This window comes from Lolium rigidum, chromosome 6, assembly GCF_022539505.1.
Source record: "Lolium rigidum isolate FL_2022 chromosome 6, APGP_CSIRO_Lrig_0.1, whole genome shotgun sequence".
Classification (NCBI taxonomy): domain Eukaryota; kingdom Viridiplantae; phylum Streptophyta; class Magnoliopsida; order Poales; family Poaceae; genus Lolium; species Lolium rigidum.
The window spans coordinates 278311866-278383345 of record NC_061513.1 but is presented as its reverse complement, the minus strand read 5'-3'; the positions used below and the strand labels follow the sequence as shown (position 1 = coordinate 278383345).

The 71480-nt window shown below is 45.2% G+C and overlaps 3 protein-coding genes and 3 long non-coding RNA genes across 10 annotated transcripts; 2 read left to right on the top strand and 4 right to left on the bottom strand.

The window, feature by feature from the left end:
- Positions 1-24294: 24294 nt before the first annotated feature.
- Positions 24295-26460, top strand: LOC124665399 (protein GID8 homolog). The gene is made up of 5 exons (XM_047202811.1): positions 24295-24457; positions 24560-24666; positions 25101-25232; positions 25436-25592; positions 26219-26460. The coding sequence occupies exons 1-5, from the start codon at positions 24295-24297 to the stop codon at positions 26338-26340; spliced, it is 681 nt and encodes a 226-aa protein (XP_047058767.1). The 3' UTR covers positions 26341-26460.
- Positions 26461-41924: 15464 nt separating this feature from the next.
- Positions 41925-45102, bottom strand: LOC124668387. Its single transcript, XM_047205538.1, has 9 exons — positions 44758-45102; positions 44236-44394; positions 44005-44052; positions 43818-43880; positions 43562-43654; positions 43322-43465; positions 42669-42776; positions 42151-42202; positions 41925-42001 (listed from the first exon to the last, which is right to left on the bottom strand). The coding sequence occupies exons 1-9, from the start codon at positions 45100-45102 to the stop codon at positions 41964-41966; spliced, it is 1050 nt and encodes a 349-aa protein (XP_047061494.1). The 3' UTR covers positions 41925-41963.
- A 4535-nt stretch (positions 45103-49637) lies between these two features.
- On the top strand, positions 49638-51615 carry LOC124667193. The gene is made up of 3 exons (XR_006991192.1): positions 49638-50206; positions 50749-50848; positions 51401-51615. It is a non-coding gene; the product is annotated as an uncharacterized LOC124667193 (long non-coding RNA).
- Positions 51616-57515: 5900 nt separating this feature from the next.
- On the bottom strand, positions 57516-62119 carry LOC124665703. Of its 3 annotated transcripts, XR_006990663.1 has the most exons (6): positions 62053-62119; positions 60803-60936; positions 59483-59967; positions 59113-59190; positions 58914-58961; positions 57516-58024 (listed from the first exon to the last, which is right to left on the bottom strand). It is a non-coding gene; the product is annotated as an uncharacterized LOC124665703 (long non-coding RNA). The 3 variants fall into 3 exon arrangements; XR_006990661.1 differs by having other exon boundaries at positions 59483-60936; XR_006990662.1 differs by lacking the exon at positions 62053-62119 and having other exon boundaries at positions 59483-59777; positions 60803-60884.
- Positions 62120-62220: 101 nt separating this feature from the next.
- On the bottom strand, positions 62221-63394 carry LOC124664194. The gene is made up of 4 exons (XM_047201773.1): positions 63374-63394; positions 62852-63126; positions 62479-62530; positions 62221-62382 (listed from the first exon to the last, which is right to left on the bottom strand). Exons 1-4 carry the CDS (start codon positions 63392-63394, stop codon positions 62230-62232), a joined length of 501 nt encoding a protein of 166 aa, XP_047057729.1. The 3' UTR covers positions 62221-62229.
- Positions 63392-67987, bottom strand: LOC124665704. 3 transcript variants are annotated; one of them, XR_006990665.1, is made up of 7 exons: positions 67872-67987; positions 67654-67782; positions 66131-66295; positions 64886-65080; positions 64140-64773; positions 63758-63997; positions 63392-63416 (listed from the first exon to the last, which is right to left on the bottom strand). It is a non-coding gene; the product is annotated as an uncharacterized LOC124665704 (long non-coding RNA). The 3 variants fall into 3 exon arrangements; XR_006990664.1 differs by having other exon boundaries at positions 64140-65080; XR_006990666.1 differs by having other exon boundaries at positions 64140-65080; positions 67654-67776.
- Between the last annotated feature and the right edge of the window lie 3493 nt (positions 67988-71480).

Below are 71480 nucleotides of genomic sequence, written 5' to 3'. Positions count from 1 at the left end.
AGCTTGTTAACTCCGGCATTGAGGGTTCGTGTAATCCTACACAGCTTAGTGGTGTTCATCATCCAACAAGAGAGTGTAGAGTCTAGCATTTATCTATTTATTCTGTTATGTGATCAATGTTGAGAGTGCCCACTAGTGAAAGTATGATCCTAGGCCTTGTTCCTAAATACTGCTATCGCTGCTTTATTTACTGTTTTACTGCATCTCTACTGTCCGCAATATTACCACCATCAACCACACGCCAGTCCTGGGCAAAGCACTTTTCCGGTGCCGTTGCTACTGCTTATATTTATTCATACCACCTGTATTTCACTATCTCTTCGCCGAACTAGTGCACCTATTAGGTGTGTTGGGGACACAAGAGACTTCTTGCTTTGTGGTTGCGGGGTTGCATGAGAGGGATATCTTTGACCTCTTCCTCCCTGAGTTCGATAAACCTTGGGTGATCCACTTAAGGGAAACTTGCTGGTGTTCTACAAACCTCTGCTCTTGGAGGCCCAACACTGTCTACAAGAATAGAAGCACCCGTAGACATCAGCCATCAGTGTCCACCATAACTACCTAATATGTGGTATTTCCCTGCCATTCCAAGTAAATACTTCATGTGCTACCTTTAAATAATTCAAAAGCTATTACCTCTTATTTGTGTCAATGTTTTATAGCTCACGAGGAAGTATGTGGTGTTTAATCTTTCAATCTTGTTGAGCAACTTTCACTAATGGACTAGTGGCTTCATCCACTTATCCTATAATTTTGCAAAAAGAGCTGGCAACGGGGTTCCCAGCCCCAATTAATCAACTTTCATTAATAACTCTCTTCACATGTTTTGCCCTGATTCATCAGTAAGCAACTTAATTTTGCAATAGACACTCCTCCATGGTATGAGATTGATGGAAGGCACCCGAGGATTCGGTTAGCCATGGCTTGTGTAAGCAAAGGTTGGGGGAGTGTCATCCTTAAATAAACTAAAATGCATGTGTAAACAAAAGAGAAGAGGGATGATCTGCCTTGCTGGTAGAGATGACGTCCTTCATGGGAGCCGCTCTTTGGAAGTTTGTTTGGCAAGGGGGTTGGAGTACCCACTACCATTCGTTGACAACAACAAACACCTCTCAAAACTTTACTTTTATGCTCTCTTTATGATTTCAAAACTTCAAAAGCTCTAGCACATGATTTAATCCCTGCTTCCCTCTGCGAAGGGCATGTCTTTTACTTTATGTTGAGTCAGTAAACCTATTTCCCTCCATCTTAAGCAAGCAATTGAGTTGTTGTGATCCAACCATTTATATTGTGATCTGCTTAATCATGCCTTTTACTCTTCCTTGTTTAAGTGCAAGTTTTATCTGAATGAATATATAGCTTTGAAAGTTATCAATGATTATGAGAAGATTACTATGATATAAGCTTTAATATGAGAGCACTACTCAATAGATAGGTATAATCTGTTAACTGTTCTCTGACCAAGAACGAAGTTTGCCATCACCAATATTGATTTCTTATGCACCTTTATTTGTGATTACCTTCTACTTGTTTCAAGTTGAATTATATGAGGAAGTTGTCTACTAGAATGTCTTGCGTGAATTGATATGATGCTTCTTGTCCGTATTAGATTTATCGACTCTTCACTCCATAAACATGTGGTCTTGTTTACTGAGCTCAGTCTCGCTTGGGGACAAGCGAAGTCTAAGCTTGGGGGGAGTTGATACGTCCATTTTGCATCACTATTTTATATCATAATTTACTGTTATTCATTGATATATTTCATATTTAGGGATGATACTTATGTTATTTCATCTATTTTGCATGTTTAATGATTATTGGAGAATCGCGCACCGGAGTCGGGATTCTCGCTGGAAAAAGCACCGTCAGAATGCAATATTTCGGAAGATCAACAATTGACGGGAATTATACTGAAAATCCTATTTTTCCAGAAAACGGAGGTAGCCAAAAGGGGGAGCCGAGGAGGGCCGCCATGGGCCCCCATCATAGGCCGGCGCGGGCCCTGCCCTGGCCGCGCCGCCATGTGGGGAGGGGGCCCACAGCCCCCTCTGGCCTCCTCTCGGAGGTAGCCGAAACCTAAGCCCCAGAGGATAGTCGCGAAGAGTCATAGCCGCCTCTGCGGGGCGGAAAACACCAGAGAGAAAAGAGATCTCCGGCAGGCTGAAATCTGCCGGGGAAATTCCCTCCCGGAGGGGGAAATCGACGCCATCATCACCGTCATCGAGCTGGACATCATCTCCATCATCATCACCATCATCTTCATCATCATCACCGCCATCTCCACCGCTGCACCTCGTCACCGCTGTAACAATTAGGGTTGGATCTTGATTGTTTGATAGGGGAAACTCTCCCGGTATTGATTTCTACTTGTTATTGATGCTATTGAGTGAAACCATTGAACCAAGGTTTATGTTCAGATTGTTATTCATCATCATATCACCTCTGATCATGTTCCATATGATGTCTCGTGAGTAGTTCGTTTAGTTCTTGAGGACATGGGTGAAGTCTAAATGTTAGTAGTGAAGTATGTTGGTTAGTATTCAATGTTATGATATTTAAGTTGTGGTGTTATTCTTCTAGTGGTGTCATGTGAACGTCGACTACATGATACTTCACCATTTATGGGCCTAGGGGAATACATCTTGTATTCGTTTGCTAATTGCGGGGTTGCCGGAGTGACGAAACCTAAACCCCCGTTGGTATATCGATGCAAGAGGGATAGCGAGGATCTCGAGTTTAAGGTTGTGGTTAGATTTATCTTAATTACTTTCTTGTAGTTGCGGATGCTTGCAAGGGGTATAATCACAAGTATGTATTAGTCCTAGGAAGGGCGGTGCATTAGCATAGGTTCACCCACACAACACTTATCAAAACAATGAAGATTAATCAGCTATATGAAGCGAAAGCACTAGACTAAATTCCCGTGTGTCCTCAAGAACGCTTGGTCATTATAAGTAAACAAACCGGCTTGTCCTTTGTGCTAAAAAGGATTGGGCTACTCGCTGCAATTATTTCTCTCGCACTTTACTTACTTGTACTTTATTCAACTACTATATTAAAACCCCCTGAATACTTGTTTGTGAGCATTTACAGTGAATCCTTCATCGAAACTGCCTGTCAACACCTTCTGCTCCTCGTTGGGTTCGACACTCTTATTTATCGAAAGTACTACGATACACCCCCTATACTTGTGGGTCATCATCTGGGTTGATCTATGTATAGTGTATAGGACAGGGCATAAGAATTGTTCGGAACGGTCTACCTTAATGGTATAGGTGAGAACAAATATCTGGGTCGGTCTACCTATGGATAAAGAGCATGACAAACTTACAATAGGGTGGGTCTGCGGGGTCGCGGAGAAGGCAGTGATTGGCTTGGTTCTTATGTCCGGCCTCATACCAAGGAGTGTGGACGGGAAAGTACGCCTGGTTGGCAACAAGGATAAGTTCTCTTATGAGAAAAGTAACGCACCTCTGCAGAGTGTATTAAATTGTGGCCTGTCACTCCCAGTTCCGGGAAGGGAACTACGAACGTGGCAGGAAAGGAACTCCGTGAAGTTGTGGTCAACCTGTGAAGACTGGCGAGCATAGTTTTTAATATAAAATGAACCTTTTGAAGAAAAAAATTTCAAAACATGCATTGACCTGAGATTTTCTAATCAATGGTCGTAGCTAGTGCATCAAACACTTTTTCTCTTTTGAACTTGTTGAGTACCTCTGTACTCACTTTCTTTCGACACCCTTGCTAGACTGTAACAATGAAGTGGAGGCCAACGCCGGATCACCGGAAGGGGACTACGAACTGGTCTACGAGGAACCTGATTTGTCCGAAGGAGTAGAAGGCGTGGACTACGAAATAGTCTACGGGGTGGATAACAATGAGGTGGAGGAGTAGTGTGCTACCATAGTTATCTTAGAGCCGAGCAGCGTAGTGGCATACTCAAATAAGTTGTTGAGCTCAGTTTGAACTTTATGTTGAGTTGTAAGAGTTCTATATTAGTATCGTAAGGTGTTCTCATCGGACCTGTGAGAATACCAACTTGTTAAGACCATGTTTGTAATATAATCTGGAGTGTTATGACCTGCAATGTTTCTGTTGACCACTCTGAGGGATGTGATATTTATGAAGAAGTGTCTTCATGAAGATCATATTAACGACTTGTATACTACAACATGCAGTGGTATGTTGGGTCACCGCGGTGTGCCACAGAAAATACACATTTCTGTAGCGCACATGAGCCCCATGCGCCACAGAAGTTTGTTTTGCTCCCACGCAACTCCACCCAACCCCCTGGATCGCCTTTTTTAGCTCTGTAAAATACAAAATAAATAGATAGAAATTTCAAAAAATAAAATCCTTCAAGATGCTCATGTATTATGTCATTTAGTACCACTGAGAATTAACAAACATGAATTTCAACTTTTTTTCCAAAATTGCGTTGCAAAATCATCAAAATAGATTTGTGGTTGCATACGAACTCGGGAAAAAACGCACAATATATCAAAATGATCCGGAGAAAATTCTACATCCGAATTCACCCGGGCTTGCCCGGTTAGACAATTTTTAGAATCGCCAATTTCGAAAAGAGTAAAAAGTTACGGCAAAGTAAAAAAAATTGCTAAAAAAATAGAAAATTCGAAAGAAAAAAATTCTGTTGCGCATGGAGCTGCCCATGCGCCACAGAATGTTACTCGGAAATTTTAATTTTCTGGCGTCCTTCTCCTCTCCTACACTTCACTTTCCACTTCTCCTCATCTCCTCCACTTCTCCACTTCTCCACTTCTCCTCCTCCACTTTTCCACTTCTCCTCCCTCCTCTCCTCCACCCAGCGACCTCCTCCTCCCCCTCCGACGACGACCTCCGCTTCTTCTCCTCCTCCACCTCCGGCCGGCCTCCTCCTCCTCCTCCTCCTCCACCCACCTCCGGCCGGCCTCCTCCTGCTCCACCCACCTCCGGCCGGCCTCCTCCTCCTCCACCAACCCACTCCGGCCGGCCTCCTCCTCCTCCACCCACCTCCTGCCGGCCTCATTCTCCTCCACCCACCTCCCATCCCACCCCACCCCACCAACCCACCTCCGGCGACCTCCAGCAATTTTTTTTTAAAAAAAATCTGGCGACCCCTAATCTAGATCTAGATCTAGCCGCCATTTTTTTGAAATTCAAAAAAAAATTCTGTGGCACACCACCGTCGGTGCGCAACAGAAATAAGACTCTCTTTCTATGGCGCACCTTGTCTGGTGCACCACAGAAATAAGACTTTCTGTGGAACATGTGCATGTGCGCCACAAAATTCTTATTTTGTGGCGAGAATTCTGTGCCGCACCAGCCCATGCGTCACAGAATATGGTTTTAGGTGCGCCACAGATGAGCTTTTTCCTACTAGTGAGGTGTGTCAGGCTAATGATTGAGGTGTCCGGTCTGTCGGGTAGCATCACATTTGTGCTTGTCTATGTGTTGTTACCTTATTGAACGCATCACCGTTGCAGCAATCGCCTACAAAGTCATGTTGCTTCGGAGGAATCCCGAGATATGGACTCCCGTATCAAACGATGGTGGCACATTCAGTGTCGCTCTCCCTCACTGTTGGCATCTTTTTCGAGCAGTTGCTAACTGGTGGAGGCAAGAGGTTGGGGGGCGGGGGCGGGGGGCTATCCGGCATCATGTTTGCCTATGCGGCAGTATGGTGAGAGTTATGTGGATATATGTCCCGAAGATGGCTCAACAATTGATGGCGGTGATGGCTTGTGGAGTGGGTGCATGAGGCGCTCGCTCAGGGTGCTAGTGAGTATTTATACTCATGTTTTACCATAGGGTGACTTGGTGATGCACTTGGTAACTAGCTGGTGAGATGTTGTTTTGTTTTTAGAGCATAAGGCCCTGATGGCATGTTCTTCACTCATTATCGGATTTTGTAGGTGTCAAGTGGTATCTTTAGGGTTAATTTGATGAATGCTCTAGCGAGATCTTTGCTCAATAAAATTTAATTAAAGGTTGAATGCATCTTTTCACTATAGAGACCAGGGGTATTAACCTCTTTTTCGAAATAAAAATAACAATACAAAGAGCTCTAAAATTATTAATAATTATAAATAGATCATTGGATCACCTAGCAATGACAAGAAAAACCAGCATGAGCCAAGGTCCTCGACCCTCCATCGTTGAATTCTAACAAAGTTTGCCGTAGAAGAGCTAGTTATTGGACCCCTCCTGAACTAATGAGAGGGCTAAACTACAGATTAGCTGAACTAGTGTATCTAGTTGCTTCTTCTAATGTCCCAAAAAAGATCTAGTCAGTTATTTATAATACCATTTGTATTGATTATGGAATCGTGGCACGTATATACGTACTAGCACATTTTGAGCAGCTAGCGGGTGGCCAGCACGACTAGAGATAGCAGCCAGCAAAAGCGTAACGTGTCAATAGATTTTCTCCAGCACAATTTCATCCTTGTCGGCTCATTACGCGCGGCAGAAGAATTTGTCGGTCCATCCAAGTACAGCTAAATCTATACGACGTGCATGTTCATTCGTTCTTCCAACAGCAAAAACAACAACAAAAAATATTGCATGTTCATTTCCGGTGCTTTTTTTTTTTTTTTTTGAGCAGCATCATCACACTTTATTCATTCAGAATAGAGGATACAATGCAAAGACCTTCAGGTGGTTGAACAAACCAAACCCGACGTCCCGAACTAAAAGAAACAACGGAACGAGCTAATCTATGAGCCTCAGTGTTTGAAGCCCTGTTCTCATGTCTAAACTCAACTACTGACATGGACCTAGCCATAGCTTTTACCTCATCTATGATCATACTATAAATCCCAGCATACTTATTCTTTAAATTGTTTACAACTGATAGACAGTCAGACGCTACCGTGACCCTGTCCACCACCAGATCCTGCGCCAAAGCTAGAGCCTCTCTGCACGCTAGAGCCTCCAAAACTTCCGGATCCGTAATCCCATCGATGGTCAGCGACGAAGCTCCTATGAAGGAGCCCTCCGCATTGCGACATATCGCTCCCACCGCCCCACCTGGGGAGGACTTACGCAGTGCCGCATCCACATTGTTGAACGATACTTGTATTGGGCCTAACCCACTACCCTATTCTCTAGCAACCGCACCACCATACGCCTGCGTGCGTCCTGAGTGTGCACCCCATGTACTTAACCCTCTTGGTATCCGAGCTCAGGAGCCCTCCGAAACCCTAGCCATGGCCGAAACAGGTTTTTCCTCGGCCACGGTGACCGCACCTCCACTCATCAACCCCATCGACACAGACCCACGGACTCCACTCCAACAACAGCGCAACCAAATGCCCGAGCGCAACCAACCCCACAACATGCAGATCCCCTGAACTTCGAGGGGTTCACCGATTCCCTTCCCGTGATGACTGCCGGCGACACCCGGTCGATCTACTTCTCCTACCCACCCCCACCCCACCCCCACCACGCGCCTCTAATCCCATCCTCAACGTCAACATCGCGGACTACATCAAGTTTCAGATCGACACTACCGGGGTCAATTTTTCCAAATGGCGTCAGACCATTACTCTTCTTCTGACCATGTACCACGCCCTCGACATCGTCACTGAGGGCGTCGCGCCAGCCGTGCCCAGCGAGGACTGGCTTGCCGTGGATCCCTGTGGTTCATGGCCACGATCTCTGACGAACTCTACCGGCTCGTGCAGAGCCCGGACGGCAATGCCTGCACCACCTGGTCCCGCCTCACCAAGTTCTTCCTCAACAACCGCACCTCTCGGTATGCGTTCCTCAGCAAGGCGCTCCACACCACTCCTCGCGGGGATCTGTCCATCTCCGCCTACGCCAGCAGGATGCAGGCGATCGCGGATGACCTCGCCGCCATCGGTAGCCCCGTCGACGACGCCGACCTCACCATGCAATTCATCGATGGGATCGGCAAGAAGTTTAAACTTCAAGCCCAGATCCTCAAGGGCAGCGACTCTCTTCCCTCATTCGCTGAGGCGTGCGCCCGCTTCCAGCTGGCCGAGATCGACGACGACGATGAATAGGTGTCCGAGAGCGCTCACGCCCTCGCCGTGCATGGTGGCGGTGGACGTGGCTACACCACTGGCGGTGGCGGTGGCGCCAGCGGCGGTTACAGCGGGGCAATACATCGCCCTCCAGGGGTCAGCCCCAACTATCGGGGCAAAAACCCCATCCCCGGCTTCATCCACCCCAATCAGGCCGCCGCGCACAACGGATCTCCGCAGGACGGACGTGGACGTGGCCACGGCGCTCCGGGCGGACGGGGCTTCAACGACACGCTGGGCGGTCGCGGTGCTTCTCGCTAGGAACCCTGGCTCGGCTACTTTGCCCCCATGGGCATGCCCTTCCCTCCTGCACGTGCGCCCTAGATCTTGTCCAACTTCAACTCCGTGCTCGGCTCCCGCCCTGGCAACCCGTCGCAGGCCTATCAGGTGCTTCCCGCCCCTGGCCCGTCTGTCGGCCCGTCTGCTGCACCATCGTACCCACCGGCTGACATAGGCATCCCAAATGGGTCTGCCGAATATAGTACCCGGGGTTTATTGAAGGCCCACTACCCGAAGAATAAGAAGACTCGAGAGCCCAAGATGTATTTAAGGAAAAGATAGAGTTGTAATAGGAAGTGTTATTTGTAATCTGGCGGGATGAGTTAGAAATCATCCCGGACTACGTAATCCTTGTATAGCACGAATCCCTCGGCTCCACCTATATAAAGGGGGGTCGAGGGACGAGAAGATCATCGAATCATTGTCGGCAAACCCTAGTTTTCATATTCGTCGAGCACTTTTCGGCTGAAACCTTCGAGATCTACTTGCCCTCTACTTCTAACTAAACCCTAGCCTACAATCCATAGGCATTGATAAGTTAATCCCTTGTCACCGGCCTTCGCATACCAGCCTCCGTCTTGGGATTAGACGGCGCTCCTGAACCAGGCCGCCAGCTATGGAGCAGCATTCCCCGCACATGGTGATTGGATCATGGATTCTGGAGCTACATCGCATGTCACCGGTATAGAATTGTATGGCGGAAACGATAGGCTCGTTGGAGCCATCGGGTACGTGTTATATTGGGTTGGAAACGCCCCAACCGTGGCTTACAAGTCTTATACGTAGAGGGGTAGGATACTATCCTATACCCAATACATATACATGTTACAATGTCTAACACTCCCCCTTAATCTAAACCTTGAGTGAGGTTGAGATTAGTTCTGAAAGCATCTAAAAGTTTTACAGGGAGAGCTTTTGTAAAGCCATCGACAAGTTGATCTTTGCTTGAAATAAACCTAACATCAAGCATCTTATTTGCAACTCTTTCTCGAACAAAGTGAAAATCTATCTCAATATGCTTTGTCCTAGCATGAAAAACCGGATTAGCAGACAAATATGTAGCTCCTAAATTATCACACCATAGACATGGTCTTTGCCTCAGTTTTATACCAAGCTCCTTAAGTAGAGCCTCAACCCATATCAACTCAGTTGTAGCATCAGCAATTGCCTTGTATTCAGCTTCAGTGCTCGATCGTGACACTGTGGCTTGTTTCCTAGCACTCCATGAGATGAGATTTGGTCCAACAAATACAGCAAAGCCTCCGGTGGATTTTCTATCATCGGGACAACCTGCCCAATCTGCATCCGAAAAAGCACTCGGTAATAGTGAAGATGACCTTCTAAATGTAAGACCAACCTTCGAGTTCCTCCGATATATCTCGAGAATCCTTTTCACAGTGACCAATGAGAGGTAGTAGGAGCATGCAAAAGCCGACGGACCTTGTTTACCGAGAAGGATATATCGGGTCTTGTCAATGTCAGATATTGTAGAGCACCTACAATGCTCCTATATTGTGTACTATCCTCAGGTCCAAGAGGATCTCCTTGAACAAGTGATAAAGTTTCACTGGAGGACAAAGGTGTAGGCGCAGTAGTACATTGAAGCATACCAACCTTAGTAAGTATATCAGCAAGCATATTTTTCTTGAGTGAGCCGAAGACCATCATAAGTCCGCTTTACCTCAATGCCCAAAAAGAAGTGAAGAGGTCCCAAATCCTTAAGGGCAAAATCGTCTCTGAGATCATGAAGAAGTGCACCAATAGCCTTATCTGAGGAGCTTGTCACAATGATGTCATCCACATAAATTAGCACATATATGATAGTGCCAGACTTGTTAAAGAGAAACAATGATGTATCGGCTTTGGAAGGAACAAAACCAAGACCGTATAACTTGTTGCTTAACCTTGAAAACCATGCACGAGGAGCCTGCTTCAAACCATAAAGGGCCTTATCAAGCTTGCATATGAAGTGTGGAGTTTGAGAATTTTCAAAACCTGGAGGTTGTTTCATGTAGACCTCCTCTTCCAGAACGCCATGTAAAAACGCGTTCACACTCACCTGCCACAGACGATCATGCGCCTGCCACTCCGATTCCCCTCGGATCTGCTGCGCACCCGCCGCAGCAGAACCTACCAACCCCGTACCAGCCCACGTCCACTCTCCAGTCGCCACCTCCTTGTGACGCCCCGGAACCGGTACCATGAGGATTCCAGCGATCCCGCCGAAATCCGCACGATATCGATTCAGAGACGCCCTCCGACACGACGTGCGCGAGGAATCACACACGTGATGCCAGAGGAATTAACACGAGCGGTAACATTACAACAGGATTACAATAGAGCCCACGAGATACATATATTACAACAACGACTCCAACGAGTCAAGATACAAATAGATACATAAAAAGATCCAAATCATACAGAAGATCAAATACGTCCGAGTACGGACAAGATACAAATTGGACTAAGAGTCCTGAAGATAACCAGTGGCGTCCATAACCCTGCCCAGGCCAAGCCGGAAGGGTAACCTTGCTAACGTCGTCATCTCGTACCTGCCAAAGTCGGGCCATCGGTTGCCGACAAAAGGAAGGAAGCAAAAGAGAAAGGGAAAAGGCGAGAGTAAGTACCAAGGAACGAACTCCGGCACGTACTTAGCGAGACCGGAAATGGCTATGCTCGCCGAGCGAGTATAAATATATATCGCCCGGGGCTATATGGTAGGTTTAGCGGCAGCAAAACTATAACCAATAGAGACACGCTACAACATCCGTCTAATCAGAGAAGATAAGAGAGCGCACAAGGTAACAGATAAATACTACACAAACATAACCCGGCCAAATACACATATCCCCTTCAACAAAGCGAAGAGGCAATGTAAAAGGCACTCAACGGTGAACAAGTTTTATTAGGTAGCCATTGTAATAATGCTATATTACTACACAAGTTATTAGCAAATTATTAGCATCAACATAAAGGTGTAAGTTGTTCTATGATCAAGTCATACAGCTCCAAGTCGTCCATAACCGCGGACACGGCTTATCGATAAGATGTACACCCTGCAGGGGTTGCCCAAATGTAACCGTACGCATGCTCGACCCACTTACGACAGGTGGATGTCTCACAACAAGACCGTTCCCAGTTCAACAAGAAAGTCTAGGGGGGCCACCCAACTAAGCTACCCGTGATGAAGTCCGGCCGTACTCCGAGACGGACCCAGAGGTTGCGTAGGCGTCTAGGCGGGCACTAACGGCCAAGCACTCGATAAGTCGTCTAGCAATTATGCGATGCAAGTACAGAAATAAACCACCCGAAGGCAACAGGAAGTAAACACCCGAAGGCAACGAGTAATAAATATGCGTGCACCAAATAAAACCAAGGTTGTGGCCCCCTTTTCAACTAACTTGAGAAAAGGTAATGGGTGAGGGGGTCCCGAGTGAATCCCCACGCATGGGTAGAGCGCTTAATCTCGGAACAGATAACAAGAACTCGGGTCCTAGGGGACATTAGCGAGTCAAAGTTCCGATGTTTTCGCAAAGGGGCTCACAGATGCCTCTGCTTACAATTTTAGTTGTTAACAATTAAGTAAAGCATGTGTATCTCCAACAACTGATATAGCATGTGATAACCTCCCAACAACCCAACATATCCCGATAACAAATCGAGATAAACAACAGAGCCTAAACACGCCTACGACTCGCAAGGCTCAAACATCAAGCAACGGCTATGGGTGAGGAATGATACATATAGGATTATTATGGTAAACAAGTGGAATAGGACACGTGACTCGATAAAGAATCGCAACATAAGGATAGCAATGCGAGGGAGAGAGTAAAATAGGTGAAGAGAGAGGGCTCGCTCGTGGAAAGCTGCAGAAGAACTTGTCGGAGAACTCGTCGTATCTCACATCAACACTTCGTGATCCTATCCGGGAAGAAGCAAATGCTGGAACACACACAACGTATGCAAGTCTTACTACTACGGATAAAGAAGATCCAGCATGATGAAGATGATATGCATGACATGGCAGATATGGTGCAATGCAACTTATCCATATTAATCGGAGTCGGAACCCTGGACAATCAAATTATAGTTGAAGTTACGTTCCTACCGCCAAAGTTAAGTGTTGATTAGCATGGCAAGACATGGCAGGGGTGCGCTACTTCAATATTAAACGGAGCGGGGAAACCTTAGGTGGATATCCGAAATACTCCGCATATATGTTAGGTATACATGCACAACTATCAACGCGCGTCATGATGCGAGATGCAAACAGATGAATGGATGGCATATTCATGTTCCTCTCATTTTTCTGATCAAAATTCATATAGAAAACATTTTCAAATGAGTTATCAATTAAAAGTTATTAGCAGTTTGGTTTTTATTATTTAAAATAGATAAACAGGTTTTATTTTAATTAGAAAAGGACCCAGAAACATATTCAGCCGGGGGGGGAGGACCCCGGGTTACTTTTACGGAGGTTCAGGGGGTTATCATGTAAACTGACAGAGATATGGATTGCGGGTTGATATGCAGAAAAGTGCAGGGGCCTCGGTGCAAAGATTTCAGATCTGGATCTGGCAAGGATTTCTCACCGAGGGGCTGGCTAGCCCGAGCGGCTGACAGGCGGGCCCGCTGGCCACGTGGATGCTGAGCTGGCGAAGCGTGCGGGAGGGCGCGGAAGCTGTTCGACGGAACGTGATGCTGTGCGCGGCGCAGGAGATGGCGGTCACCGCGGCATGGCGCGGATGCGCGCGGACGTTCCCGGGCACCCCTACTGGCGAGGCTTGGTGCGCTGGAACCGTCTCGTCGGCGCGGACCAGATGGTGGTGGTGATGTCGCCGGAAGCTCGTCGGAGAGACGCCGACGTCGAGGATCTGCGGCGGAGAAGGGGTCGGTCAACACGGGCAGCACACTAGAGAGGGAGATAGGGAGCGAGAAGAGGTCTGGGAGACGCGCCATCTCACCAGGGGCGCGTGGATATGGTCGGAGAGGCCGGGGAGGGATGGATGGCGACGCCATCGTCGAAAACGTCCGACAGCACTGAGCGGAAACGGTGAAGATGGCGAAGGCTGGGGAGGTTCCCCGGCTCGATTGGAGGTACTGGAAGGTCGGGGACGTCGAGGCGCACCCGCCGATGCCCTCAGAACGACGCGGGGTACTCGGAATCGACGGGGAGACGGCGAGGTGAGCGGCGGTGGTATCTCCGACTCTCACAGGGAAGAAGGGGGAAGAAAAAGGGAGAGCGGCGGTAGGTGGGAGAGAGGCTAGGGTTTGCAGCGTAGAAGATAAGGAGGAGGGGGCGCGTGAGGGAGCAGGTGGGGAGCGGGCGCTCGGTGGAGGACCACACGCGGCCATGGGAAAGGTGTTCACGCCTCCTGCGTGAAGGGGAAAGACGACAGCGAGGAGGAAAAAGAGGATACCCCTTCGTCCAGGGAAACGGGCCTCCAAGGAAGAGAGGCCATGGGCCTGGTGGGTTGGGCTGCGACGGTGGAAGAGAAAAAGAAGGAAAGGAGGATGGGCCAAGAGAAAGAGAAGAAGGGAGCTGGGCCAGAGGGAAAGCCAAGGAAGAGAGAGGCCCAGAAGAGGGGTTTTGTTCTTTTATTTTTCTGGTTTATTTTCTAAACAATTTAAATCAAACCCAATTCTATTTTGAATTGAAACAAGGATGAGAATGAGATTTCAACTTTAGTTTTCAACATATTTATCTTATTTGTAAACAAAACAAGACACTTTTAAAATTCAAACATTTCTTTGTTGAGAAGACTTATTTATGAAATAAGAATATGAGAGAGAGATATGGATTTTATCTAAAATGAAAGGTAAGGGAGGGTTTATAAAATAGTTTTATTTTGTGAAAACATGGATGATATGATGCATGATGCATGATGATGCACAATATAAAAACAACAAACAATTCTAATTAGGGGTGCTACCCGGGGCCGTTACAATCGAAACCACTAACAAGGAACCTCGCCCCGAGGTTCCACGTCCAGGTACGGGGGGAGGGAGGTGAACTATCGGATCTTCAGGTGATGTGTCGGTCTCCACGACACCACTAACGAGAATTGTTGCTGCACTTATATCGGCGACACCACTAACAAGAAGTCGTGGTTCCGATGACGATGATGACTCCGGTGAAAACAAAGGAAGGAGTATCAGTCACACGGATCCACCAATTCAGGTAACAAGAGCGAATAATAAGAGTAGTCGGTATGGTCATGACTCCATCCCGCACTCAAAGTATTACTTTGTACATGAATAGGAGAGTCGTGTAACAGCTCCCAGAATTCTGATTGACGATATCGACAAGCATTGTCAGCGAAGATTCGACGGAGACAAAGAACAAAGAATTGAAGAAAGATCACAGAAACAAAGATGATGTCAAACGGAGAAGACGAGGATTAGCCGTCGGTGATGTTCTTCTGTCGGAAGGTCTTCAAAGATCGGTCCTATTAGGTTAAGGCAGAGATCGTCCAACCCACGTCGGAACCTAAGACTCAGAGAAACAGATAAGAGAGATTCAAAATTCGCAAAGGTAAGAGGAGAAAGAATATAGGTAAGGAGAAAAATAGAGCTAATCAGATCTATCCAACGAATTTTAGAAAATAGTTTTGACACTAGACACAACAACGTCCGTTGGCAAGGTTATCCTACAGGCTGGACTAGTGGGGTACCGTCAACCTCGGGCTCGATACCAACTTGTGACGCCCGGAACCGGTACCATGAGGATTCCAGCGATCCCGCCGAAATCCGCACGATATCGATTCAGAGACGCCCTCCGACACGACGTGCGCGAGGAATCACACACGTGATGCCAGAGGAATTAACACGAGCGGTAACATTACAACAGGATTACAATAGAGCCCACGAGATACATATATTACAACAACGACTCCAACGAGTCAAGATACAAATAGATACATAAAAAGATCCAAATCATACGAGAAGATCAAATACGTCCGAGTACGGACAAGATACAAATTGGACTAAGAGTCCCGAAGATAACCAGATGGCGTCCATAACCCTGCCCGGGCCAAGCCGGAAGGGTAACCTTGCTAACGTCGTCATCTCGTACCGCCAAAGTCGGGCCATCGATTGCCGACAAAAGGAAGGAAGCAAAAGAGAAAGGGAAAAGGCGAGAGTAAGTACCAAGGAACGAACTCCGGCACGTACTTAGCGAGACTGGAAATGGCTATGCTCGCCGAGCGAGTATAAATATATATCGCCTGGGGCTATATGGTAGGTTTAGCGGCAGCAAAACTATAACCAATAGAGACACGCTACAACATCCGTCTAATCAGAGAAGATAAGAGAGCGCACAAGGTAACAGATAAATACTACACAAACATAACCCAGCTAAATACACATATCCCCTTCAACAAAGCGAAGAGGCAATGTAAAAGGCACTCAACGGTGAACAAGTTTTATTAGGTAGCCATTGTAATAATGCTATATTACTACACAAGTTATTAGCAAATTATTAGCATCAACATAAAGGTGTAAGTTGTTCTATGATCAAGTCATACAACTCCAAGTCGTCCATAACCGCGGACACGGCTTATCGATAAGATGTACACCCTGCGGGGGTTGCCCAAATGTAACCATACGCATGCTCGACCCACTTACGACGAGTGGATGTCTCACAACAAGACCGTTCCCGGTTCAACAAGAAAGTCTAGGGGGCCACCCAACTAAGCTACCCGTGACGAAGTCCGGCCGTACTCCGAGACGGACCCGGAGGTTGCGTAGGCGTCTAGGCGGGCACTAACGGCCAAGCACTAGATAAGTCGTCTAGCAATTATGCAAGTACGATGCATGTAAATAAACCACCCGAAGGCAACAGGAAGTAAACACCCGAAGGCAACGAGTAATAAATATGCGTGCACCAAATAAAACCAAGGTTGTGGCCCCCTTTTCAACTAACTTGAGAAAAGGTAATGGGTGAGGGGGGTCCCAGTGAATCCCCACGCATGGGTAGAGCGCTTAATCTCGGAACAGATAACAAGAACTCGGGTCCTAGGGGACATTAGCGAGTCAAAGTTCCGATGTTTTCGCAAAGGGGCTCACAGATGCCTCTGCTTACAATTTTAGTTGTTAACAATTAAGTAAAGCATGTGTATCTCCAACAACCGATATAGCATGTGATAACCTCCCAACAACCCAACATATCCCGATAACAAATCGAGATAAACAACGAGCCTAAACACGCCTACGACTCGCAAGGCTCAAACATCAAGCAACGGCTATGGGTGAGGAATGATACATATAGGATTATTATGGTAAACAAGTGGAATAGGACACGTGACTCGATAAAGAATCGCAACATAAGGATAGCAATGCGAGGGAGAGAGTAAAATAGGTGAAGAGAGAGGGCTCGCCTGTGGAAAGCTGCAGAAGAACTTGTCGGAGAACTCGTCGTATCTCACATCAACACTTCGTGATCCTATCCGGGAAGAAGCAAATGCTGGAACACACACAACGTATGCAAGTCTTACTACTACGGATAAAGAAGATCCAGCATGATGAAGATGATATGCATGACATGGCAGATATGGTGCAATGCAACTTATCCATATTAATCGGAGTCGGAACCCTGGACAATCAAATTATAGTTGAAGTTACATTCCTACCGCCAAAGTTAAGTGTTGATTAGCATGGCAAGACATGGCAGGGGTGCGCTACTTCAATATTAAACGGAGCGGGAAACCTTAGGTGGATATCCGAAATACTCCGCATATATGTTAGGTATACATGCACAACTATCAACGCGCGTCATGATGCGAGATGCAAACAGATGAATGGATGGCATATTCATGTTCCTCTCATTTTTCTGATCAAAATTCATATAGAAAACATTTTCAAATGAGTTATCAATTAAAAGTTATTAGCAGTTTGGTTTTTATTATTTAAAATAGACTGTCAGGTTTTATTTTAATTAGAAAAGGACCCAGAAACATATTCAGCCGGGGGGGGAGGACCCCGGGTTAGTTTTACGGAGGTTCAGGGGGTTATCATGTAAACTGACAGAGATATGGATTGCGGGTTGATATGCAGAAAAATGCAGGGGCCTCGGTGCAAAGATTTCAGATCTGGATCTGGCAAGGATTTCTCACCGAGGGGCTGGCTAGCCCGAGCGGCTGACAGGCGGGCCCGCCGGCCACGTGGATGCTGAGCTGGCGAAGCGTGCGGGAGGGCGCGGAAGCTGTTCGACGGAACGTGATGCTGTGCGCGGCGCAGGAGATGGCGGTCACCGCGGCATGGCGCGGATGCGCGCGGACGTTCCCGGGCACCCCTACTGGCGAGGCTTGGTGCGCTGGAACCGTCTCGTCGGCGCGGACCAGATGGTGGTGGTGATGTCGCCGGAAGCTCGTCGGAGAGACGCCGACGTCGAGGATCTGCGGCGGAGAAGGGGTCGGTCAACACGGGCAGCACACTAGAGAGGGAGATAGGGAGCGAGAAGAGGTCCGGGAGACGCGCCATCTCACCAGGGGCGCGTGGATATGGTCGGAGAGGCCGGGGAGGGATGGATGGCGACGCCATCGTCGAAAACGTCCGACAGCGACGCGAGCGGAAACGGTGAAGATGGCGAAGGCTGGGGAGGTTCCCCGGCTCGATTGGAGGTACTGGAAGGTCGGGGACGTCGAGGCGCACCCGCCGATGCCCTCAGAACGACGCGGGGTACTCGGAATCGACGGGGAGACGGCGAGGTGAGCGGCGGTGGTATCTCCGACTCTCACAGGGAAGAAGGGGGAAGAAAAAGGGAGAGCGGCGGTAGGTGGGAGAGAGGCTAGGGTTTGCAGCGTAGAAGATAAGGAGGAGGGGCGCGTGAGGGAGCAGGTGGGGAGCGGCGCTCGGTGGAGGACCACACGCGGCCATGGGAAAAGGCGTTCACGCCTCCTGCGTGAAGGGGAAAGACGACAGCGAGGAGGAAAAAGAGGATACCCCTTCGTCCAGGGAAACGGGCCTCCAAGGAAGAGAGGCCATGGGCCTGGTGGATTGGGCTGCGACGGTGGAAGAGAAAAAGAAGGAAAGGAGGATGGGCCAAGAGAAAGAGAAGAAGGGAGCTGGGCCAGAGGGAAAGCCAAGGAAGAGAGAGGCCCAGAAGAGGGGTTTTGTTCTTTTATTTTTCTCGGTTTATTTTCTAAACAATTTAAATCAAACCCAATTCTATTTTGAATTGAAACAAGGATGAGAATGAGATTTCAACTTTAGTTTTCAACATATTTATCTTATTTGTAAACAAAACAAGACACTTTTAAAATTCAAACATTTCTTTGTTGAGAAGACTTAATTATGAAATAAGAATATGAGAGAGAGATATGGATTTTATCTAAAATGAAAGGTAAGGGAGGGTTTATAAAATAGTTTTATTTTGTGAAAACATGGATGATATGATGCATGATGCATGATGATGCACAAAATAAAAACAACAAACAATTCTAATTAGGGGTGCTACCCGGGGCCGTTACACTCCTCCACCATGAGTTTCTCTATGCTCATAGGGACAATCGGCTATGAAATGGCGCTTGTCACCATAATTGTAGCACGATCTTGTTTTTGGCCCCGAGCTCTTGAACCCACTTGAGTTGTTTCTCTTGATGTTGTCTTCCTTGGCCTTGGATGGATCAACCCAAAAGGTTTTTGCATGGAATTTCATGTGGTCATTGTAGTGGTATTCCAAATCATCCGGATAGGACGTACTCCAAGATGTCCTATATGGTTCTTGAGGGTTCACTTCTTCCACGTAGTTGACCGCCAAGGCAAGGTTGGCCCCTTTTGACATCCCAATAGCTCGATTGCGAGAATCATGAGAGTTTTGCTCAAGCACCTTGAGAGCTTGCAACTCATGCACCGCTTGTTGAGAAGTGAGAGAGGAAAAACATTCTCTCCCAACAAGAGTCTTGACATCAATGGGTTCAAACGGCATCATGCAATCAATATACTTGTCTTTGATCCAAGAGTCATCAATGTGTTTGGCACCCACATTCCGGAAAGCATCGGCAACAGTGATAAGTCTTCTATACATGACTTCATGATCTTCATCCGGTAGCCTCATGAATCCTTCGGCTTGATTCTGAAGGGTATTATACTTGTTCCTTCTCATGCTTTCACTTCCCATGCAACTAGCGGCCAAACCATCCCAAGCTTCCTTGGCGGTGGAGAAATTCCGAACACGAGACAATTCCTTTATCCCCACACTAGTTTGAATCATGTGCAAGACAATGTCGTTGAGTTGATTATCAACCGCTTCTCTTCTAGTCAACTTGTCGGGGTTGTAAGGCTTGAACCCTTCCAAGATGATTCTCCAAAGTTCATTGGAGGCACTGCGAACATGAGAGCGAAACTCAAATTTCCATGTATCGAAATCTTTCTCATTAAACTTAGGTGGGTCGCCCCGAATGTTTATATGAGGATGGGGAACCGGTATATCGGGAGAGAGGAAAGGCGGAGCCACTTAATTGTAGCTAACACCTCCACTAGTTCCCCTAGGAGAAGCAACAGGGTTTTTAATAGTGTTTAAGTTATCACCATTCAAGGGAGTGGTAGAGGAGGGTAATGCCGAAGCATCTCCCTCGTCTAACTCACCCTTGTCCTTTACCTCTAAGGTGGGGATGACGGAGGGAGCCGCGGGAAAACGGTCGGAAAACATTTTCATCAAGGTTTCCATTTGGGTTTCCATGGCGGATCTCAAGGATGCTTCCACCGACTTGAGATCATCCATGGAGACCGGCTTTGCGGCCCCTTCCGAAGGTGCGTCATCCGACATAATCTTAGGCGGTTAAGCCCGAAATAAGAGCCGAAGCTCTGATACCAATTGAAAGGATCATATGCCGCACCTAGAGGGGGCGTGAATAGGTGCTAACCAATTTTTAGTTCTTTTTCAATTTAGGCTTGACACAAAGGTAAATTCTCTAGATATGCAGCTATGTGAATTTACCTATATGACAAGGTCAACGACTAAGCAAGATATGGCAACACAATATATAGGGGAGATAATATGATAGAGGTAACCGAGAGTGGAGCACGCGGAGACACGGAGTTGATTCCCGTAGTTCCCTTCCTTTGCAAGAAGGTACGTCTATGTTTGGAGGAGTGTGGTTGCAACGAAAGCCAAACCAACGCCACGAAGGCTTCACTCAGGTCTCCTATGAGCAACGCCACGAAGGCCTAGCCCACTTCCACTAAGGGATTTCCTCGAGGCGGAAACCGGGCCTTTACAAGGTTCTTGGGGCACACATCCACAACCAAATTGGAGGCTCCCAAATCTGTAACAACACAACAATCAACACGAATACATCAACAACAAACAACTAGGGATCCAAATAGGAACACTAGCAAGGGGGCCCTCAACAAAATGAGGGGGAAATTCAAATCGCTTTGGTGAAGATGTAGATCGGGGTCTTCTCCTTCGATTCTCCAAAGTACAAGGGATTTGGGTGGTTGAGGGAGGAGATCCGACGAATTTCGTGTTCTTGGTGGAGCAGCAATGGTGGAGGAAGATTTTAGGGTTTGAGCTAAGGAAAACCTTTGGAGAAGAAGTACTATAAGTACCCCCCCCCCCCGAGAAATCCAGCCGTTGGAGGTTTGGCCGGTAGTACCGGCCAGGTTGGGCCGGTACTACCGGGCGCGGATGACGCGAGCCAACGGGAGCGGGCCACGTGGCCATGGTCGAGCCGGGTCGGGAGGGGAGGCCAGAGCCTCCGGCCGGGGTACCGGCCGAGGTACCGCCGGGGCTCCAAACTCCCCTGGCAACCATCTGCGGAACAAGGCCGCTCCCCGGTACCACGGGCGGTACCACGACCGGAGCCTCCGGCCGTGGCCAGGTTGGTGGTACCGCCAGCAGCACCCTCTCCTCTTCTTTTCATTTCTTCTCTTTTTCTTCTTTCCTTCATTTCTTCCTCTTTTCTTCTTTGTTCTTCTTCTTTTCTTCTTTGCTCTTCTATTCTTTCTTCCAACAAGAACCACCCAAGAATAGCATAGCATATCTTCAAAACTCTTCAACTTTTGGGCATACCGATCAACGCTACATCATACAAATCTTATATAACAAAATAATCATATAAAATTATTGTCATCAACACCAAAACCACTTACTAAAGGAGATATGTTCTTTCACCGTCCATGAAGCAAATGACCCGACAATATGTGCGTTCATGCTATATTTGTCAACAAGCCAAGCCGGAGCGCCTACCTCCAGCTGGGTTACTTCAGCCATTGCCTGTGCCTTCGTCTCCCTGGGAGACAGCTACTATGGACTTCATAGATGGCTTACCACCGTCCAAGTAGTACAATTGCCTACTGGTGGTGGTTGATAAGCTGACGAAATATGCACACTTTATTCCACTTAAACACCCATACACTGCCAGCAAGGTTGCGGAAGTGTTTGTTGACAATGTTTTTCGTCTACATAGTATGCCGCAGAGTATCATCTCTAACCGTGACCCGTGTTCACTAGTCAATTCTGGCAGTCAGTCTTCAAGGTCACATGAACAAATCTGAAAATGAGTACAGCTAACCACCCGGAGACGGACGGGCAAACGGAGCCAGTTAATCAATCTGTTGAATTCTATCTGAGGAGGTGTTTTATCAGTGCACACCCACAGCATTGGGCTAAGTGGATATCTCTCTTTGAGTTTTGGTATAATACCAATTGGCATGCATCTCTAGGGAAAACTCCATTTGAGCTGCTCTGTGGTCGACAACCGCGATACTTTGGCATCACTGCATCTGATTCTATATCATCTGCTGATACTCAAGCTTGGCTGCAGGAACGTGCTACTATTCTGGAATCTGTCCGTCAGCATCTGCTTAGAATGCAACAGCGCATGAAGGCTCAAGCAGATAAGCACAGAACTGAGAGAGAATTCACGGTCGGTGATAAAGTTTTTCTTCGTCTGCAGCCTTACATTCAGTCTTCTGTGGTCAGGCGTCCTTCTCACAAGCTATCCTTCAAGTTCTTCGGGCCTTACTCGATTGTACAGAGGATTGGGAAGGTGGCTTTTAAGTTGGCGTTACCAGAATCTAGCCGTGTCCATCCGGTCTTCCATGTTTCCCAACTGAAGCCTTGCATTGGTTCGCCGCGACAGGTATTGTCCCAGTTACCTTCTCCTGACGATATGTTCCAGGTACCAGTCCGTGTGCTTCAGCGACGAGCTCGTCAAACGGGGCACCGCACAGTCGCCCAGGTCTTGATCCAGTGGAGTGGATCGACGCCGGCTCAAGCAACATGGGAGGACTTGGACTCTCTTCGCCAACAGTTTCCTCGAGCACCTGCTTGGGGACAAGCAGGTTTTCAAGAGCGGGGGATTGTCAGCGACCCTGAAGCACCTGAAGCAAGCGTCGCCGACAGCAACAAGGACGCGACGCCAAGCCCAAGCAAGGAAAGGCCCAAGAGGACGAAACAAGTCCCGAAACGCTATGCCGGAGAGGAATGGGCCGACTAAGCTGGTACCAGACGAGATGGTTATTTAGAGGGAGGAAGCTAGTCTGAGAGGTTAGGTTGTAATTAATTGGATGAACTGGTTGTGCCGGAGAATATGCTCAGGGAGGTTGGGTGGATAATCGAGCAACACCAAATTCCTTGCGCGATCTGTGTGTTCCTGTGATGAATTGGGTCGATCTGTAGCTAGGTTCTTACACAACATGAGTTCAAAACTTCGTTTCTATAAATAGAATTTACTAAGAGCATCTCTAGCCGATCCCCTAAAATTTAGAAGAGCAAATGGCGCCGCAAAATAGAGGAAAAAAAATGCTCCTCTAAACGGTGAACGCCAGATCCGATCCCCTATATTTCGATGCCGCATTTCACAAATTTTATATGAATGAACTAAAACTCGCACATAATCCATACATTTCACACATAGTTCATACAAACAAACAACTTAACCAAAAATTTAAACTAATTTAAACTAAAACTTAAACTTAGCGGCCGCCTAGGGACGTTGCAATGAACGAGATGAATGTTTCGAGGCAGAAGCCCTTTGCGGTTCACCGGTGCCGACCATGATGACACTTGCGGTGTTGTTTTCCTACATAGAGAGTCCAGCATGAAGCCTTTAATTATATACCTCACCTTGGACCTCAGTCTTAGGGTGAATACCTAGGACCTTGTGTATCAGGTGATCACGGTGCATTTGCACCGTTCTCTTCTTGGTATCGCTTTGTTGCACTACCTTCTTTCAAAGAATAAGGCGCACGCGTGTTCAAACGAACTTTAACCATAAAAGTTGTCAATCTTGATTATATTATAAGTATTCCCTCCGTCTAAAAATTGATGTCTCATTTTTTTAGATATAGACGTATCTAGATGCATTTTAGTTAGAGATGCTTCTATATCTAGATAAAGCGGAAATACCTATTTTTAGACGGAGTGAGTAATTAGTATTGTTGGATTTGAATTGAAAAATATATTTTTAATGATACTAATTTTATACAAACAATCTTTATCTATTTGAAGTAATTTTTGATCAAACAAAAACACGTAAATCGATGACGTCTTATTCCTTGAAATGGAGATAGTATCTAATAACCTACACCGTTCTCATATATATAGTGTAATATTGTTGATGGTCAACCCATTGGTGGAATATTGCCTTTGAAGGCGTCTCTGACGGGTAATGGGCTGGGCCTTATTTATTGTGGCTTTGGGTAGATGATTGACCGAGTTTTATTGTGGATTTGCTGACTCACGATGTATTTGTTGATTGATTATCCTCGTAATAAAATCCACAGAGTCCTGGTATAAGATTTTTTTCCTGACGTGTCTCATACTGTCTGTTATTTAGGTCTACACAAATGTCAGACGTCAATATTTTCGGAAACTCTGAAGAAAATTTATCTCTTACTGCTCGCCCTACATACCTCACCGCCGACGCCCCACGCCCTCTCCTCTTCCTCTAAACGCATCCGCCCTCCCTCTCACGCGCGGCGCCGCCGCCATCGCCCTTCCCCATACTCCCCCTGCATGGCGTCCTCGAAGAAGGTGGTGACGCGGGACGAGTGGGAGCGGAAGCTACGCGACGTGAAGATCCGCAAGGAGGACATGGACCGGCTCGTCATGAACTTCCTCGTCACCGAGGGCTTCGTCGACGCCGCCGACCGGTTCCGCCTCGAGTCCGGCACCCAAAGTATGTATCGTACGCCTAGCTTGCCTGGACGCTGCTTACATCGAGCCCCAGCGCACTTGAGTTTGATGGACAATTGGACACTGAAGTGTTTGTTTGTACTAGCCGACATTGACCTGGAGACCATCACGGATCGGATGGAGATGAAGAGGGCGGTTCAGTCGGGGAACGTCCAGGAGGCGATCGACAAGATGAACCATCTTAACCCCACGGTTCGGCTCTCTGCCTCTGTTTGTACCAATTTTTTGTTTAGGTTTGGACGTTCGACTGTCTGAAAAGTCGAGCAGTTATGAGTACTTCGATGCATGCCTGTATATCTATTAAAGCCTCATCATCGAAACAATACTTGTTTTTCATTTAGAAGTTACTCTTTTTCTACATGGAACTTATACATGTGCGTGTCAGAAAGTACTAAATCTATGACTGATTGAGAAAACTATATGTGCCTCTTTTGTTGCCGCAAAGTATATATCGATAGTGTTTGTATACTGCTGAGTGAAGTTGTGTTTATTGTATACTACATAAAGCTGGTGTAGGGTTTCAGTTTAGAATAGGATGTGGCCGCATCCATGCGTAGAAGGTTTTTTCCTATTAAAGACTTCGTTAGATTTGAAACTTGTTTCTTGACTCTAATTATAACATGCAGATTCTGGAGAGAAATCCCCAAGTATACTTCCATCTACTGCAGCAAAAGCTGATAGAGTTGATTCGTGTGGGAAAAATAAGTGAAGCTTTGGAATTTGCTCAACAAGAACTTGCACCAAGAGGCGAGAAAAATGTAATTTATAGTAAAATTATTTCTCTTACTTCAGTTAGGATTCAGGGTTCAAACCTGTATCAATCGCAATGCAGTTCCTCCAGTTATCTTGGTTTTTGTTTTCTTGTTTTTGTAATACAGTACCACTGTATTACAAAGCTGTAGCACTTCAGTTAAGACCATGCTTTGATGTTACTGCTTCTGAATTTTTGGGAATTTTGCAGCAAGCCTTTCTCAAGGAAATAGAGAAAACGGTAGCACTTTTGCTTTTTGAAGATGCAGAAAACTGTCCGTATGGGGAACTGTTGGATGTTTCTCACCGCTTGAAGACGGCAAATGAAGTCAATGCTGCAATTCTTACAAGTCAAAGTCATGAGAAAGGTAAGTACCAACTACCAAGTAGCACATGGATGTATAATATCAATTTTATGATTTTATGCCACTAAGGTGTACCTGCACGCTTGAGCCATAAGAAATGATAGCAAACTTCTTACTCTAGAATAAGCACCGTTTGGTAAAGTAGATTGAGACTGACAAGTGTATGTATTAATCTAGAACTATTTTAGCTTTGAGAATTATGTTAATCTAGAACTATGTAGTGGGACATGATGTATTTTATAACTGAATTAATTAGAAGGTTACATATTTACATATCAGTATAAGCAGGTATTGCAATGCTCAAAACAAGTAGTTCTTAAGCTGATCATGTGTGACCAGCGATAAATATAGAACATACTGATAAACATTGGTCTTATAACTGCATAGGGATATTGTTTAAAATCTTGTTGATATGTGCTGTTGAAATCAAAACTCGATGTAACACTGGAATTTAAATTTTGGACCTTAGTGATGCATGATGTGTTGCTTTTTGATGTTCCTTTCGTACATCAAAAACAGATTGAAAGTTTTGCGTGGTGCTTAGGCTCTTCAAATTGCTATCATACTTGTGCCAGACTTTGGCTTTATTGAAAATCATCGATCCTAATCATAATGTTTACATATGGCAGATCCAAAGCTCCCTAGCCTGTTGAAGATGTTGATATGGACTCAAGACCAGCTGGACGAAAAGGCGGCATATCCGCGGATCAATAACTTCTCCACTGCCGCACTAGAAGATCCGGCTATATGAGCTGCTGCTGCTCAGGTGTTGGCAAAACCCCGACATAAGAAGGTCTCGCGCTCTAGTGTTGAGAATGTTTTCGTGAATCACATTTTACTCAGTGGAAAATGTCTGATTTCACTTTTCACTGAACACGGGTATTTATCAAAACACACAGAAGAAGAAAAAAAAGTCAACTTCGAGATACTATATGTCCTCAACAGCATTCCATTGGTTGGAGGAGCTGTATGATATCATCATCATCGATATATTTTCGAGATATTTCTGACCGAGTGCACACTGACAAATCAATGAGCCACTCATCCGATAGCACCTTGATAGTACTATGGCTAGTGTATGGGATGGGGTTGACCTCAAAATTTTGTTCCGTAGTCTCAGGAACTGTATAATCGCTGTCTGGAGCTGGTTAACTTAGTTGCTCCTGTTTCCTTTTCTGATGAAGAGGATACACATATTTGGATGTTCCATCCGTCTGGTGTACTCGGTAAAATCCTTCTATGCAATAGTCAATAATGGTGGGGTTGTCCTTGTACTCACTTACGAAAATATTGTCCTACCAGATGTACATAGTACCCGGGAGGATCAGAGCTCAGTGTAACAATAAGATAATTTTCTGTTTTTACCGGGGCCTTTTCCAAGAAGTGCCTTCCGACAAGGCGCCCGGTCCTGGTGGTTTTACCGGGGCATTTTTCAAGAAGTGTTGTCATAGTTTTAAAAACTGAACTACCGGTTCAACCGGAAACCAGAACCGGAGCCTCTGCCGGTTTCTTAAGCTCACTGGACCGCATGCACTGTCGACCTGGAATGAACGGCCTAAACCGAGTTCTGGCAGCATACTAACATAGGTACTTCTCCTTCGAATATTGGTTTGAGGAGATTAGGGGTCCAAATGAGAAACAGTTTATTTCGCATGAAATTTATTCTCAAGTCTTCCCAGTCAATAATACTATTATGCTTTTGTAATTTAGCTTTAGCCAGAGCATAAAAATACTATTGTAAAGCACACAATTCCAACCGAAGTGGGCTAAATCAGTAGGTCAAACCTTCTCGGTTCAGTCCCACATCCTGAATGCATGCATCCACATCCTAAGTTATTTTAAAAAAAAAATCTGTCTAACTCCTACATGCCTAGTACTTCCAGATATGCATTCATGATGCACGTTGGAGTGGACTACTTGGACTGCTTCCTGATATGGCCACAGGCCCGATCAAAAGTCTCAAGACTAGGCGGCGCACGATCCAACGTCTCGAGGCTACAGCCTACAGGGCCCCATCCAAAGCATTTCTAGTGCAGTAAGTTTCCAATCAACTTTAGCAGTACTATCGTTTACCTGTAGAAGCATGGTTATTGCAGTAGATATTCAGCAGAAATTTCAGATACAAAATTGCATTTTAGAATATGAATCGTAATATCAATATAATAGGTTTGAAACCGTTCAGGTGTTCACAAATAAGAATAGCTGTTAATTATGATCTCTATTTTCCGGGGAAGGGGCATTTTTGTTCATTGATTATCCTCATCAAGAATACACGATTACGCTAAGTTTCCTTCATATGTTACTTCATTTCTGTTCATAAAGCCAACAACGTTCACCAGCAGACAAGAAAAAGGGGAAAAGGAAAAAAAGAGAAAAGTAGAGAACAACATGAATGTATGCACAGTAAATCAGTGATGCCTTGCTTCTACCGGAATAAAAATGAAGGGGAAAAAGATGGAAAGATGCCCTTGCCAGAGCCAGGAATAAAGCTCGAGCAAGGTACTATGAGAGAGAGAGGGAGAGAGAGACGGGGAGAGAGAGGGAAGAAGGGAGAGAGAGAATGGTAATGGATGTCTCAGGTGCTGTCTCAGGTGCTGTGCAATGGTGGGAGGTGTGGCAGCTGCGCATCCTCGTCCTTGCTAGCGTGCTGAATCAGGGCATCCTCCTGGTAGCTTCCGTCGTGCGTAAGTCACCCATCAGACCCTCCTGGTTTAGACAATTCCTCATTTGGCTAGCATACCTCGGCAGCGATGCCATTGCAATCTATGCGCTTGCCACCCTCTTCAACCGTCAGAAGAAGCATAGTGGACACGGTGTCCTGGAGGTGTTGTGGGCGCCTGTCCTCCTCATACATCTTGGTGGACAGGACGGCATATCCGCCTACAACATCGAAGACAACGAGCTATGGACGCGGCACCTCCTCACCTCGGTGTCTCAGGTCACCGTGGCTGTCTACGTCTTCTGCAAATCATGGCCAGGAGGCGACAAGAGGCTGCTGCAGGCAGCAATATTGCTCTTCATCGCGGGTATCCTCAAATGTTTCCAGAAGCCCTGGGCTCTCAGCAGAGCTAGCATTAACAACCTAGTGAGCTCTGACGATCCTATTTTGAGGTCGATAAACACGTCTGAGCTCAAGATTGATCCGCTTGAAGATTTCATTGACAAGGTAAGGGCAACCATTTCTGGTGGGGATGTGCCCAATGATACACCAGCCACGCGTGTGGACTTTGCTCCTTATAAGCTATTCGTGGACCTTCCATCTCCTTCCCCAGGTGATCGGATGAAGATGCTGTTGTCCTTCTCAGCACTGGATGCCTTCTCTGTGCATATTCAGCTGCAATTTTGGCTCCGTCAGACCTTCCTACTCCTCTACACCAATGAAAAGATCCGAGTTGACGAAGATCCGAGTTTTCAGACCATGATCAGCGTTCTTGTACGTGCATTAGCCATATGCCTTCCGTTTGCAGCCATAGCCCTCTTCCGCCAGAGTCACAGAGAAGCTTACAGTAAACAAGATGTCGTGGTTACATTTATCTTGCTCTCTTGTACTGCGGCCCTGGAGCTTTACATCATTTTCGTACACATCTTAACAAAGTACTGTGAAAATCTTCCGCCAAGACTTGTGGCTGTAGATAGTCTGGTTTCACAATACAACCTTATAGGACTCCTTATCCGCAACAAAGAGCATTCCAAGAAGATGGTGACCCTGGGATTCTTTGGATTCACTGACTTCCTTCAGCAACGTTGGCCCATGAAGTCTTGCCGCTCATCCTTCAAGATTACAAAGGAAGTACTCAAGTATGTGAAAAGCGGGTGGGATCAACACATAAGTGATGTTTCCACTTACAGGAAGTTCAGTGACAACAGGGGCCAGTCTACTCTTGAGCAGCAAGGATGCTACCAGGAACTGGGATGGAGCATAGAGGGTGCATTCGATGAGAGTGTTCTCCTTTGGCATCTCGCCACTGATTTCTGCTACTACATCGACACGGGTGCATCTCCTTCTCAGTGCACGCAAGATTCATGTCCTGGTGTTTATGCATGCCCTGCTTGGTGCAGAGGATCTGAGCATCACGAACGGGCCGTCCGGTGCAGAGAAATGTCCAACTACATGATGTATCTACTGTATGTGAATCCTGAGATGCTAATGGCAGGCGCTAGACGGAACCTTTTCACAGCCGCCTATGACGAACTGATGGGTATCATCACTGTGGGTGACAAAAAGTCACCTGTGGAGGAAAGAGATCTTACGCAGAGGATAATTTTTGCGGTGGATGTGGGAGGATCTCCACCTCCAGATGGTACTCAACGGGGGGGCATTACCCATCTCGCTTGGAGCATTGCCAAAGTGTTGTCAGGTCTGCCTGAAGAGAAGATGTGGAATGTGATTGATGGCGTCTGGGTGGAGATGATGTGTTTCTCTGCTGCTAGATGCAGAGGGTACCTGCATGCCAAGGGTCTGGCCACGGGCGTGGAGTACCTCACCTATGTCTGGCTCCTACAATACTACATGGGAATGGAGACGTTGGCAGCCAAACTTCAGAAGGTGGATCATCATCGCAAAGGAGTAGCGCATGGGGATGGTCCTTTAACTTCTCATGCTACCGGTCCATCAGGATCAAGTGGCGCACATGCAGAAGGTCAATCTGCTGGTTACCGGGCCAGAGATGATCCGACGGAAGAAATCGTCTGACTCCCGACTGTATTTACAGACCCTAATATTTCCCTGTTTCCCGTTGCTATGTTTGTTCTTTCTTTTTTGTTTTGAGAGGCTATGTTTGCTCTTTCTGTGTGACTATGCATCTTTTTTCTGTTGTTTAACGGGAAGAATATCTCGCTCGTGCTTTTTTTGCGCTCTACTTTTTCCAGCGATGAGTGATTGAGTAAGGAAAATGAGTAGCAAAAATGGCACCAACAAGCACACACATTATTGCTACTTCAATTAAAAAAGGTAGACCGGACAGAGTAGTTCTGTTCAGTGTTCATCACCAATAATACACGATAATGCTTCGAAATTAAGTTCCCCGTCGTAGCTTACTTCTTCAGTTCTGAATTGTTTGTCTCTCACCAGCTATGCGGAAGATGGGCTTTTCTTCCATGCTGAATCAGTGGCCTACCTGTGCTCCAACACCTATTCCAGATCAATATCCAGTACTGCTATTCCCCTCTCTATATCTGTCACGATCCTACAGATGTTTAGGTGTTTTGCGTTCAAAGGCTTTGATGGCCCTCTTGTAACTCTACATGTCTAATTACATGTGTTTAAACACTGCTACATAATATATAAATTTTCCCTCATTCATGAGAACTGAAATATCTACTATGACATACAATTCTTGGGCTCATATGATACAATTTTATCCCGAGAAGAACTTTTAAAACATAAAGCACATAACTAATTGGGGCAAAACTAGTTTTGTCGTCCGATTTACCTTTATGTTATACCCAACTTTATTGCTGCAAAAGAAGTGATTTTGTTACTTGTTAGGGCATCTCCACCCAAATGGTCTATTCAGGTGTCGGACCAAAACACAAGCCGCAGCGGCAGCCCTAAAGACTGCCGGTAGCGCGGGTGGCCTATTATTGTGTCAAATACTACCATGTCTACCGTGAAGATCAGGGCTCGGCCTTGGGGCATGGGTAACGCGCGTCATGTAAGATTGACCACATAGACCTCCTTGGCAGAAACACGAAAGAGTCGGTCAGCCTATTACTGGTGTGGTGTATAACGTCGTGGCGTTTTCCCAAGCGAGATGACAAGCGTCACCGGCAGTTCCTGATGTATGACGGTTCACCTCCCTACGCCAGTGTTAATGGCGTCCCGGTCACTCCACCTACCTGCCCTGGCCATCTAAAAAAATGGGGCCACGGCTCTCCCACACCTCCTTGCTGTCTCTCTCTCCATCCCCGCCTCTCTCGACCTCGGCACAATGACGACAAAGCCGGATGCTCCAATTGCGGCGGCAATCGGCCCTACAGCCTATGGATTGGGGGAGGTGCATGTCCTCCACGAGAACGCCTTTCCGTATTGTCGAATAGGCGCCTCCCCATAGGCTAAAATATAAGTGTGGGTGGGTGCGGCTTGCTGCCTGTCCCGGAGGGCAACAAGCTCCGGAACAACATTGAGTGCCAGGGGCAGGAGCGGTGTTTGTTTATGTTTTCTTCTTACATTGTTTTCTTGACGTTGTTCTACGATTTCTTGCTTTTTTCGTTGTCTGTTTCTTCCAATTTCACTTATTGGGGTTTTATTTTGTTCCGTGTGTTGGCGTGTATGTTGGCAAGCGCGGTTCTTGCTCTTGCTTGTGGGTGATCCATCTTATCTAAGCGCACCTCGGCAAGTGCGTCAGGTTGGTTAAAATGAGGTTACACCGGCATATGTTGCCATGTTTGGGGGATGCCCCTGCCAAGTCGCAACACCGAATGCTTCAGTTCGAGGAAACGTTATCATTTTGTTAGACTCGGTAGGTGATGGAGCATCCCTCGTGTTCTGGCAAGACCCGTGGATAGACGGCCTCTGTGTGGTGTCGATCACGCATGCGGTGCCCGACCTTGTCAAGCATGCTAATCGGCGGTGTAGGTATGTCAGGGACAGGCTCCTAACCCACGCTTGGGCCACTGACATTGCTGCCCCCCTCTCCGTTGACGCTGTCGTCTAGTATCTCCATCTGTGGGCAGCTGTTGAGGCCGTGCATCGCGGCGACGATCGTGACGCTTTCTTATGCAAGTGGATTCTAGACGGCACTTTCACCTCGCGTTCTCCATACCTGACGCTCTTCGAGGGGACGACGGTCCTCCCTGGAGCTGCAAACGTCTGGAACTCCTTTGCGCCCTTATAGTTCAAGTTTCATGCTTGGCTGGCGCTCATGGGTAGATGTTGTACGGCTGATCACATGCGACGACACTGCATGGCCACGCACACCACTTGCCCTCTGTGCAACGTCGACGACAAAACCCTCGTTCACATCTCCCTCCTTCTCCTCCGTGGTCTGGGCGGGTGTGATCACCGCTCTTCCTTTCGCCTTCCTTTCGCCCTTGCCATGGCAAACGGTCGATTGGTGGCCAGCAATCGTGGATCACCTTCCGGCAAGTCGTCAGAAGGAGGCTAACTCCATCATCATGCTTGTCCTCCGTGCTTTTTGGCTGGAGGGCAACAAGCGGGTGTTCAATACCCACAGTTCGACGGCTGCGCGTGTGTTGGCCCCTGTTTTAGGGACCTGGGACAGCTGGGCTGTTGGTAGAGGTAGGCCTCAGGGAGATGTAACCTAGCCATGTGTTTTAGGTGCCTTCAATGCCGTGGGCTCGTTTGTTGTTTTGGGATTTCTTCCCCTCCTTTTCAACTTAATACAAAACGCGTAGAGCTCTTGTAAAAACTAATGGGTAGGCTGTCTTAGTCGTCCTAGCGACACGGGCGCATAAACCGCGCGCATGAAAAACTCGAAGTCCACTACCGCTGACTCCTTCGCCTTTATTACACTGCTGATACCTTCTTCATCGGCCCCGTTATGGTTGGGCCCCGCTTTGTCGGGTTTCGCTTCCTCCCGGTTCCGGTGCATGTGCCGTTACCATCGGCGGTCTAGTTGGTGGGGTTAGTGGGGTCTACGAAGCGGCCGGTGTCACACATCAAGCGCTCGATGCCGAATGACAGTGGTGCTGCCCATGCGTTGTGATCATTCATGGAGTCCTGTGCCATTTTGTGAGGCACTAGTAGTGGTGTGTAATAGTAAGATTAGTAGTATGGAATACTGTGTTAATAGCTGTAAGGGTAGTATCGGTATTCCACCTGTGGTTATCGTGTTATAGTTGGTTAGGTCTATATAACCTACCTCTTGTATCCTGTTGCAAAAAACCAAGATTATAAACTCTAATTTTATTTCCTGCAATTTATCGATCTGAGCCCGAGTGCTCCAATTTCCCTCTTTTCCATCGATTTATCGTTAGCGATCCATCACGATCCTGACAGAGTGGTATCAGAGCGAGTTGGATCCATCGGACTGCTCCCACCCTTTCCCTCCCCCTTTCTCTCTTGCAATCCGATTCGCAATTCCCCACCTTCCCTCCCTCGCCGATTCCATCGATCCTAGTCGCACCGGCGACCCCCTTTTCTTCTCCACCCTTCCTTCCCACACCAACCGCACCGGCGGCGATTTTTTTCCCTCCCTCCCGTCTCCTCCATCCACGAGGTTACCACATCCCAAATTGATTTGGCTGTAAAATCCTCCACCGAGCTCTACTGCCATCATGCCGACAAGAACGCGCACACGATCGTCCTCACACGATCGCTGGGGAGACGACGGACCGATCATCCGCTCGGCAAGGACAACAGACGCCGAACTCGGATGGCGATGATGGCAAGTATGCAGTCAACTCTCGCCAGAATCGCGCCGCCCGAAGGTACGCACACCGCCGATTTCCACACGCAAAACCAGGACCGTGAATTCATCACTCCTCCGCGTACAAGCACCACCCTTTCCTCCACCGCCACCTCCTCTCCCATCTCTAGCCACATATCGACCAGCACCACCGACTCCTTCTCTTTGCCAGTCCACCACACCTCTTCCACCGACCCATCCACCATGCCATCAACTACTGCTTGTGTCGCTCCACGGGTGTTTGGTGAAATGCCGACACCAAACTCTGGGCATGGAACACATGTTATGGCACCTGGATATGATAACTGCTGCTATGGATATCCACATCAGATACTATATAAAGGGTGGACGGATTCACATTCTGGTGATGGCAACACAGATCCATGTTGAGAGCTATTTGTAGAAACAAATTGGCACAAAATTACCTAATAATCCAGCATATGTATGTTCATCAAGGCATGGTCATTGTAGTTTCTGAAATTGATGTTGTTACTGAAGTTTCTGAAGCTGCTACTGACGACGGGTGTCGATGTTGTCGCTGCAATATGCAGCTGCTCCTCCCCGCACACAGGGAGGACATGGTGCAGCACTAGGTGCCCTGGCCGGATGCGAGACGACCTCACCTTGAGCTGGTGAATCGAAACGAGCGGGAAGTCGAAATTTCCGGCCGGGGCTGCTTGAGGAGGAGGTCAGAGCAGAGGCGCAGAGCAGGTTGGGGACGCCTCCAAGGGGGAGCTGGTGGAGGTGGGGGAACCCGGCGGCACGAGGTATCTGCATCTTAGTGGACTGGAAAAGATACTTTGTTATTCCTAACTTTGTACTTACTTGCAATTTTGCATCGCCTACAATGATATGTTGTCCTTATATCAGGACCTTAAAAGCAAGAAAAAAGATCAGGTCATGTCGGCATATGATTCTCTCTTCAGTTTTCCAATTTATGAATTTCTGCAATTTTGATGATTCTTTTTTGCTCAGCTTTTAAAGAGCATAATGATTGCAACTACTACTTCTTCAGTATTAAATTTACAAGTTTCTAAATTGTGTTCCGTTGATACGTTTCTAAATTGTGTTCCGTTGATTGGCAAGGAAGTGGACGCGGTGGGTTCTGTGAAGGGGTAGTTCATGCTGGGTTTCATGCTGCGGTGGTCCTCCTGTTGGTGATCTTTTTCCTGAATTCATTGGTATGCAAACTGTATCTTTCCCCTCAAACTTTTTCCTCCTTCAAAGAAGTCTGGTATCTGGAGAGATCACTCAAGCACATACATAGTTCGATTCGTTTGGGTAAATGCCGAAACTGCCATAGTGTTCTACTGTATCTGTGTGTTGTTGTATATAGTTGCGGTCAACGAATATATCAGAGACTGTCTATTTTATTTCATCTTCTTTGTGTTACTTTTTATCCCCTGGAGAGATCCCCTGTTGTATATAGTCAAGCATATCATAATAATATTTAGGCATAGTAGAAACATTAGCACCTAGCTCACATAAGCATAGCATTCAGATTTAGGGATAGTATGAGGGGAAGTGATATCAATATGGCCGAACTCGAGTTGACTGAGTTACCAAACTGAAATTGTGTCTCAGGGTGTTTTCAGTTACCTTATAATGTGATGGTTTCATTTTTAATCTGTGCACTATGTTTTTGCTGACAGCAGTAAGCATGAACAAAACATTTGTGATATTATGTAACCATAACTAAGTATATTAGTCAAAATAACTACATAGGTCAAAATAACATACCGGTGACTGAATTGGATCAGCACTTGCGACAGTAATACTCCTCGGCGCTGGATCAAACAATCTCGCATTCGCACGCAGCTTCCAAGCACCGCGTGCCGCCACCTTCGCGAGGACGTCTAGCTCCAGCCCGACCCGACCTGGCCGCCTCCCCCCACCCACAACCCCCGCTGCCCCCGTGAACCACCGCGCGCAACCTACGTGCATCTCCCTCCTCACCTCCATGTAGTGGAGAAGCTTCATCCACATGATGGCCAATGCGGGCCGTGGCCACAACCTATGAACGCCTCGATGCCCTGTCCGTGCGCCAGCAAGGCCTGACTCGAGAAGCTACAACGCGATGTAGCTGACCTCGACCCAGGTCACCGCGCGAGGTCGCCGTGCGTGACAACGAGGACCAGTCCCGAGCACGTCCCACTGCAACTTCATCGTGACACGGCGCCGGCCGGGAGCTGCGGGCTGGTCAGCTCATCTGCGAAAAGGGGGGCCACTAGCTCCTCAGTGGTGATGTTGCGGTGGATGCGCGGCTGGCCCTCCTCGACGCGGACGTGGAGCCGCTGCTCGCCGACCTGGGCATCCACCGGCTGATCCGTCACACAACAGTCTCGAATCGGCGGTGCTTCTGGAGTTGGTGGTCAGGCGCGCTCAGACGAGCGCGGAGCTGTGCCAGTGGACGGCGGGTCGGGAGAAGGCCGCGCGGGCGTTCTTGCTGGCCGACGAGGCGTTGTGGGGCAAAATGGAAGGGAGGGAGGAGACGCCGGCGACCTGCCTGAGGCTGGATTGGAGTGGACAGGGAGTGGGGAGACAAGGCAGAGCAGGTGCGGGGAGGATGGGGATGAATCGACCGATTTGGGAATCGAGGAGAGGAAGGGGATGGATACTAATTTTACTGACTAGACTTCGTCACTTCTTCACTGCTATATATGGCTAGACTTCCTCACTCTTGGCTCCCATTATATCGCCTCTCAGCACAAACTGAGGCCAATTGTACTGATAGGTTTGTCAAGCTTAAAGCTAAGACAGTCATCAACACGAAAAGGCAATTCCATGCCATTTCTAATTTACATCCTGATCAAAGCAATCGGATTACAAATCTCTCGAAAAGAGATATTTTGTTTCTTAACAGCTCATACAAGTATGGAAACGTAAACAATTCACACAGGCATTCTTTACCCAAAAAACTCACACGAGCATTTCAAAAAACTAAAACTAACACTGAAGAGTAGATAGCCTCATGATTTTAAATTTCAGTTTCGGAAATATTTCGTCTAACGCTGAAATCACTAACATTCATTTAATTTCAGTGATTCATGTTTGCAATTCGGCCGAAGGACCAAGATTGTCTCTTAAAACTCATTAAAATAATTAGTTGGATTTTTTAAATTCGTGAGTACAAGTGAAGTCTTTGAATTTCTTGGCCACTAGGTAATTATTTTGGGTTGTACCAAAAACACCAAATTTCGTTGCAATCTCATTCAAAATGGTGTCCATGGATAACGCTAACACGGGCGCGGCGTGTCGCCGCGCCATTGCTTCCTAGTATCCACATCAGATTCATAGTTCTTGTGTGCAATGTGGAAGCAGAAATCTGTGTGAGCAATATGTTGATGAAGTGCAGCAATCTTATGATTTTAACAATCTCATTGGCCGAAGTGTGTCATTAGCCTGTTTGTTTGGGTCATGTGGCTGGTCAGTTGTCGGCTGTCATGTATGTACGAGGAAAGCTTCTGTCGCGAGAAAAAGCTCGTTGTTTCGAGTTTCACTGTTTGGCAACTTGACTGGATGTCTGGCTGCGAACAGATGAATTCTATAAAATACCCTAGAGTACCGAAAATATGTATTTTGCGCTGATTTAAATTTATAATGTATCTATGACCATAAAAATCAAGTATGAGGTAGACTGATTTGCAAAATTCCCGTATACTCATATGTATGAGGTGGTCCCGTACATGCAAAATTCCCGTATACTCATATGTATGAGGTGATCCCGTATATGCAAAATTCCCGTATACTCATACGAATGCATACCAGATACCTCTACCATGTACACGATGCCAGACCCATCCAGCTGAAGAAATAATTTTTGCGGAAGTAACCTTGTATGCACAAACTGCTTGTACGAGACCCACGCAGCCACGCTCGGTCGAACTGTTTCGAGGCAGCATGAATAAGATTCAGTCCCGGGTGGCAGTTTACCTGACGAAATGTCCTAACCAACAAAACGTTTTCCCAGCTAAAGAGAAGCTGCGGGAAGCATCTCCCGATGTGCTTTTTCCAGTCTGCCTATTCCGTGCGATGGCTTCGGCAAAGCCAACAGAGAAGCTACCCCGTTTGGTTCGTTTTGAAGGCTTATTTTACTGGAAAGCTAAAAAAGCCCAAACAAACACCCCCTAAGAGCAACTCTAACAGAGCCCCTATTTATCGGCACTGAAAAAAGCGAGTTCAGTCTCCCGAAAAACAATTTGGTTGCGGAATTAGCGATGGCGCAGAACAGAAACCGAAAAGGTGAACCGAACTCGATGAAATCAAACGTTGCGGGAAACCAAAATTTGCAATCACACTCATTTCGTCGCATGAAGCTAAATTCGTTCATAATTTGTACAATACTAGGCAAAATACATGCATATTGCACGTACATTACGATCTAGGCACCTAAATTCAACTAGAATTTTAGTCCCCGGAGTGACTATACTGTCACCGGGGAGCTAAACGAAGCCGGCGGAGGGTTTTTGCTCGCCGGTCTTCCTAGGCGAGGACGACCGCCGCCACTTCGACGACCGCCGCCTCCGAGGTGCTCCCGCACGCTTGAGGCGTCCCGGAGGCGTCGTCGTCGTCGTCGCCGTGCGGGGGCAGCGCCGGCAGAGGAGGGATGCACGCCGCGGCAGCGGGGGGCGCCTCGGCTTTTTCTTCCGCCGCCTCCTCCGCGCGCGCAGTAAGGTACGCCATCATCTCCGGCCACTTCCGGACGGCCCTCCTCCATGCGCCGATGGAGCGCCTACGCCTGCCGAGCTCCGGCGACGCCCGTGCACCCGGTGGACGCCGAGTGCACCTTCCGGCGCCGGATCGGCCACCTCCCCTACCCACGCGTCTAGCACGCGTCATTCCGGACGGAGGGGAGCTGGCCGAAGCGGCGGCGCGGCCTCGGAGCGGCCGGAATTGCTCGTCGGAGCGGGGACCGGGCGGCGTCGGAGGGGAGTAGGGTTTGCGAACCGAACTCCCCTCCGCGAACCCTTTTAATAGGGGCCGTGCGGGGAAATGTTCGGGCCCCTGAACTCCGTATTCGGGCCGGCCCATGTTTTCGGTCACTGATCGGCGCACGTTTTGGCCCGAACCCGTAAAACCGCCGGAAAAGTTCGGTTCCAGCGGGATTTACGGGCTCTGTTAGAGTTGCTCTAAGCGTCGCTACTATGCGCTGCCGGCAGATTATCCCTTAGAGCGAGATACAACAGAGCCGGTGTTCGCTATCTATGATGAAGAATCTGACGGCTGCTCAAATGATCATGTTCACGTATTAACTGGTACTCCCGAGCAGCTGGCATATGAAGAAGAGCAACCTGAAAATAGTCAAGCTCTGAAGTGCTTCAGGGAGCCAATATTCAGTTCTGAGAAACATACTGTTGGTCGTGCTGGTGTGTTCAGTTTGACAACTGAGCAGAAACCTGATACCAAACTGTGTGGTAAACATGTGAAACCACAACAAGTCAACAACCAGCAGTGGAACATGCAGATTACTGAAGCAGGAAGAAATGAATGGGATCCAGGCACCGTGCAAATCATGCTGGAAGTTCCTGTGGTTGTTAAATGGTCTTCCTTGGAAGTTAGTGTGCCTCTGTCAGTTCAATGGGATCCAGGAGATTTAGCACCTCTTCACTCAAGCAAGGCTGAGCCTGCTAGGGAACTTGGTTATGTGGCTATGTTAGTCCCTGAAGTTATGAGTTTATGCATCCAAGATGGCTCTTATGTACAGCAGCTGAGAGACTCAAGTTGCAGCGTGTTGGTAACTCATCAGAGAAGAAAAGAATGGCACCCAGGAGCAGATACAATTCCAAGTTCAGCATCAACCAGAGATAATCGATTCCACTGTGGAGTGCCATCAAGGCTGATAAATCATGGAATCCAATTTTTTTGGGATCCAGGCATTTTGAACCAAATGCATATTATGCCATTAGTATTCTCTGCAAGTTACAAGGAACAGGAGGTTGCCTTGCTGACCAGGAGCTCATGTCAAATACTTCTTGCAAAGTCGCAACGTTTACATGGCACAGCTCAATAACCGCTTGCCGGAGTTGCCTACATCCTAAAGTCGACATCACTGAAATAGATACTGAAGAAGTTGTGGTCAAGGTAAACGGTGGCTACTCAATAATTAGTCCTGGGAGACCTACTGGTGGTATATTCAGTTTCACCAATGAGATGAAACCGGATACTGGATTGCTTGTTGTGTGTTTCAACAACACCTCGGATAATGCATTCAGCGAAGAGGCTGCAGATTTTACATTTCCACATGGTCCTGGCATCTTATATGAGCTATGGTGGTTGACCAAAGGGACTGGATATGTATTGAGACATCTATTGGCTGTGAAGTTTGGTACTCACAATTGGCGTCCTGCAAATTCAGTGCAGCAAATAAGAAACATTGCAGCGCTGCTTTCTTTTCATCAGTGCATATTACTAAGTAGTGCAGTATGTCTATGGGACCCTGGAATTGCAATTTCCTCATACATGTATAGCTGGCTAGAAATGACAGCGGTGAAGACATCAACTTGGTTACAAAGTCCATTACCAATGAACAAAACGTCTTCCGTTTGGGATCCTGGTATTGAATCCCTCTATTTTTCATGCAACCGGCTGAACATAACAAAGCTGATTCAGATTAAGGGCTGGACCAGTATGACATATAATGGCATCTTCTTATCTGAATATACATACATCTTGATCTTCCTTTATGACCAATGGAAGTTTGTCCGGCGAGGGGTCCATGAGACTGACAGAGCAAAGCATATGCTACTATCTTCACCAATATATCTTCAGAACAGGGAAATGAATATTTTCTTCATTACATTTCTACCTCCCTAATATGGTGAATTTCTGAAGAAACTTGTCCATTGCTGAGCAATGGTCTTGAGGAGGGGGTAATGTCAGGCACTAGTAGTGGTGTGTAATAGTAAGATTAGTAGTATGGAATACTGTGTTAATAGATGTAAGGGTAGTATCGGTATTCCACCTGTGGTTGTCATGTTGTAGTTGGTTAGGTCTATATAACCTACACCTTGTATCCTGTTGTAAAAAACCAAGATTATAAACCCTAATTTTATTTCCTACAATTTATCGATCTAAGCCCCGAGTGCTCCAATTTCCCCCTTTTCCATCGATTTATCGTCAGCGATCCATCGGAATCCTGACACATTTGGTCCGTGCCAGGCCAGCCAATATTGACCCCTTGACAATTTGAGCATCTTCCAGTGGATCGGTCGCCCGCAGCGGTCACCTTCAGGTCATTCTTTAACCTCGTTGTGGAGCTCACCGGTTCTACTTTTTTTTCGGGTGCTCCAGATCACATGTAAGATCTAGTAAAGACGATAGAAAGTTTGCGAGCTTCATTGGCATTGCAAGATGGCCTCTATAGTGCCAGCCCTACAGAGGGGGCTTACTCCCTTTCTTCTTGAGCTAAGGAAGGACCAGCAGAAAACGAAGCCAGGCGTAAACCAGTGGAAATGACTCACTAAGTGCTTGGACGGACGATGGAAATGATTCACTAAGTGCTTGGACGGATGATGAGGTTTGGTTCTTCAGCGATTGGTGTGTTCCTCTACCACGATCGTCCATGATCAGGCATGATCATGGACGATCGTGGTAGGCTGCCTTCTATAAAACTATGATCCATTGCTCACGATGGTCTTTGCAAGACACTATCGTTCGCAGGTGGCTCAAGTGGGAGGACAAGTCTGCCCATACGTCTGCTCTCCGATTAGTACATGAGTCGGTAGTCCGTAGTCGGTACCCTAGCGACTTGGCTCAACTCGTAATCCTTGATGGTGAGACAGACAAATCGCAGCAACCAGCATATTTCCCTTGTTCGGTGCAGCACCAATTGACGCTGGTACTCAATAGTACAATCTACCTGAGATTGCATATAGTCGAATCACATAATATCAGTAAGTTTGTAAACACTAGTGCTAAGTTACTCAAGCTAAGCTCTGCACCATCCCAAAAAATCTGGACACAATCTCCTCAGCTGAGGACTTGTTATCCAAACTACTCTGAAACGCTAGCATGCGATGTTAGACTGCTCCTGAAGCGCACCAACTGCAGAGAGCAAGGCATCAGGTTAGTTTGTTATGCATAAATACTACTCCCTCCATCCCATAACATAACATGTTATTACAACCACTCGTATTATAGGACGGAGTGATGGTATACAGTTCACATGAAAGATTCAGAGAACGATTCCGTACCAGGAAGTTCCACGGCAAGGTTAGCTTGGGCATCGGCATCGGCGTTGAATTCCTACGTAGCAAAGAAGCAAAATACGAGTGAAGGGATCGGACCAAGTTTCAGCTTTCCCATACTTATATAACAAAATATAGTTCTAATCGAAAAGGTATTCAGAGAGCTGATATTCGAACAAAAAACTCTGGAGACAGTAAATAAAAGTAGACATGTCTATGCATGCAGGGAGACCCAGTCTACATGTTTGCAAATATATAGTATTAGACAAAAGCAATAATGTGTGAAGTAGCAATTGGCATTAGCTTGACACAATACAAAGATTACTGGTGAATAAGGGCCAAACAATGGAGCTTTTTGTTGCTGCTTCTCATGCAATTGAATAAAATAGTTGTTACACAACACTATCGGTTTTTGTACCAAGAGCAGAAGTTTGTAACGTGGTGCCAAGCATTCACAACATAACTTTAAGATGGCTGATGCAGGGCAAGTTTGAACAAGATCAAGGTAAAGACGTGATACCTACCCTCAAAACATGGTTGATCTGAATCTGAACAAACTTTCGCTTCAGTTGCTTAACTTTCTTGCACAAGTCCGCCATATTATCGCTCTTAGGACGCCAGAGACCTTGGGCCTGTTCCAGCAAGTTCAGTGTGTTACTTACAGTAGAATAGATAGAGCTGCCAATTGCTAGAGGAACTCTTCAAAGAGCTCTGATTAGTTTTAACCAGATTTTATAAGCTATTGACAATCAAGGCCTTAATTCAATTACGCCTTATTCAAATACAACAATAGACTGTGGGGCACCTTAACCTGTTAAGGTATTAACAGATGAAGCATTGGATAAAACGTTTCCTGAGTGATGTTACAGACCTGGGAGTACTGTGGTGTCTAAATTGGGAACCCTTTTGGGGTTCCTTTTCTCGATTTTTTTTTGGATAAAACGTTCCTTTGGTGAGGAACTGAGGATAAACGGAGGATTAGGGTTGATCTAATAAAATTTAAGGAGAAAAGAAGCACACAAATATAAATAAAAACAATTGAATTTTTTTATTGTCCACATATTTAATGTTAGTGGACTCTAAAGAGTCAGAAGGAAATACAGAACAAGCAATTATCTATTGATCATTCCATGGAAGAACACGAAGGCTGCAAAGTACCAAAGGCATAACTACAAACCTGGTTACATACAAGACTAGAATCGCCTTGAACACGAATATACTTGAATCCCTCCTTAGCAGCATATCTCAGGCCCAGGAGCAATGCATGGTATTCAGCAGCGTTACATGTTGCAATACCCAAACCCTCACGTAGTTGAGCAATCTTCAGTTGAAATAGTAGAACACAGCCTTCATCAGCAGGGCATGGTAACTGAACACTAAGAAAACAAATTAGCACAGTACAAGCTGTCGTACATACCAAAGATCCATCCGGCCGCCTTACTATTACACCAGCACCTGATTTCCCGGGATTTCCTTTACAAGCGCCATCAAATTCAAGAATACAGGACAGCTGTAAAGACCAGGTCAGGTGGTGAGAACAAGTCAACATTTCCTCATAGTGAAGATAAGTTGCAAATATGCATGCTAATTTCTACATCATAACTGCAAAATAAACCAAGAAAAGAGAAACATGGACTGTTAGAAGTTACTTAGTAAATTGCATTCATACTTACATGGCTGTCAGGCAATGATTTGTGTTCAGCAACTTTAGGATGCTTCTTCGATGGTTTGGTTTCCTTCAGCAAATAATTATTGGTGCGAGTATATGAGAGGTGACAAACACATGAAGGATGCAGAACACTTTCTCGACAGAGCATACATTCACGCTTAGCTTGGAGAGGGGAATAGATCGCTACTCACCATCTCCTGTGGCCTTTCCAGAGTAGAGGTTGCATTTCCATCAGGGTGCTGAAACCAAAAGCGGCATCACACATCGCAAAGGGATTGCAAAATAAACTAGAATGCAGAGCATCCAGATAGCTTCCATAGATTAGCCGGAAAGGGATTAAAAGATCTATACAACATTGGCATGCAACGAACACCATATCAGGTAAAACAGCTGGAAATTATAATTGTAGCGCCAAATTTTACCTGAAAAGGGCAGAGGGCCAGATCATCAAACAATTCATCTCTTGCATCTGCTGCATTGAAGGAATACAGAGCATTCTTTAACCCACGCGCAGCGAGATACTCCTCAGTGTCTTTACGCAAAGAATAGCCTTTGAACACGCTCACAGAAGGATCACAGACCTACCAAGATATGTTTCACATAAGTAATCTCTACTGACATGGTTAATAACTCCTTTGTACTGAGCAATAGCCTAGGTGGGGAAACAGACGATGAATTTAGCAGCAATCCTGTGGCATGTAGCCCCTACCACCGCAGAAATGGTTTCAGCATCCCATGAAATGCATGAACACAACTGTGAGATTAAACTAGAAAGTGTTACTCCACTACATTGGCTATGTTTTCTTGTTCCAGGAAGATCATTTAGAGAGCTAACTTTATCATGTGTGTACCTCTCTTTTGGCATTTTTTCAGAAACGTTGAATGCACATAACCGTCATAATAATAGGAGATCTAATAGTAGACTGAATGCTTAGTGTTTTTACCGAATTGCTGACTTGGGCTTGGCAGTCGGCGAGGTTCTTGTAGATGCCGATGACGTCGCCCTTGCGGACGACATAGAACGGGTCGCCGCCGCTGGTAGAGTCCACGGGGGTGTCCTTCTTTGCGGCGGATTTCTTGGCGGAGCGCTTGGTGGAGGAGGAAGAGAATAAGCGCTCAGCGAGGCCATGGGCAATGGGCGGCTCGGGAGACCTGAGGGGGAGGTAGCGCAGGTCGTGCTGCTGCTGATGGTGGCTGCCGCCGGTCAGACTCGGAATGCCGGCCACCGCATGCCTCCACGCCGCGCTAGAAATCCCACGGAGAGAGGAAGGAGAACAGCAGCTCCTCATTGACAGCCGACGATGTGAAATCAATCAGACCAACTCGTCATTGACAGTGGCGTTGCTGGGTGAGGAGAGGCTGGCGGCGGCGTTGGGGGTACGCCGCAGGGTGGAAGGGGCGGGTGGCATTGGGAGCCGCCGGCGGTGAGGTAAGGACTGTCACTGTGTCATGCCCGTATGGAGGCGTATGGTGCTGGGCTGGTGGGAATGGGCCTTGGGCCTTCTGGACATGGAAAGAAGAAAAAACAAGACGCTCCAGGCTGCGTCTCGAACCCCAAATCCACATGGGAGAGAGCGAGGGCGCCGAAGTGCCCCGCCGCCGCCGCCGTGGCAGCTCGCCGGCAGCGCAGGCCTCCCTGCCGGACGACGACGATCTGCTCCGGGAGATCCTCCTCCGCCTCCCCCCACAGCCATCCACCCTCCCGCGCGCATCCGCGGTCTGCAGGCGCTGGCGGCGCCTCGTCACCGACCCCAAGTTCCACCGCCAGTTCTGTGCGCACCACGGGAAGCCGCCGCTGCTCGGCGTCTTCAAGCACCACCTGGGCGACGACAACCCGTTCAGATCCATGTTAGACCCTCCAGACCGCATTCCCCCCGAGCGCTTCGGCCTGCGACGTCAAATCGGCACGAGGGCCCATCTGCTCCGGTCGCGTCCTCCTCATGGACTTCCCGCGGCATAAGATTATTGTGTGCGACCCCATCACCGGCAAGCATAGCCACACTGATCTTCCACTACCGTTCAGAGGATCATACATGATCATCTATGGGGATGTGCTCTGCGCCGCCGTCGACCGGGGCCACGTGCACGGCAGCTGCCATTCGAGCCCCTTCAAGGTGGTCCTGATGTTCCTCTCCAGAGGCCGAGACGATACTACAGCCACCGCTTGTGTATACTCCTCGGAGACTGGCGCGTGGGGGGACATCATCTCAACAACGGATCCATGTGAACTTGTCAAAACTAATCCTGGGATCCTTGTTGGTAATGTCCTATACTGGTCATCCAAATCCGTGAATGTCTTCGAAATTTATTTAGGTTTGGATCACTTCACAGACGACATAATTGAGTTCGATTTGGATAGGCAGAGCCTAGCTGTCATCAAGGGGCCTCCATGTCTTAATGCCTCCCTCAGACATCAGATAATCCAGGCAGATAATGGTTCTCTTGGTCTCGCTATGTTCTCTCGCGGTAGATTAGAAATGTGGCACAGGAAGGTCAATTGTCACGGTGGTGGTGCCACATGGTTGCTGCATAAAACCGTTGAAATGCATATCGTGCTTCGGCTCCCTCCTCGGGTTGAGGGATGGATGAGAAACATGGTAATACTGGGGTATGATGAGGGAAACGTTGCTGTTTTTGTACATTTGGACACCAGCGTCTACATGGTTCAACTTATCTCAATGCAATCCAGGAAACTGCATGAATGCAATTATGACTATAATTTTCATCCTTTCACAAGTTTCTATGCACCAGGTAATTGCGTATCCTTAGTCCTCTTACCGTGGTAGTAACCAGTTCCAGTGATGGAATGCTTTGTTGTGCTTCCCATGTGTTCACTAACAAATTGACCTAGTAAGAAATTGGCCCTTTACTAGGTAGACAAACTTGTAGCCATATTTTCTTTTTTATGTTGTCATTCAATTTAGCTTTGTCTACACCCTCTGAAATACCGAATTCAGTAACTCACTTGACATTGTTTGGAATCTCAAAGTAGCTACCTATTTTATCGATATTTTTCTCTATTTGATCTTGTTGTTAATCTTAAGAACATAATCAGGATTTTTAATCTATATCTTCTGAAAAGAAATACACTTGCTAAAGACTCCTGATGTATGTGACTAGTAAATCTGTAGCGCACAAAAATGTATTGAATTTGTTGTCTGTTGATTATCAACTAGATATTTTCACGAATTTTGTTTTTTAAAGCAGATATGTTTTCATCTATGTATCGTTACTATTAAAAGTGGGTTCTAATAGGTAAAAATGGAGCTGTTTTTCTCAAGTTATATCTGTCGGTTCATCTATGTAATTTCCTCACTGTTGCTTCTTATACATATGTCATAACTTCTATTAATGGACTGACTTCGTATACTTTTAGGCATGGACATTGCTGGTTCACGACACACAGGTCGTGTGGATTGATGTGCTAATGCGTTGGAATTGTTCAATAGGTAAGAACATCTTCTACTATCTGACTGTCAATGCAGGAAGCATGCACCCACAAACTATTATCCATTCGGCTTTCCGAATTCATGAATGCGATTAACACATACAAGAATTAAAACAATTGTGACTCCAAAGCTGCAAAATGATGCCATTTTAGATTGTAAATGGTATCCAACTGATGCCCTTTTGGTGTTGTGTTTCTGTTGATATTACTTTCTTGTGCCTCTTTGGCCATGTCTATATTTCTCCCTTCGGTTAGCTATTTCATAGTCGGGAAGCTGAAAGCAAGGTATTAGTAGCATCAACTATCCCACCCCAATAAATTATGATGCCAAAAGGCTTTAAGGATACTTTCTTGTCATTGGTATTCCCAGGAGATTTTGTCAGGAGTATGACACGTGTTAGATTCATGACTTCGCACACATATCTTGTTCATAATTAACTGATTTTAACCATGTATGCTGCATAGCTGCTAATATTAGGTTTTGCATGTATCTGTATGTACTAACGAATTTACAAGTTTTTTTTTAATCCAGATTTAGTAATGGATGCTGCAGTTCTCACAAGTTTGCCGCGTTTCATCAATGTGGTCAGCACTCAGCAGTGTGTATGTATTATCTAGAAGAACATGTTGAACGTGTGTCGTAGTCCAAGTTTCCAATGTCAGAAGATGTCTTATAATGCCTAATCGAGGGAAGCTCAGGTTTCCCAAGTTATAACTCAAGTTGGATTCCCTTGTATCTTATTTTACATGGTTGTGTTTGGCTGCTTGTCTCTTCATTATGAGGAGTTTTGGACTACGTCATGACTTCATTAACCATCATGAAACATCTACAAAAGAAGAACATGACACAAGAAAAACCATTAATCATTTTCCTCTCCATATCTTTGTCAGATGAAAAGAAAGTCTAACCATTATTCTAAGTAACACGTCCTCCAGAAAAGTTGTTACACTTTCTTTGATTGCATGTCGATACACTACCCACATAGTACGGGTTGCATGATAATAGTTGGTTTGATTCAAATCTTTTGGTTAAGATTGAACCATATCAACTGGAAACAACCTTGACAGGAGATACAATCGTATGTACCAGAAATACTCCTATGGATATTGCGCAAAAGAAACTTTGGGCTCGAGCCGGAAACAATCTGACAGGAACCGTACCCATATGGATGTGAGCAAATCTCACTCAGAAACAAGTGCTTATCTGCTATACTGAAAGTATTAACTACGGTACAAGAAACTGAAGGAAAATAAAACTTGTAGCCTGCAGATTCCAAAATGTTCTGCCGGACTCTTAAAGCACACAAAGTTTGAAAAATGACACGCTGTTACAACAGAGAAAAAAACTTGGGACTTCACGTGTTGTTCAATGTTCAGAACTCTTACTGTAGCACGTTTCACAGTTCTCCTAGCTTCAGTATAACAGACAAATAAACCGATTTACAGGTACCTGGAATGCTTTGAAATTCCTTGGTAAAAAAAAATGCTAATTCAGTATAGCAAGAAGTATTCTGGTCTGACGAGACTGAAAATACACTAGTACTCGCTACGACGAGCAGAAACCCCACTCCACCCAAACCCTCCCCTGCCCCAAATCCAGACGACGGAGGAGGGCGCCGGAATGGCCCGCCGCCGCAGCGCGCGCCTCCACCCACAAATCCAGGCGAGTGGGGAGGGCGTCGGAGTGACCCGCCGCCGCAGCCCGCGCCTACATCCCCAAACCCAGGCGAGTGAGGACGCCCCCGGAGTAATCTGCCGCCGCAGCCCGCGCCTCCATCCCCAAATCGAGCCGAGCGAGGAAGGCGCCGGAGTGACCCGCCGCATCCGTCGCCGCCGCGGCACCTCGCCGGCCTCCCTGCCGGACGACGACGACATGCTCCGGGAGATCCTCCTCCGCCTCCCGCCACAGCCATCCACCCTCCCGCGCGCCTCCGCGGTCTGCAGGCGCTGGCGGCGCCTCGTCACCGACCCCAGGTTCCACCGCCAGTTCTATGCGCACCACCGGAAGCCGCCCCTCCTCGGCGTTTTCTCCTTGGGCAACCAGGGTATCGTGTTCCATCCCATCCTAGACCCACCCGACAGGATACCTCCTCAGCGCTTCTCCCTTGGACACTGCAGCGGCAGCTGGGATTACAATTTGCTCGATTGCCACCACGGTCTCGTCCTCCTCAAAGACTATGTGCACGATGATCTAGTTGTGTGCGACCCCATCACCGGCGAGCAGCGCCGGGTGTCCGTTCCACCGGAGTTCAAGAGCCACTACGTCAGCGGGGCGGTTCTGTGCGCTGCCGACGAACTTGGCCATGTGCATGGTGGTTGCCACTCGAGCCCCTTCAAAGTGGTCCTAGTGTCTGTGTACTACACACAAAAGTATTGCGCCATCGCTTCTGTCTACTCCTCTGAGGCTGGTATATGGGGCAATGTCGTTTCAACAGAGGCTCCATGTCGGATTTTTTATGCTGGTACTCCTGCAACCCTTGTTGGTAATGTCCTATACTGGTTGTTCGGGCGAGATCCCACACGTATGAGTGACATACTGGTATTTTATTTGGATAGACAGAACCTAGTTGTGAATGTGGGGCCTACTGTTTCAAATGATTTCCTGCATGGCGACCCTCAGATCATCGAGGCCGAGGATGGGGCTGTTGGCTTCGCCATGTTGCTTCGTACTCGCTTCCAAATGTGGCACAGAAATGTCGGTTGTCAAGGAGTTGCCACATGTGTGCCTTGGAAGACCTTTGAAATGCATAGCTTTCTTGGGCCTTCTATTCAGATTGGGGGAGAGTTAAAATGGCTGCTCGGGTATGATGATGTTAATGACGTAATATTTGTACAAGCCAGCCACGGTGTCTATGCTGTTCAACTTAAGTCAATGGAATCAAAGATACTTTACCAAGCCTATAGAAACGGTCACATTCACCCTTTTACGAGTTTCTGTATACCAGGTCAATACTGCTCATCCTTAGTCCTTATATTATAGGAGTAACCTAATATACTCATGTTTTGTACATTCTTGCTAGACTACTTTCGTTGTAATCCTCAAGTGTTCGCTAACAACTTTAACCAACCAAGTGCTAGATATGCAACTTATAGCAGGATTCCTTAGTATGTGTTTATCATTAAATATTGTTGTCTTCACTCTTTTTATTTTTTGCTAGAGTTTGTTGGCTTGGGCATGTTTTAATTTTGTCTGCTTGACATGACAAGGCACGAGTTTACTTCAGAAAAGTTATAGACAGTATTTATTTTATCTTTTAAATTCTTCATTGTGAGGTTAGCTATTTATACTGTCTTCAGGAATATCCTTTGCATTTTACAGAATATATGAGATTTTTGTTCACTATTTTTAGTATCCAGATTTTTGTTATAAATCATCTATGAAAAATGAGTTACTTTACTCAAGTTATATTGTCAGCTCATCTATGTAACTGACTCCATTTGTCTTATCACCTTAACTGTTTGAAATTTCCCAAACTTATGCTTGTAGGAACATCCATTGATGGTAGATCTAATGGAGCTAAAATGCTGCAGAGTACATATGATGATTGTCTAGTTTGAGGGTCTAATGTACTGAAATGGCTTAGCTGGTATGATCTTCTGAATTTAGTTTGTGAAAACGGACTCTTTGATTATTTCTTCTATGGTAAATATCCAGCTGCCAATGTGGGGAGCATGCACCCCCAAATTGCTGTCCATTCGGCTATTGGGATTTACACATGTAAATAACACAAAGAACAATTAAAATGGTGGTGATGCCAATGTCAAAATGACTACTTGGATCGTAAATGAGATCTCATGTTGAATATGGTGTTGATGGTGAAATTATCGGTGTGCCTACCTGGTCATCCCTAGAGTTCTCCCTTGTTGTTTCAGAATCAATAAGCCAAGTGCAGTATATTCGTAGATCATTCTTATTGCCAACATTATCACAACCTTCAGCTCCTCACCCCCAAAAATTAGTGTCAAAGTATTCCTAGTAGATGTAGCTGAGAACATGGTATGAGCTCTTCTTTATGTTGCTGAGTTGACCATTACTTTGTACACACGTCTTGCTGATACACTATGTTGCATAGGTATTACTGTAAGATTGTGCATGTATCTGTATGATATTAAGAGATTAACGATTTTGTTTCCTCCAGGGGAAGAAAGGGCTGCTGCAGTTGTCGGTTGCCACTGAGTTTGTCTCACCGCATCAAATTTAGTTTAACACGTTGCGTCAATGTGGTTGGCAGTGGTTACATGTTATCTGAAGTAAAAACTCATCGTATCGTAGTCTAGCTTATAAACTCTAATGTACCAAGATGCTTTTGAGTACTGGTTCTCCGAGTATCATTTCAAGTTGGATTTCGTTGTATCTTGCTTTTGTTGCTCATCAGCCATGAGAACTTCAGTTCCAAGTATAATCTGAACCTATATTTTTGTTTGTTCTCAGCTGTGTTTTGAAAAATGTGGTCGCTAACTCATGATCCAGCGGTGCTATGTGTTTCTCTTGAGATTAATAGTGGGCAACTGTAGCCTGTAGGGTGGACCGAAACAAACAACTGTAGTACACTGCAGGTTGTAAACTAATTGAATGCCAGGACATCACCTCTATGGTAGTACAGAGCAGCATGCTGGGTGGGCAAAGCTAACCTGAACGTTTTTTGTAAGGAACAGTAGAGCCACAATCTGCATCTGTTGGACAGAACCTTGTTTCAGTCTACACTCTACAGGTCGTTTATACGCCTACATGACTTTACAGAGTTAGACACCGGCAGGAATTCTTGCCCTGGGGCTGAGTTTGCGACTGCTATCCACTACTCTGTAATGATTCATATCTATCACTAGAGGACTCAGTCATTCTCGCAGCCATTTTACTGCTGATGGCACCGGACGACAGCAAGTCTACGATCACCACTCGTGATCACAAGAACACGACAGCAGAGTAGCAATAGCAATTGGGAACTCTGAATTCCCTCCACTAGATCTGACTCTTAACTCAGGCAGTGGAAAACTCTCAAAATTGGTACAGAACCAAACATAATGCACAAAGTTACGGTGGATAATGCCACAAAGTTACAGAGTTAACGTTGTTGCAGTTACTTCTAAAAGCACCAAACATAATGCACTACTTAGACTGCAATATTCATGCTAGTAATGTTTGCACAGCAGGTGCAAATATCAATCGATCTATTGAAAAGCTACTACTCAAATAACAGTATATTCAATAAAACATCTCTTCCAGGAAGATGATTACATCTTAACAATTTAGAATGGATATAGCAATTGGAGGACTCTCCTCTGACGGCTACCTATTACATGTTTGTGTGTAAAATGTTTGCTGGAGTCGGAAACAAATAATTCCATATACTTGGTACGTACAACCACTACCATAAGCTTTTCAGGAGCGAAGTGCATCAACGCATGCAGTACATCCCGTCGTATATTTTCACTCATCCTCTTCAGGAATCGTTGTCAACTCGGATGCCAAATGGTAAGAATCCTCAACATGGGTGTCGTAGCAGAAGAACGGGCTAGAAGGCATTTGCAACCTGTCGGCACCACCTTCAAGTATCTCTATCACCTGGCTCATCTGAATTCACCATAATCCAACGATGCAGAGTGTTTTCTCCAACTAATTCATGTCATTAGTAGGAGATATTTCACACACTTCCTGTTCAGATAACCGGTCATACACCTATGATGGGTAGTAAGAACATCGCTAGCCGATACGGCAAACCTGCCAGTATCACAAATTTTTCGGTTTTGGGTAAAAAAAAAAGGCCGGATAGAAGCGGTATCCCGACCCACGTCGGAAAACTCGATGCCGGAAACTTGATAGCGCCCGCGAAGCCAGTATATATGGGATATTCGAGGGTATGGATGAGGTATTCCACATCCATTTCTCCTCCTCCGCTGCTAGAATCCGGCAGATTGTAGTCAATTCTGGCCGCCATTTTCACATCGGTAGCTACCGCCGGTATCCTCCTCTTCGCCGGCTTTACCACCTCTCATGATGTTACCACCCAATTCCTCGCATGGAGGGTGTATCTTTTCCGGTGCACGGCGGTGACTACGCGCCGGCAAGGCAAGCGCCGGAGACCCCCGCCGAGCGGAGCGTGTGCATCTCCGAGCAAGCGCACCGCCGCAGCGCGCTCTCCCACCACAACCCAAGCCCCCCACCCCCCATGTTTTTTTTTTTTTTTTGATAACTCCCCACCCCCCATGTGGAACAAGATACTCCTGTGCACGAACAACAACTTCTCGTATTCAAATTGGATCGACCTGCTCACTACAGGAATGGGCCGAAACGCCGATGGCCTAGCTATAGGGCCGTCGGCGTACGGTCCGTCCAGGCCAGCCCGCCAACGAGGCCATCGGCGTAGCAATTCCCTCGGCATAGGCGACGCTACGCCGACGGCTGCCCTCGGCGCATCGCGGGCCCTCGGCATAGCCTCACCCATTTTTTTTCTTGTTTACTCCAAGCACGTGACGTCACACCTACCCTCTACGCCGACGGTCACCCTCGGCGTAGCGCATTCCTATTTTTGCGATACGCCAAGTTTTATATTTTTCCTAGAAACTAAGTAACATAAGATGATGTAGTGCGAAGGTTTCACATTGTTTTGATTATTTTTGAATTAGTTGTGCTCGATTCAAAATGCGCCAAAACAGCGGGCATGAGCTTTCTAACCTATATGCATAATTTTTTTAAACTCTTTGTAGATCTATGATGAAATAGATAGTTGCGAACCTAAAAATAATTTTTCAAAAATTAAGGGCAAACTATCATGCACCTTAGTTCAAATTTTGTCCGCTTTCAGCTGAATCGGCAACAATTTGTGTTTTTGGTGAGAGGTGCCTAGACATATTTTGAGGTGCAAGAAATGGTGATTTGTATGTACAATTTTGTCTAGCATTCTTGAAAATTTAGGTGGTGCAATTTTGGAATGGTTTCTTGGTAGGTGCTTCACAAAAAAACCCGCTTTTCGCGTTCGGTAATTAAAAAAATGGATTTTTCTATGCAAAGCAATGAAATCCCCCAATAACAACATTGCTTCGCATATGAATACACACGCGTGTGCGCAATATGGCCTAGTTCGACAAACTATGCCATAGTTTAGGTCATGACCTAGCTTATTTGACCTAAAAACCATAGAACTTTGTACATCGTAGGTCATTTCTGAGAAGGTTTTTCTAAATCATTTGCAATATGCCAAGTTTTATATTTTTCCTAGAAACTAAGTAACATAAGATGATGTTGTGCGAAGGTTTCACATTTGTTTGATTATTTTTGGATTAGTTTTGGATAAGACGTGATTTTCCCTATAGCAAAATTATCAATAAAATAGTAATGCAATAAGACCCATGACTAACTTGTGCAAACACATATTAGTCTCTAGGTTTGCATCAGTGGACATTCCCACAAAAACTTGGACAAGAGATCGCAGTGCCAAGTTATGATGGTTAGCTAATTTGTAAAATTCGCACAGACTTAATAGACCACTTTGCACATATTTTTAGATCTAAAGATCAATATTCATTTGAGGCAGTATATATAATTTCTAGTTAGAAAGTGGAATTTGATCAACCATGTAACTAATGATTTGTATTCTTCCTAAGTTGACTTCTAGAGTGGTGTAACTTGTAAGTGTATTAAGCAATCAACGAGCTATCTCTCTTCCTACTCGCTAAACAATTCAAAACATATGTTTTCAAAATATGTGATTCATGTATTAGATGCATGACCAGTAAAATAAAATGAAGACAGAGTAAACCACGGAACAGAATTTCTCTTATAGTCCTCCTTTCCTTCCATGTTCCTGAATCCCGAGTCTCTTGAATATATCATTTGTATCTTCTTAAGTCTGTAATTACTCGTATACATATTCTGTATAGCACTTTTTAATAAATTCACTTCCGGGGCCTCAACTACAGTTTTCTCAAAAAATTCAATGATGGCACAGCTATAGCATAATGATGGAAAATATGAATCAAATATACCACCCTATCTCATGATTTAGCGGTGCTATGTGTTTCTCTTAAGATTAATAGTGGGCAACTGTAGCCTGTAGGGTGGACCGAAACAAACATCTGTAGTACACTGCAGGTTGTAAACTAATTGAATGCCAGGACATCGCCTCTATGGTAGTACATAACAGCATGCTAGGTGGGCAAAGCTAACCTGAACGTTCTTTGTAAGGAACAGTAGATCTACACTCTACAGGTCGTTCATACGCCTACATGACTTTACAGAGTTAGACACCGGCAGGAATTCTTTGCCTTGGGGCTGAGTTTGTGACTGCTATCCACTATTCTGTAATGGTTCATATCTATCACTAGAGGACTCGTCATTCTCGCAGCCATTTTACTGCTGATAACACCGGACGGCAGCAAGTCTACGATCACACTTGTGACACAAGAACACGATGTGATAGACAAAGAGAGCAGTAGCCTAAGATCATCAAGCAACCTGCTAATGTAAGAAAGTTGCAACCAAAAACATAAATAAAATGGAGCGTTCCCAACATTCAGCAAAACAGAAGCTATCACCTATTAAAACCAAACGTACTGTAATGCAGTTCAGAAAACATCATGGGCATCTTCGGGGACAACCGCGTGTTCTGAATCATAGAAAGTTACAGTGAACTTTCACGTATATGATATATACTACCCAGGAACTACATGTAATCTGCTAGTGACAAGAAAAAACAGAAACAGAATGGAGTGCGCGTGCGTACCGCCGGCCGTGCCGCACCGCCGTCCGCGCGCCCAAGATCCACATCAACTCCCGCGTACGGGCGGCTCCTGCCTCCACTTGAACAGATCTAGAAAAATAAGATACTACAATAAAACAAGGATGAGATGCGGGTAATATCATCAACCGAAGAGGCAAATCACCAAAAGAGGACATCAATGGGATTACCGCGTTGTTGGATGATGGATCGTCGTGCGCCGGCCGGCCGGCAATCTGATCAACAACGAGATGGCCCAGAGTCTCCTTCTCTCCTCTCCTCTCCTCTCCTCTCCTCGACGAGTAAAGAGTCAAAGTCTAAGTCGTCACACACGACGCACGCGTTAGATACACCCCTCCTCTCATATTTATAGACGGAACATCACCAAGGTTTGAATTTCGAGGGGACGAGGGTGCTATGGCGGGAAGAAGAAGACGACGAGGTTCCACAAAATTTCGGCTCACTCGATCTCTCTCTAGGCGCAGAGATATGTTGGACCGCTAAGATGAGTTGTGTCCACGGATCGGTGACGTGGAGGAGTACAAGGAAAGCCTTAAACGCCGGCGTACCATCCCGTAATTTAGGCATGCGATGGGAATTGATACGAGTTATTGTATGACTGCTCAGTTTCCACAACCCCGGAATAATGCACCGTTTCCACTGCCCTGAAACAAGTGCGATGCCTTTTTCTTCTCTCCTATTTTCACGGGATGGGATGGGATGAGATGAGAAATCCTTTCTCGCCAGTGGTTGTTGCCTACCGTGTTTGACATGCAGAAATCATCCGATGCCTAGAATCGGTCTTCTCTACGTACAACGTCATGAGCTAGATGGAGAAATCCCTTTGGAATACCGAATTGGAGCACCATACTTTCCATGTGATGTAGGCTCCGTAACAACTCTGACCAGCCTATTAAAATCCCTGCTTGATTCCTGGATTTTCAGAGGAAACTGTTTTATATAATTATGCTACTTTTCCGGATTGTTCCATCATGGTCTTTGATTATCTCATGAAAACCAATTTGCAGCCGTATATCTAGTGGGTACAAGGCTTAAAGAAGAAACACAGCCGGGGCATCAGCGCCAATCGCGTGGACTCTGGCCAGGCTTTGGAAAGCATCAAACCAAGGAAAAATGAAACAACGCCATCGATCCAAATACACTTCTTTTTTTTTTTTTTTTTTGCCCTGGTGGCCAAACAACGCATTCTTTTCTTCACCTAATACGATAGCCTTTTTTTCTTTTGCTTCATTTACATATTGTTCAAAGAAAAAAAAATGGCTTTTCTAATTAAGAAACGGCAAAGTTCATTTCACCATGAGCTATTAGCATGTTGCAAGCTTACTTATAAAAAGAAAGTTAGCTCTTGACTTGTTCTCAACGGCCCAACGCTATCAATACAAGCAATCTAACACAATTGTCAAGTTTATTTTTAGAAACCAAAGCATTCAACTACATGTTGCTCGGCTATAAAAATTGGGCATGACCACTGCTCTTTTTCTAACACTCAACAAGGAATATAGTTCGATGGAAAATTATATAAAAATTTCCAGCTGATCTGTAGCGGAATCCAACGAAGATATTACATGCCAATGTGAGCGACCTCGCAGGAGTTGAGGCAGCTGCGAAACTTCACATACAAATATTTCTCTAAATACAAGCATCTACATATACTTTCCTTCTACTCAGTGCCCATAAATGCATATGCACAGCAGGCACGACGTAGCGAACACCAGGTCCAACACCCTGAATACAAAATATGGTCATAACCGAGGAGACACCCAGGAAATGCATGCCAGCAAACCAGACTTCACTACAAGCTTCAACATGAGGAAGCCAACACCAGCTAGTTATGAACAGAAAGTAAATGCAAGGATACATCAGCCGAAGGCGCTTAAAGTTCAAATCTTGGATCACCGGTCTACAAGGAAAATAAATTCATTCCCAGCGCCCTTGGACGCCACTGACTCGATCAAGGTAAGGTGCCCAACTCGTGTATCTAATTCTTCAGCTTGTCCCCGTAGTCTAGCAGGCAGTCCCAGCAGCAGTCTGCAACAGAAAACTATTCAACTTAATCACAAGTTTATTTCAAGAGAAATGCAAACATGTGATTTCTATGATTACTAGGTAATTGTACAGGTGTACAGGACATGTTGTTAGCATAGAGAGATCACTAAGTAGATCCTTTTAGTACTCGAAAATGGTCTCAACTAACTATTTTAAGCGAACCTAGTTTAGATAATAAGCATGCATATTCGGCACCCTAAAAAACAGGGACACATCAAGTAGTTATCAGGTTTTCATTACGGAATACAACAAAAAAATCTACATTTAGGAGCCAAATTTTATGCTTGCCCTATTTCTTAACCAGAAATAGAACAATGTGAATAGTTGAGCTATTCTCCTGAAACAAGACCTGGTACTGCCTTCCTCCACAACTGTGACTCGGGTTTATTTAGATTCACATGTGTCTACACACTAAAACATGTTTATATAAAGATGTCTGGAAAAAAGAGAAATGTAAACATTATCCGACAATGAACTCATAGCTCTCAACATTAGTAAGCAACCAAATGCTAGAATACTATGGTAAAACTACATTATTTAGGAACCAAACATTATCCAACTAGAAATAACGAAGATAATATTTCAAAAGGGCAACTTACATACAGACATAGAATCAGTCTACATTACACAAGCATAGGCCCTTCATAAAAAAACCTAGATGCCTTATCAAACAAGCATAATACAAATTTTACTTTGATTATCTTGTTGTCCATCCAGCTTATGATTTATAGGGCAACTGTTAGGAGGAACTTTCAGAAAAGGGCTGTATTGGAGCAAAACCAGCAATTTTTTCGGTAATGAAACAACATACGTGGAAAACCAAAAGTACAAGGAAAGGAAGAAACAGAAAACTTGATCAGGTGTGTTGTACCTTTGGAGCCCATGCATCCTTTTTGTTGTCAGCTTCCTCACATCCACCCTACGATTTCAAGTTCACAAAAGAACAAGCAAGTTAGAGAAGAAATTCACCGTAGAATATAAACACAAAACCATATGTCCATATCTTCATTTGAAGAAACACAGGAATGAGTGATTATAAATATAAAAATACAATCTAAATTAATTTTCACCTGCATATGTCATATAAAGATATGAGAAAATATATTACTTCTTCGAGCAGCTCCAAGCAAGTATCCTTCAACTAATTTCTGATCAGATAAAAGGTGAGGAACAAATGAGAGAAGAACATGACTATTTTTAAGAAAGCGACATGGATTATATAAGGAATGGTAAATCAAAATATGTAGATTGAATGACTCGTACTCCCTCTGTCCCATCAAACATGTCTTAACTTCGTCTAAATTTGGATGTATCTAGCTAACACTATTTAGCATCTAGATACATCTAAAATTAGAAAAAGTTTTGACATGTTTCATAGGACGGAGGGAGTACTTTTTTTTTCTTACAGATAGAGGAAACACACATAAAAGAAATTCTCACCCCATCATCGTATTTGAGAGAATGTACCGACTGTGCATAAAAAAGGTGACAGTCTCAGGTGGATAAGTCTCATGACAATAAAGACATATGCCATAGCACTGGGGGGTGTCCTTTATAAGGTATAAGGGGACGTCAGAAACCTCCAATGCTTGCGTGACAGAACACAAAGCCCATCGCAAAAGTTGCCATGAAAGTGCAGAATTTCCATTCACTGCCTTTGTAGTGATGAAAGAAGGTAATGATGGTGTGTCGAAAGAAATATAAGATACAACATGTGTCACCCTTGTCACTGAAACTGATAAGTTGGAAGAATTAAAAGATGCTCAATACAGAATCAAGCACATTAAACACTTCATTTATTTGTCACATGAGTTGAAGCACAAGATGAATACCATGAGAGTATCCACTAGTTACAAACTTCCAGTTTGTAGCAAAGGAACGGGGATAGCAAGATATAACTAGATTAGGTAACATAGCTCAGAAAACTGCAAAAAAAAGAGCACAAACTCAAGAAAAACCTCTGCTGGTAGAGCATCCTGGATTCAATCTAATTGCAGAATGGGGACTGATATTCCAACAGTGACAGAAACTAAATGAACACAACACCGTAGCTCAAATTGGGCTTCAATGGAGCTAATTCAATATCTATAATATAATGACAAGAATGCAGGGATGTTTAAGAGGAAAGATGGCTATTCAAGATAAAAATGCAGTTGATATTAAAAAAATAAACCAAAGTTGTGATTTCATATTGGCTTGGTTTTATGTTTAAAACTAAACTGTAATGGAAATATTTGGGTTCCCTGCAATAAAATGGGGAGACTTATGCGCTATTCATTGGACAAGAGGGATTTGACTTGTTCGATTCCAATGTTAAGCATGCCAAGTAATTAAGCAATAAGTATACAGGACAATTTTTATCTCTGAAAATAATCCACGAGAGATAGTTCAGAGCTGATATGCACAGTAAATACCAACTACAAAAATATGTTGTTTTTTGGCTCTATTTTGCAATTAGAGCTATAAAAAAATCCGCTCCTAGATAATTCAACTCGGCTCCTAGATAGTTCATGTTGTGAAGTTGAAGCTGTAAGTTATCATAAATATGTCGATGTACTACACAACCATGGGAAAGTAAACTTTGTAGGCAATCATGACAGTGATAGTACAGCCTTGACTTAATGGTGACATCATAACAAGGACACAATTAATAAAGTTCAAGTTGTCAGGAATGACATAGTGTTAGTACTTATTACCATGCAAGATTAGTGCAAAGTTAGTGATGCAGCCTATAAGGATAGAAGTGAGAGAAGAAATCACCTGGATCAACATTGTCGCATGCTTGATGCCATCCGGCAGGAGGGATTCAATGTACCACACAACCCTTTGCCATTCATTAAGACGCTACAAGGCAAGACAAGCTCCTTCCCCTCGTTGAGTATCTTCCTCAGGCCCTAAAGAATGCAAACAGAATCAACACTATTGACTATCTATTTATCCATCTTGCAGTAAAAAAATAATAGATTTTGCATTGAGAAAATTGTGTCAAAAGCTCCAAATTTGAATCATCTCAACAGTAATAGACAAAACCAACATTTGAAGAATGGCAAAAATCTATTTTTTTTTAGTACAGTGCCAAGAACCTTCAACTTCTAATACTACCAATTTTGGCTACAACTGGTCTTAGTAGTCACTAACTGAACGTGAACATGAAATAAAATATGGTTTCAGGTTGACATTGATGAAGTAAACTAAATTAAGTCACAAGTTAACTAGAAAGACACGTCTTTCAAAAACAATCATCCCACTAAACCCCACACATACATGATCGTCAATGATGTAACTGATTTGCGGAATCAAGGTGCAACAAGAGAGCTGCTGGATTTTACTTCGAAAACAAGTTACAGATGCAAAAGAGGTGTTGTAGATGTAAAAAAGGAGGGCAGTCCAAAAAGGGTAGGTGCCGAGGACAATGAATTATCCCAAATCAAGTTGTGTACTCTCCCTTTAGAGAGAACGGCAAGTATAACAATAGAAATACAAATTCCCAAAAACTCTACACTAGTTGGTCATCACTACAAATATGAAGGGAACGAAACCTACACTTGGGTTTCCAAAAATGATTTAAAATTAACTTAACAGTATAAAAGGCCATCAAACACAGTGGTCATTGTTCACACAAACTTCTTTGAATTTAAGCCACTACTATCAAAATCAGCATGGCAACAGTTTGTTGTGCACTAATTAATTATCCAGGATAGTATGAAAGCAAGTCAATGGTAGGTGTTAGGGTCCAAAAGCTAATGAACTAAAAGATACTACAGAATACAATAATAAAAAAAAATTAAACTTCAATCAAGTTTCGAGAAATTTTAGGACACAACAGAAACGGTATGTTTTGCTGAGCAGTATTAGCAACATACTAGCATGTCAAAGAGCTACCTTGAGTGTTGTCACGGACTCGATACTTGCGCATCAAAGATCCAAATTATCTCTTTGTATTAAAAAAAAGCTTTAATTAGCTGTTCAATAAAATTCAAATAGCATGGTATTTATGTTTAGAAACATACTTGTTGAACTGCAATTGTGAGCCAAGAGTCCGAAGTTTTGAATTTATCTGCAAGTGTATCTCATCGTCAACGTTCAAAAAAGCGCTGAGCGCTAAGCGAGCGGAGAGGCTCAGCCTAGAGGAACTACTGCTTAAGCGTTCAGGGTAAAAGCGTACGGACAGGCGCAGGGAAGGCAATCTAGCCATACATAGACCATAATATGTTGTAATTTTGTACCATACGCATGCACGCAATGCTACAATTGCAAGAAGAAAAAAGATATGGTTCACATAGTTTGATTTGGCTTGGTTTTTCTCCACTTTCTTGTTCTCCAAGTCCTTTCTCCGGATGCTAGATGCGCACGGGAAGAATATATTAGCATTTACCAAGAAAATGTCAAAGTTGCAAGCTATACTATTCAATTATGCCGATCAATGCAATTGGCACCTCAGGCACCGATTCACCCGCACCCGGATCAATGTCCATTTCTTGACAGTACCTACAAATTGCAAACAAATCTTAGGTTTAGTAGCAACAAAAATACTAGATGCAGTAATCAACTAAGCTAACTTCATTAATCATTAATTAACCAGTAGCAACAACAACCTAGCAGCAGATATCAATACAGTACCACAGCAGTACAACACAGCGCTACATACATCAAGCCAATAGTCAGCAGCAGTGGAGCACATACACGAGCAGGCTAGATCAATCCATCTAGTGCAGATAGCACCAGACCACAGCAGTACAGCACAGCGCCACTAGCACATATACGTGAAGGACATACGGAGAATAAAAGGGATAGCCGGGTTAGGAATACCTGAGGGCCGAGGCGTGGCGGACAGCCGGCGGCGATGAGGTCGAGCTCGATCTGAAATCGAGCGCCTGGGCGGAGAGGGGATGAGCGGGACGGGCAGCGGAGGAGGGCAGTACACGTCCCGCCGGCCTGGAGAACGAGATGGACGGCGGTGGAGGAGCAGCGTCGCCGGCGGAGCAGAAGGTGGGAATCGGGATGTGCCGCTGCCGCCGCCTCTCTCCCTGCCTCTCTCTGTGGCTCGCGTGCAGGGGAGTGGTCGATTGGGGTGCCCAGGAATCCTATCCTCATCTTTTAGATACTTTTCCCAGTCAGTTCCCCTCAATTTTTTCGTTTTGCCGCCCGCAACCATGGACGCTCAGCGACGCGCTTTTCTTCTTTTCTGCCCCCTTTCGCGCGCTTAGGCGCCGCTCAACGCTTAATCGGACAGCTTAATCGCGCTTAGCGCTTTTCCTCCCGCTCAGGCCTGAAACGGGGCGTTTGGCCTCCGCTTCGCTCTAAGCTGCGCTTAAGCGCGCCTGAGCGTACGCTTTTTTGAACCATGCTCATCGTGCGCAATCAATGAAAAAAGCTGCAACGACAAATGAAGGAATATATGTCATCACCAGAAATATCTAATGGTCCAGTAATAGATGGGTGAGAATATCAGTATGACAAATCTGACTGAGAGAGGCGATGGCGATAGAAATGGCAATGGTGTTTATGATGGTGAGACATGGGCCAAGGTATGTGAGGAGACTTGCGTAGGCATCATTAGAGCAATTTTGTCATCTTACCGCATAGTTAGGAGGTAGACAGGTATGGTCAAGAGCAGCATAATGCATGCATAAAAAATGTTTCAATTATAATACTGGTTGAAAGCATAGTTGCACACCAACCTAATTGAATTGATAACGTAAGTCCGAAGCCAACCTGATTCAGTATAATACGAAGCCTCATGACACGGGAAGTGTTATTGACTTCAGGCTGCAGTTCCTTGTGGTTTATTGGGGGGTTGATGTCTGAAGAGACTGCTACAGCCAATGGGGTTTGAGATGCAACATCAACTTTGATTGAAAAGTGTGGATTTCCCTCAACTTCACATCATCAGCCTTTAATGAAGGAATTTGGTTTTACATCTTTCATGTCCATGCGGAGGTTCTTAAACAGGACCTAAAATAACCAACATTAACAGTAATAGTTACGCAATGTAACACAGCAAAAGATACATAATCAACAAGTCAATCTAAACACAAACATTAGCAATCGCAATGTCAAATTTTATATTCATCCCGAGATTTGGTAGATTATTGACCTCAGCAAGTCTAAGAACTCTAGTTATCTACGGATTTGGAGAAAGATATGCTATACTTGAGTTCCAATTTTGAAGAATGGGCAAGCACTGGTCAAGATATCGTATCGCACATTTCATGTAAATGAGCACTGCCACTTACATGGCCGTTGTCATAGAGCTCAGACCATTGTCATAGTATGGAACATATATTAACTAAACAAGTTGCTACTTGTAGCCACCAATTTCTCTTGGCCTCTGAATATAGTGAATATAGATGCTACTTTTTTCCCAGTATAAAAGAAAGCTCCAAGCTTTTCATGGAATTCATGGAAAGATTCGTCGCACAACTAGTAAGATTTTCATGGAACTCATGGCATGATCCATCAGCTGTCTGTGTAAGAACTACAGTACTAATAAACCGGCAGCCTATTAACATGATCAACTTAATCTATGGAACTAAAAAGAGCATGCAGCTTCATGGATCCTACCTTGGAGCTGCTTCATTTCTAGTTACGAATCAAGCACATATTCATTTCCTACGCACCGATTTTCAAGAAGATATAAGGATCAAGTCCAGATATACCAAACCTCTCTTTCAGAATTTCTTATGGTGTTGTTTGTCAAGGCACCTTATCATCGTGTCAATCTTCCGCCTCTTTGAAAAGTTATAATTACCACAACACGAAAAAGCTTAGTACGTACAGGCAGCCGGGGCAGTAGAAACGAATAGGTATAAGGGCAAATGACTGCATACCAAAGAACTTTACCTTCCTATCTCTCAACTATACTGTTCCCTGAACAACCAGTTGATTGTGATGTTCTTGCTTCTTCTTTAATTATTTCTTCCAATTTCTTATCTTGATCCACCCTGATGTCAAGAGATATAGACACCCATGTATGTACAGGTATGATTTATGAGTCAGCTGCTCCACATATAATTGCAAGCAGCTTCAGTTGCAAACCTACAGTAATGACGAACACATCAACTTAAGTAGTGGTGATCAACCATAATTTCAGCACTGCATCAATTCAGAAGTAAAAAGAGTGTCAAAACAGAACATGATCTTGTCATCAGGAAGGCCCTACAAAAATATTATGCAAAACCTCAACACAGGACAGAAGAAAATAGGGCTAAGGCTTAACACTTGATTCAATATAGATAGAAAGCTCAAAATGCTAAGATGTTTTGTGCAAAATGGCACCAATTAAATATGGAAGAAGCCCAAAGTAACTGATAAATAATAGAACTACAAAATGGCACCAATCCATCAGGAAAAAACAACTATGAGTGGTCAAATTAGCAAAAGCATTATATATCCGGTCTTGGTCAATCCCAGCGCCATTCCACATAGATAAATAATTTGAATATTCCAAAGATCTAACCAGTTTTTTCCGAAAATGCAGAATGAGATCAAAGCATTCAAAACAGATTTGTTTACACGAAATCCACACATACAACTTCAATAAAATTTCACTTAGTTTTTGAAAAGACTCAATATTATCCCAAACACAGTATTGTAGCAGAATGCAATGCCATAATATTTCTACAGAGGTCTCAAACAACTAACAAGCAACAATAATATCATAAATGGTTCCAGAAAAACTGAATGAAAAAAAATAGATTCTCAAGACGACATCTCTTCCCCAAAATGGTGAAAGGAGACAAACATAGACCTATTAAAGACATTCTTGCCATCTAGCCAAATACACAATCTAGTCCAAAAAAAGGGCAGCACAAAATAAAAAAAAATCCACTAATACATCCAGGAACTAAGGATTTGTGAAGAAGAAAAACACCTCAACACAACCAGATGACAACCATAGTGCTACCAAGCTCACAGCCAGCTTCTCAACATAGCTTGCTAATTTTCTGTACCAAATAGGCTGTAGATAACTAGCCAATACTATCACTTAAAGTACAAAATCATTGCTTCATGCACCACATTCGTAAACCATGCAGTTCCTAAATAGGAAAATCAAGAGCAAAAGAGGCGGGAGCAGGAGACAAGTACCACATGTTACAAGAACAGTTATGTCCATGGCGCCGATGGAGTTGAAGACTTAGCAGAAGGATAGGTAGCCAACAAAGCAGAGAGACAATGCCGGAGCTTCATTTTTCAATCTTTAGACTTTTCGACTTCCTTATGGCAAAGCATGCAAGGGTGCCTCCCTTGTTCCTGGACAAATTGACCACAACTAATGTCAAAGCAATGACATATTATTCCTATGATCACAAAATTAAATGGAGTTGAAATGCTCAAGACATAGTATTCCAATAAACCCCAAATTTAAAGAGTGCTCAAACTGTTCTCTTATTAAGGCCGTTTTGTAACTGATTCAAAAAATGCATGACTTTTGTATACACAGATATATTTTATTTTTCAGAACATTCTGCTATCTTATTTGCATTTTTCTGATTTTATATGAATTAGTTCTGGTTTTTACAAGTTTGGGTATTTGTAGAAAACGAAAACAGTACGATACGAAATTACTCTCACTGACTTTGTTAGGAAGCACTGAGCTTGGATGATAAGTACTATAGCATAAAACTGAAAACATAGGTAGAACAACTAGTTTAGACATCATGCTCAGTTGATGGCTTTCTAGGCTATAGGTCGTCTCCTAAAAACCTGAACCTCTGCAGTAAGCTACACAAGTACTCTGAGCACTAACATCATTTTCCAGCTGGTTGTTGAAATTCGAATTGAAATGGGTTAGATTTGCAAGTATTTCCACAGCAAGAAAGGGATTTTCAATAGAGATGAACAGACAAACAATGGATGCATTCACAAAGGGATTAGATTATTTCTTTGCTGGGAGAGTTGTGCCGGTGGTATGGTTACATCGGACTCAACTACACATGCCTCAGGCTATACTGAACAACGACAAACGCCACTTACAGAAAGTATGACTGTATCTAACATGAAAAACCAGGAACTAGGATAACTATATAAAGATCGAAACTTATTTAACTACCACTCATTTGTATGGTACTGGTAGATGGTATTTGACATGGACAAGTGCTCACCTAGGAAAGTGTGTGTAGCTAAACATGAGTTCCTACAGAACCTGTGCTAGTCGGTCATGAATAATTTTTGAACCGGGTATGAAGTATTAAAGCAACAGGGAAGCAACGAATATCTGACATAGAGGAGAAATTTTGTTGATGACATTGCAGCTACCAGGTTTCTATGAACTGGGGCGTAACTCAGGCGCAACCAGCTCGAATATAACAGCACAACCCTCTTAAATAAGAACCTAGCCACCAAGTTAAGCCCACATTTTCTGAACCAGAACAAACGAACATGTCAACTACACTACTGTTTCAAGACCACTTCAATAGCCAAATCAGAACAAGAAGACGCAAACCTTAATTTGTCTTGTAAATGTTCTTTACACTTAGGTTTAGGGTGTTACTGTTACCGTTTGCTAAAAAGGGAGACTGCTAATTTAGTCACATAAATCACCTAGCTAAGACTATTGCTAGTACTAGATTCTTGCCGATATGCACGCAAGCACACTCAAGTGCTAGTACCTTGGCTGCTTTCATATTTGCATCTCTATGCTCTACTCGTCTCGTTGAGCTCATGGCAGAACTGAAAAATTTGCGTCAAGCACAGAGCCAGAATCTTGTCCACATGTTCAACTGATGGAGCATCTGGAACTAGTTCAAGAGATACAACAATAATGTTAGTCATAATTTTCTGATGGCTGGCAAAAGCATGCTAGGTATGCAAGTGTACTGGTACAAACATGTTAGATTATGGTGAAGACATGTAGCACCCTTGAGGCGTCCTGCAATTAGGCTAGTGCAGGGGCTCAAGCAGCAGCTCATTGTGTGGGAGCGGCACTAGTTGTTGGTGCCAGCTAGATATACTGATCCATCGATGATCCCAAGTTACCACACAAACCAAAACATCACGCAATGTAGAGAATAAAGCATTCACTCAAACCTTTTGAGTATTAAATTTTCCCAGCTAATCTGAAACAGAGAAAAATACATGTATTAGTAGCTTGTAATAAAGTGTGCTATTTTTACTTGGTACAAAAGATTTGACATCCTAGCCATCCTTGTAAAAACAATACATGTATTAATAGTTACACACGGGGTGTGCTTTTACAACCATTTAATTGCACCAGATACGGAACCAATAAGTTCCTACCAGTTCAGTTTTAAACAATTACTACCTTTGACCATAAATATATGTCAAAAAATTGTCTAAATTTGAATGTATCTAGACACTCATTAGTGCATAGGTACATTCAAGTTTGGACAAACTTTGGCATCTTTTTTATGAACGGAGGGAGTATTACACTTTAAAATCCTAGATTTAGCGGCACATGTAGTATTGCAGCTGATTGCAAATCAATTTTGTAGAAATCAGAAGAGCATCCGGGAAGGACGATGTACCTCAAAACTGTGACCCCTGAACGGCCTTTGCGACGGCCAACAACAGTTGCGACCAAGGCACGGACGCGCCACTCCAGAGCCATCAGCGCTGCAGCACCACTTTCCTGGTTGAGGTCAGCGACAGAGGAGCATGCCGTGGCACCACTGGAACCACAAAGACAAGCGTCGAGCATAATAGGAGGTCCATTTCTTCTTCATTTCTCCTCACATCTTCCCGCTGGACATTCCTAAGCATCAAACAAAATAGAACAGGTTCAGTAAATCTACTTATATACACAATAAATTTGTATTGACTGAAACAAATTTCTATCCACAGATGATATGCTTTTACAACCATTTAACCATACTACACAAGAAACCAATAAATTCCTTTGTTTTCAGTTTGAAACAATTAAAGCCTCACATTTGGTAGTACTTGGTAAAGAAATTAAAAATATACAAATTCACACATTATTGTCATTAATACACGTGCATGTTGTCACGAGTTGGCATGACAAACTTTTCATGCACACATATACTCTAATCTCCTAATCTTATTCCTAATTAGCAAATGCACTAGTAGCTTGCATGCATAAGTGATCGCATCTGTATGTGCTAGCTCGGACGCTGCCTCAGCCTGCAGTGTGGTAGCTGGGACGACCAAACTAGAAAACTTAGACAAGATGCAGAACTAAGCAACGAGGGTAACTCCGAGAACTTTACATCCATACATGGATATGATTTTCTCGTACTTCCTACACCTTCAACGGGACAAAAGAAATAAACTTTATAAGAGAAATACATGAAGGGAAGAAGAGACCTCAGGGGGCGGCAGGGCTTCGGTCGCCGGAAGACGCCGGAAACAGCAGGCGGGGCAGACGACCAACGGCTTGTCCTGCGTGCCTCCATACCACCATGCCGACACCGCAGCGAGCCCCTCCCGCATGTCGCGGTCAAACGCCGTGACCTGCAGCAGCCGTTCGATCTGCAGCCCTGTGTGGTCGTGGAGGCCGCGGGGTGGAGATGGGGTTGAGGAGGACGGCCGACCAGATGGTGAAGAAGGTGGAGGAGCGGCCGTGGATGGGGAGAGCAACACGGCGGCGCCGGCCTTTTGAGTTCTTGGGCTTCTAGGGTTCGCCGGGGGGGTGCGGCTCGGGGGTTTCACGCGCGCCGTGGAAAATGTCGAGGGGGAGAAGCTGGCGGCGGGAAGGTGGTCGGCGGAGAGAAGCTGTAGACGGCCGGTATGAGCGGGGATCGTGAGGCGGCGCTATGAAGACGAGAGGGGTGTGGTGTAGTAGTTGTTGTGTTGGGGAGAAGACGATGTGAGCAAGGGATTACAGCTCGCGATAAAGGCGTATCAATCAAGCAATAATTACATGCTACTGATACCAAAACACGTCCATGATTTTCTCACGTCCATGATTAATTATAGACCATAACTACAGACCCTACGAAAATTGTGCCGCCGCCAAATCATCGCAGCTATTCGCGGAAGCTCCTCCTCACACGCGTTTAGTTAATTTTGTGAGTCTAGGTCACCGATCCTACACACTTATGTGCATTAAACCTACATATGGAGAAAATCTCAAGCGCTTACATTCGTCACGTCCCACGACTAAGCGTGCCTAGCACTGTCAAAGACGATTGAACCGCGCCCTCTGTAATTGACAGACTCCACTCCGGCGCCTAGCTACACAACTACGTGCACGCCGCGTCCGAGATTAGACATCAACAACATAGCTCATATCCTCGAGGAACATGACGAGGCACCAACCTCAATGTAGAATACTCTTTCGGGAAGCAATTGCACGTACTAGGGCACAAATAAGGAGGCTAGTTGGAAGGGAGAGTTTCGTGGGGGTCCAATTTCCTGGCCACAGACCTGGAGTCCGACAAGTAGAGATGAGTCAACACGATCCCAGCAAAAGTACAAGTCTGACAAAACCTAACTTCGGGGGAGCTTTATGACGCATTAGTGATCGCCTTGGCCAGACCTCGTATGCACAAGATAAGGCGCACACAACAATGTATAAATCATAGGGTGTGTAGGTCTAGGGCTTGTGGTGTATGGTTTAGGTTGAACTTGGGGTCTACATCTAAGGGCCAAAGATATAGATATATTGCTCGGGTCTAGGTTTCCAAGCCAAAGTTGTGTGCCGGCTTTCTCATTGACACCGCCCTTATATACCCATGCAATAGGGGGACGATTCCCGACACTTCCTCTCACCATTTCACGCAAAACTCTGTTTTGTGGGCCCCGTGATGTCTACTCCTAGATTTCCTTCCAAAGTGGTGATTCCGCGTGAATCTCTTATCATTATTTGTGTTGGTGTATGTCCAAGGGCCAAGTGCTTACAATAGTTGGGTCGGTGGCCTCGAACTGAGAAATCTCCCTCGAAGTTGTGTATTGGATTATCCTATTTACACGACCATTATTAGTACCCCATGCAATAGGGTGACGGTTTCCGGCCAATCCTCTCACGGTTCTATGCTAATTTGAATTTCGTGGGACCCACGACATATACCCCTAGCTTTACTTTGAATGTGGTGATCCAACGTGATTTCCCACTTTACATGACTCTTATATACATAGCTCATAGGAACATGAAAGACCAATAAATAGGACAAATCCTTAGAATAGTTGGGTTCGCCGCCTTAAAGTGAGAATTTTGTCGTATGAGTTAAGAATCTACCGTCAGGGTTAGTCCTATTTATAAAAAAACAAGACTTTCTCATTGTGGTGACACCATCGCCATTCTACGAGAACGACGGTATCTTTCCGAGCTCAGGCTTATCGTCCTATCACCAAGCACTACCACCGCCTTAATTCAGCATGCCTCATATCCTACCACACTTCCGGAACCCTTTGCTTTCACTCTATTTCTCCCACTAAGTATGCATTATAATTCTTCTAAATCAAGCATGCCAGATTATATCTAGATATTTTGGTATCGGTTAGATTATTTGGCTTG

Bases quoted from the DNA above. Each gene is read 5' to 3' on its own strand.
- LOC124665399 (XM_047202811.1), top strand. From the start codon at position 24,295: ATGGCGTCCTCGAAGAAGGTGGTGACGCGGGACGAGTGGGAGCGGAAG. The intron at 24,667-25,100 runs GTTCGGCTCTCT...TATAACATGCAG, and splicing joins TGAACCATCTTAACCCCACG to ATTCTGGAGAGAAATCCCCA. The intron at 25,233-25,435 runs GTAATTTATAGT...GGAATTTTGCAG, and splicing joins CACCAAGAGGCGAGAAAAAT to CAAGCCTTTCTCAAGGAAAT.
- LOC124668387 (XM_047205538.1), bottom strand. From the start codon at position 45,102: ATGAGGAGCTGCTGTTCTCCTTCCTCTCTCCGTGGGATTTCTAGCGCG. The intron at 44,053-44,235 runs GTAAAATTTGGC...TTTTGGTTTCAG, and splicing joins TGGCCCTCTGCCCTTTTCAG to CACCCTGATGGAAATGCAAC. The intron at 42,002-42,150 runs GTACGGAATCGT...TGCTCTCTGCAG, and splicing joins CCTTGCCGTGGAACTTCCTG to TTGGTGCGCTTCAGGAGCAG.
- LOC124664194 (XM_047201773.1), bottom strand. From the start codon at position 63,394: ATGAGCATGGTTCAAAAAAGC. The intron at 63,127-63,373 runs GTACGCTCAGGC...AGATGAGGATAG, and splicing joins TGAGCATGGTTCAAAAAAGC to GATTCCTGGGCACCCCAATC. The intron at 62,531-62,851 runs GTATTCCTAACC...TGCAATTTGTAG, and splicing joins CGCCACGCCTCGGCCCTCAG to GTACTGTCAAGAAATGGACA.